The following is a 72,089-nucleotide window of genomic DNA, read 5'->3' as shown; positions in this document are numbered from 1 at the left end:
CAAAGTAATATCGTATATATAACAACATATGTGTACTTGGTTGAGTTGGTAATATGCTTTGCCTATGACACTTGCAACGCGGATTCAAGTTCCATTGCTCTCTTTTTTTTTGAAACATATTTTTTCCTTTCTTTTTTTGTTTTTTCTTAAACATTTTATTACTTCATAATAGACTCATTTTTCTTTATTGTTTTCCAAGTTATTTTTAAACACCAACATTTATTATATTCTTAAACATCTTTTTAAATATAATAATTTATATATAATTTTAAATTTATTATTGTGGTTGCTTCACACGAAATTACTTATTTTAATACAAATGGTTTAATTTTTCAAATTAGGTTTTCACACCAAAACTTAGTATCTCTTTAATATCTTTTAACAGATAATTAATAAATTTATACATTTTATATTTATCATTGTTTTTCAAACATGTCAACCCTGGTATCAGCCAATGATTGGTATGATTTTTTTTTTGGTTATGATTTTCGACAGATCAAACGTTCTTTGTTTCATTTTTCGATTTCCAAAGTATTATATAAGGTTAATACAATGTCTACACAAAGAGACACATGTTACTTTTTAATTTTGGTGTCAACTCTAGGATGCTAAACATGTAAATGTCATAATATACATATTACCGTATAGTCGTATACGGTAATGTTACATCTCCTGGGACAAAGCCCGGGCACATTAACTAGTTATATATTAAATATTAACCACCAATACCACCAAAAAGTAGAGTGGTAAGAAGGCATATCTTTTTAACAAAAGGTTTTAGTCTTATCATAAATACATTTAGGATGTTGGGGTGGTCATAAGTATTAAATTTTCATGTATAGTGCCATAGTGGGCTTGAGTGAATTTTTTTCTTCTGACTTGTTAGGTGACAGGGGTTTTATTATCGGGTGGTTTAATTTGAGGTTTTATTCTGCGAAAGATTCTCTAGTACGAACCAATTAAGATGATGTATGCTAGATTTTCATCATATGCGAATGCTTCATGCATTTTTAAAAAACTGAGGTTATTAAAAAAAATGTTAAATGCATTTAATTAATGTGCATAAAAAGACTTGTTTTTCCATATGAAAACCTCATTTTCTAAATTTTATGTTAAATATACAAAGATTTAATGCACTTTACACTACTACAAAATAAGACGATAGAGACCTGTTATTTGATACATAGAGACCGGTTATACAACAGGTCTCTATGGCTCCTGGTCTCTCACATAGAGACTAGTTGTCAATCGGTCTCTATAGTTTTAATAGAGACCTGTTATATACATACAAACCGGTCTCTATTCTATTTTTTTTATTAAAAAAAATAATATTTCACTTGAACATTCAAATAAATCTACAATCAATATCCAAACAGTTTCAATTTTACACATATCTATCTTCATCAAATTAAAACAATACAACTTAGAAACATTTTCATCAATTCATTCTATGTAACAAAACAAAGTTAAGAAATCAAGAAAAACTATATGATGCTGAAAAATCATGCATACTCTACTCCTATAAAACCTCCATGTCCATTAGTCCAGAATCGAGCATTAAAGGACAATGGCAATAGATGGCTGGTTGTTTAGGAGATCCCAAAGAAAAAATTGACAACTTCAAAAGTTTCTATAAAATTCAAATGAAAAATAAGATTAGATAATGTATATATATGTGCATATATATCGTTCCTACATAATTCAAAAGAAATGAAATAAGAGTAACAAAAATAACAAAATGATAAAGTAAATCATATTTGACCTGCTACTTAACTATAATAAGTCTAAAATTTCATAGAACTTTAGATAAGAACAAGCAAGAGAGAATAATTGCCATGGCTGAAACTTACCTAGTTAACTCGTCAATCTCATTGTCAATACTCTTAATCATTCTCTTATGTATCTTTATAGTCCTAACAAAGAAAATTAACATCAGTTTCATAGTTCTACGCTATACAAACAAATATTCGAAGATGTGAGTGTGCTCAATGGAGCTTTTAAACATTAGTAAATGTCAAACTTTTTTTTAAAAAAAAGGCTCACCAGTGTAATTTTACGATAACTGTTGTGATGGTAGTGTATTCTACGGAACCATACCAAGATCCTAGATCTAAAATTTTAGATCTTGTCAAAAACTCCAACTAGGGCAAGATCCTAGATCTTGTTTGAAAAACCAGATCTACGATTTGTAAGGAAGAAAAAGAGAGGATGAAAACGGGAAGTCTCCGATCTACCGGTAAAAGTCTGACAAGCAGAGGTAGATGTGGTGTTGGTGAGAGTTGATTTGTAAACACTTTAATTTTTAGAGATCCAAGTATTAGATAGAAACTGATATCTTGATTTTACTTTATACAATAGTAATAGTATAGAGACCATTTGTTTATAAAATAGCAGGTCTCTAAATTTTTTATGGTTTCAAGACCGGTTAATTTGTTTCCAACAGGTCTCTATTCTTGACTTAACCGGTCTCTATCCTTGGCTATGTATAGAGACCAGATGTTTAAGTTTAAAGACCATATTTTTAAAGAATCACCGGTTTCTATATAATTAACCGGTTTTTATTTCTTAAATTTTGTAGTAGTGTTAACTACAACCCTAAAAACGAAACCTTTAAAAAAAAATCAACCAAAATAACTAGCTTAATGGAAGAACAAGGAAACAAAAAAACCTTTTCATTAATAAATCATTGATGCATGGCACACGTGTGTATGTATATATATATCCGAAATCAATGCCGAAAAGATAATCTCACATAATATTCACATTGTGTTTGTATTATGTTGAGATGTACATGAATACAACAGAACCATTATGACTTTGAGTTATCAGAGTGACATGGTGGTTATATACTTAGATGACGATCTCTCTCTTTAATATTTACCTAAATGTGATAAATGGCGAATTGAATGGATCAGCCCATTATCACCCAAAGTTTTTTTTTTTTTCTCTTGAGATCTTTAAAAGTACGTAGTTAATCATAAAATAATTGTTACATTGACGTACATAAGTTGCGAATTGTTAACAATAATATGCTAATAACAGAGTATAAATAAATGAAGTGATGAAATATCAACAAACCATGTAATGACAGTTTATTGAAGCAAATAACGATTCGATAACAATGATAATTAATAAGGAACACATATACAAATTAATAAAACAAAAAGAAAAAACAGAAAAAGACAAGGAAAAGGGAAATTCGAGACAAGGGCAACTATATAACACAACAAAATAGTTCTGGTAAAATCTACACTTTCGTACAATACACTCTCGAGCTAATTATAAATTAATCATGTATTACAATTAACTTAAAGTTAACATGATTAATATACTATAGATATAGATGAACCTGAAAACATATACGAGTAATATATAAAAAGTAAGTAAGTAACTACTCAGTGCCGCCTTCTGCGGGTTTTGAGCTCAATATCTCGACGGCGTATGGGGGAGGTTAAGATGTAGGCAGACCTTATCGCTACCTAAGTAGAGAGGCTGCTTCCAGTTTCTACCTAAATTGTAGAAAAGACCCTCCAACCTTTGCATGGAATGAGAATCGAACCTATGACCTCTGTCTCCAGAGACAAGAGTATAATATAGGTAAATAGGCCTGAACGACCATTAACATATTATTATATTGCAAGTGTATAGTATATGTATTTTTAGGTACTTCGACTTAGATTACATTTTTATATCCTTGGTCTTTTATGAGTAATAATTTTATTATTAGGTCTAACCAATGCCATCTAATTGGTGTTTAATGATTAGTTGAATATTCCTTTCTCTTCTTATATTATTATCTTATTTTCCTAATAATAATAATTTTATCATTTCTTAGCTAATAAACACCAATTATGGAATAGGAGCATTATTGTTTCTCAATAATTATACATACCCAATATATATATATATATATATATATATATATGTTTGGACTAAGCTTCATACTTATCTCAGTGCACTTCAATTTCATCAAAAAAAAATATTGTTAAAGATATACTCGTATAAATGTATTATATTACAGTTTTTTATTCTTTAAATTTTAGTTGGTTTACATATGTCTCGTTGGGACCCTTTTGAGTTTTGATCACTTAAACTCTTAGATAATTAGAAACGTTTTCTAATGCATGGTTCTTTTAGTTTTATGTTACTTTGAAAAACGGATTACTAAATGTAAGACAAAGACAAATGATATGACTATATGGATACATGTAGTATATGATAGAAACTCTAGAATAGTTTTTCACCAAATATTAATTAAAAAGATGTTGTTATCATTTGGTCCCACGACGGAATTATTATAATCATCAATCTCATAGTAACTAATAAAGTAATGAATCTCAAAATATTATGTAAACAAAAATAAAATAAAAATGTAACCAACAATGAGTGATGTATATTTTTTTCAACATTCATCATATTTTTCTAAAAATATGAAAATTTGATGGTTGAATTGAGTTATTTTGAGAACTCATAAAAAAAAAAAAGCTTAAAAACCATTTTAGACCACATATTCTTTCTCTCTTTTCCCTCTCTTTAATTAAATATGGAAATTCATCAAAATCATTCAAAATGTTTTATCTTACAAACCGTAAATCGTTAGACGAAACAAAAAACATGGGTAGTCTTAAAACTTTGTCCTCTTTCATTAGAAATACAATTCGATATACTTTTGATGACTTTTTTAATTTTTGTTTTCTTTTTGGTACTTACACATGTGTAGGTTGAACAAAAATTATGATTCGGAGCGGCCTTCGCCCTTGAGGATATTCATCAACGAAAGCTGGTGGGGGTGATAAGTCATTGAGTGTGATAGGTCATAGTGTGATAGGTCATAGAGAGTGATAGGTCACACGGGGTGACCGGTGATGGGTTATCTACCTAACGGGCTCCGCCCTTAGCCATTATGGCTCCGCCATGGACTGACGGGCTCCACCCTTGGCCACCATGGCTCCGCCATGGATTAACGGGCTTCGCCCTTAACCTTCATTGTTGTGTACATATGTTCATTTACTAATTTACATGTGAAAATAATAATCCTACACATGTGTAGGTACACAAGTACACGGAGGAAAAAACGAAAATTAAAAAGTCATTAAAAGTACATCGAATTGGATCTCTAATGAAAGAGGACGAAATTTTTAGACTACCCATACTTTTTGTTTCGTTTAACGATTTACGGTTTATGAGATAAAACATTTTGAATGATTTGAATGAATTTTATTATTTAATTGAAGATAGAGAAAGATAAGAGAAATGTGTGGTCCAAAGTGGTTCTTGAGTTTTTTTTATGAGTTCTTAAATAACCCTTCCTATGGTTTTATGATAACATCTTATATATTAAAACAAAACCTTTAATTGTAAATTGGAAAAGTGTGAACCAATAATTAAATTTTACCTATTAATCTCCACCATTAGATTTCCTTGATGACATCATCATTGACCAAAGAATTGGTCAATAACATTTTTAGTCCTTATAATTTACTTTTATCCAAATAGATAATTTAATTTAATTTATTTTGGTGTAGTAAATGGCCTAATTGAATACCACTCAATAACTTTATTAACAAAATCTTTATAATAATGATACTCCTTATTCTTTAATGTTATAATTTTAAAAAAAGTTATTCATTTTTTATAATATATATTATATGTTTATGTATATAAAGTTGTACATATTTTATTTGTATGTAAAATGTCGTCTAATTGAGTATTTGACAAAGTTTCAATCTAAAAAGGGTTGATAAGTTGAATATGATATTTAAGTTTTGATGGAATTTTTTTTTGTTGATAAGTTCACTATATGCTTATTGGTTTGTTAATAATCTATACCGTTTACATCACTAATTATATTTTGGTAAAGAATTTTCATTGTATGATTTTTTTAAAACTTTATTTAGTGTTTAATTATATTAAAACATTAATTATATTGTTGCGATAAATTTCAATTACATTTTCTTTCCATTTATAACATGTTATTTCAATGACACTAAAAATATTTTTTAAAAATATGTCTATTATATGTTTTTTTTTATGTGATTGCTTAAATAAATAGATTAAAATAACCTTTTTGATACCCTTCATAAAAGTAGATGTATAGTTTCAAGTCAGTGTTAATAAAAATTACTCTTTAATATTTTAGTTTTATGATTGAAAACATTATTAGTTAACATTTCATTTTTGATGATAAATAGAGTTTTATAATTGGGGTTCAAAAGTTTGTAAATACTTATTTAGATGTTAATAGTTTTCAAATATATAAGAAAAAAATTAATGCAAAAAAATGTATAAATCCCACGTATTACGCGGGTTATAAGCTAGTGTTTAGGAGTATAGCTTTTGACAAAATGGAACATATACAATTAATACGAGTATACTTATATTTATCATAAAATTTAATGGGTGTGTTATTGATTTAATAACTACAAATATTTTATACATATTAAGAAATATTTTTCAAATATTTGATGCATATAAATGGTAAATTTATTAAATGTTGTGATACTTTATCAATTATCTTATAAAAGTGGCACTAACAAAAGAGATTTGCTAATGAGCCCAACCGGTAAAAAGACTATCGATTTTACCTAAAATCTTGAATTTGATCCTTAAGTATGACAACCCTTGGGGTTTTTCCCTCCAAAGATTTGTAACAGCCTATGGTAAACATCTCGTTGTTTATAATATGTGTAAGGTCTCACTATTATACGATGAGGTTTCCCTGATATCGTTTTCTGACTAAATATTCGGGAAAAAAAATATTCTTAACTAGTGCCTCCAGAGCACTAGTTATGGTGAATTAGTGAAGTCTGTATTCTCTAATTTATTAAAAGTTACATTTAATATTAATTAATTTAATCTAATAGTTACCATTTTTATATGTATTACAAAAACAAAACATGTTTTTATATTTAAAAAACATTGACTTCATTAAATGTTTTATAACTAGCAAATCCTTTAATAAAAACTAGAGTGGTGCCTGTGCGTTGCAGCGACGACGGTCTAAAACGTTTTAGACACCGTAACTGTTTATAGCGTTCAGTTTACTTTCATGAGATGCATCAATGCAGGATCTAACCATATATATCATTTTAAAAATAAGTCGCGGATTAGGTGCAAAAAATAATGAAGTGCAAACACTAACCATAAAAAATAACCACTTACAAATGTAGGGGAGGAGACCAAGGCAATTAAAAAAATAAATAGTCAAAGATTAAAATTTAATACGAATATACAAAGGACATAATTGGTTCGTAATTTCGTGAGTTATAAAAAGGTAATTATTGTTTAAACATTTTGTAATATAATCTATGATAATTAAGATGTTTTTTTTATCCGTAACAATAAATTCAGCAATAATTTTAGAGTTAATGGGGATTTTATAACAATAGGGGTTTTAGGTAATTGTGAGTTTTTTTTTATTAAGCGTAATTTCAAATTTTCAAGGATAAGGTGTGTGGAGTTAGTTTAAATATAGAGGGTATATTAGGTAATTCAAAAGTAGAGAGTTAAATAGAGGAAAGAGTAATTTGTTTATATAGGTTGTATAGAAGTATAGATATAGATACCTGACAAGATACGTTGACACTATTTATTATCATTGCTTTTAGATAAACCTTACAAATTCTAGATATAAATTATACGAAATGTCCACCATATTACATATTGAACCTACAACCAATTCGTCGATAGGACATCACATATACATTATACGTATCACCCGAAGCTCAAGGTAATTTACTAGTATTAATTATCAACATTATAACATGGCTAACTCGATCTTAATAAAATAAAATACAGCGATAGAATATTACGAGTATACAATAGATAAGAACTTATACTATGCATGGTGGACCATATACATCATAGGAGCTCTATGATTGCTTCGTAGAAAGTTTGATTCTATGAACCACTTCTTTTTTGGATTCCATGGAAAGCATGGTACAACTATTAATCTTTTTCACCAAGTGAAGACGCAACAATTCCCTTTGACATGACATAATGAAAAAGTTGTGTTCGTACGTATACATTTTATTTTTATTTTTTTTGTGTGCGGTAGCATCGACGTTATCGTGTTGTAAATATTTAACTCACGTATGACGCACTCTAAAAAGGTATTATGTTAGCTTGATTTTACTTAAAATACAATCAAAGCTCGATTAAAGCTATTTTTCTGTGGAACAGTAGACTCCTTATTGGTTTTCTAATTAATGATATCATCCACATCAATATGAGATAAGTTTAATGGCATGATGGAACTTTGGAAGCTATCTTAACTTATTATTGCTGCTGGTACATTTGTATATTGTATTTAACGATAGCTTTTAACCCCTAGACTTATACGGGCACACGTCAAATACATTACAGAGTGAAAACCGGTACATGGTCACTGTTGATGGTAGGGTTTTCATATCACGGTGTATTTGAAATTGACATGAGTCTTATTTCCCTATTGTTTTTACAATCTTCACAGCTAAAGTTTCAGATAAGATCTAGAATGTCAATTCGTTGTAATTCTGAATTTTTATATTTTGGGTCTAGTATCTTGTTAGTTACCTTCTTCGTTAATATACATGTTATTTGTCGTTCAAAGTTAAAAACTAAAAACTAATAAAAAAATAATAATATCAATATGGTTACAAGAACACGAGGAAGGGCCATGTTATCTAGCTATCTACTTTTATAACGCATATTTTTTACACTAGCTTGAATAATATGAAAGATGTGTAAAAGTTCTCATAAATCTACCCTTTGCGTCCTTCTTATTAGAAGGCCTTGTTATTTTGGCAATTAAAGAAAAAAATTTTATTTTAAAAGTTGAGTAATAAATGTTTAATTTATTTAATTAAGTGTATTTTTGTATGACATATATGTTAGGTGATAAATATGTTGAATAGTGATATGCATTCTAGGTAGATTAAACATGCAATTTGAGAAAGGAAGAGAATGGTTGATGGTTTATATAATAATAAAATAATAACGTAAGACAAAAACCTTTTGTTAATGGAAACTGATATTCATATCATACAATTTGATTAACTTATCACACAGTATAAATATGATAACTTATTATGCAAACAACTAATACACAACAGCACAAATATAGTAAATAATCAAGTTATATGAAACAAATATCACTTCCTTTTGTTTAATTGATTCGGTAATTTGATTTGAACCCCTATTTAAATATGATATTCGTTAGAAATGTGCGTGTATGATTATATTGAAGTCAACTATAACTTGTCAATGTGTCACACTAATCATAAATTCATAATGCACGCACGAGCTGTAATAAACTTATTAATAGATCATATGATAGAATTCCTTCACGTATAAAATTCGTGTCAACTAAATCATGTTAATGCAAGTGATGAGAATTAAGGTTGAACCCATTATCAAAGTTATGTTTTACCGGCTATAGCCTTTCGTTAAAGATACCCAACGTGTGTGGAACCTTATCGATCTATAGAAGACATCGATCTAGTTAATTATTAGCAATGAGCGGATCTCCTCTCAGCCCGAGGATGTCCAGGTCCCCTTTTTTGTGTGCATAATAATGTTTATTTATCTATGTTTTGTTTAGAAATATTTATGGTTATTAAGCCTGCTATAATCCTTAAGATTTGCAATAGGTTGTGCTTCAAAAAATTTCGAAATTTCATTTGAAATGCTTTATACTCGTGTACAAGATTTAGTGCCCATATACATATATTCTTACTAATGATTATGACAAAGTTCAAAGAGAGCGTATCACTTTTCTATCATTTTCATCAACAATTAAGTGATTAACAATCATGCAACCTCTTTTCTTTAAAGTAATGATACCTTTATACCATTAGCACTAATATTTTTTGAGACCATGGTTTGTCGGTTATCGACATATGATAAGTTTATTAACGATATAATTTACTTTAACTAAAACTTCTAATATATACCAAATAATCCAACTAAAGTGACATCGATGCGTTATATAGATACAAAACTAACTACTAAAATAATTGTTCTCTTATAATAAGTATATGGAGATGGGAATATAAGGCTGTTAGGTACCTAAGCTTACATGCCGGACACTTACATATTAATTTTTTAAACCATGAAAATCATAGAGGTCCAGACATTTATTCATTAAACAATATATAATAAAATATTAGTATGTGAGGAGTTCCACGCCTAAGCTTAGGTGTCAAACAACCTTATATTCCCATTTCTCTAAGTATATATGTAATTATGTATATAGGATGTGCTTATTAGTATGTGAGGGGTTCCACACCTAAGCTTAGGTGTCGGACAACCTTATATTCCTTTTTCTCTAAGTATATATGTAATTAGGTCGTTCCTTATAGGGCTTCTAGCCCGCGTCCCACGCAGCGAAACACCAAGACACTAGTAGCACCACCTGTGTCTGGTTGGTTGCTTCCGAATTTAAACGCGGCAAAGGAGAAGAAAGTAGGTCCCAAGTTGATGGTTTCCGTTGCAAATTAAAAAAAAAAACATTTTTTAATCCTAAAACAAAAAAAAACGAGTTGTAGGTGTGTTGTGTGTGTGATATATATATATATATATATATATATATATGTATATATATAATATACATATGAAGAAGAAGGAGGATAATAAGTCAAAAAAATGTAATTTATCTTTTGACCCCTGAAATTTAAGCTATTTACCAAATAATTATTATAATTTCAAACTTCTACTTTTTAGACCTTAAATTTCTATATAGATTTTGTTGAAATTGTATAATATTTGTTATTACTATTAAAAAGAGTTTAATTTAATGTGTTTTAATTTTAATAAAAAGTGTATTTTTAATTTTGTGAAATAAAATGATATAATAAAATAATGAATGAATAGTGTAAAAAGTAGGTTAGAAGTGGGAGTTATAAGGAGAGGTGTGTCTAGAAGAGATGAATAATGTTAGAAATGAGTTAGAAGTGAGTAGAAGTAGTATCCTATAAGGGAGAGCCTTATGTATATTGGATGTGCTAGAAAAAAAAAAAAAAAAAAGAGATTTTCTTAAGTTACTTTAACATAATTGGTTATGTTATGGTAATCTTGATCCTTGATGAAAATCAATGATTAAAATTAAAAGATTATTTTTAAATTTTAGTTGTTGATTTTCAATCAAGAAATAATTTGAGGGAATTTTCTCTTGAAATAAAAGTAGAAATCTTTGATGTAAACGTTTAACAACTCAAAAATGATAATTTCCATAAAATAATCAAAAGACTGCATTGACACAGCTACTTCATTGCTGGCTCTTCGTCCCCATAGGACCTACACCTTGGACGCCACACTACACCCCTTTTTCTAGTCGGTGACAGCCACTCCCCACTTACACTTAATATTCCACTCCACGCGCCATCGCCGCGATGATTTAGAAACCAAGCCAGCACCCCTAAATCCTCATGTTATATTTTATTGTAGATTATTCTGATATATACGAACAAAAAGTGTATAGCAAGGTACATGTAAATGTAAATTCATCGAGGGGAAATGATACAAATGGTTTAGATAATAAATGTTAGTAATTCATTATAAATTAGGAAGGGATTCCTAAAGTTATCCTAACTTAATAAGTTAAAAAAATTTTGACCATTTGATGAAAATTAAGGATAAAGATAGTTTTAAATCTTGACCTTTGATTTTCATTAAAGGGTCAAGATCTTCCCAGTCAAATTGTGATAACTTTAGGAAATTATTTCCCTATAAAAATATGTATAAATTTATGATGGTCTAATATCCAAACATAGATTAGTAGATAAATGTCCGCATGATGCAGGTGTGGCGACGAAAACGGCAACAAGTGGTGGTGGTGGTAATGGTGTGAGTATATTAATGTAAAAATGATAGATGTTATAAAGAGTGATATAGTTATTTTAAAGGTTGAGCAATATATAAAAGAAAGAGATATTTTATGTTATCAGTTATTTAATTGAAAAAATTAAAAAAACAAATGTTTTATAATGTAATAAAAATAAAATCACATCTTTCATCATTGTTTACATTTTTAATGGGTTTTTAAAAGTTGTTTGTAATGGTTGTCATTTAGTAGGTGTTATATTTAGGTGGGTTATGGTTTGTTTTTAGTGCTTTGTGGGTTTTAGATTGTTTATGGCCTTGTATATTGGGTTTTTTTGTTTTCAATTGTTTAGAAGGTCTTCGTTGATTTGAAGTTTACTGATAAGATTTTACATCACAAGTTTTTGTTTGAGGGTGAATTGATCAACCGGTTTCATGATTTATGAAGTTCGGTTCAAGTTCATTGTTACGTAGTTGTGATTATAGACTAGCTAGTATGGTAAGTGACTAATGTTCACGGATCGTGTCAAAGGTTTAAGGGTAGATTTTATGGGTAACTATTGTATTAATGTCAAATGTCAAAATTTAAATATTACGCTTAAATTTTACAAATCATTTTAATCTAAATGAAAGATTTCTCAACTTGACAAGTCAAGATGTAAGTTGAGAAAACTTAATAGAATCCCTTTCCTCGTAGTTCATATCGTTAGTTAATCAATCCACAATTATGCATCAGTTGATAATAAAGTATAAGTAATACAAATTTTTAGTAAACATTATGTTTTAATCTAAAATTTGACATATTAGTATCTACTTAACAAATTGGTATGTGTTAATATAAACTTATTTAATGAAATCTGAATTATAGTTTTCACTACGACACTACCACGACATTACCTTTTTTTTTTCAAACGATCACCACGACACTACCTGCATATACATAATATATGTATAGTTTATATTTCTTAATAAAACATAAGATGAATGTCCTAGATTAAATACTTTGAAGGATTAAATAACTTTAGTAGATACTACAGGATCAATGATAAATTACCCTTTTGAATTGAAAAAATAAATATTGTATTATATCAATTTTCATCAATCATATATATCTAAATTTTAAATTGGAAAAAGACAATTAAAGAAATAACCATGTATTATGTTGATAACCGGTTATTAGGGGGCAAAGGTGTAACGTCAAATGCTTGACAAATTGGTAAGTTTTCCACTGATAAGGAAGTGCCATGTGGATTTGCCAATAAATAGCCAATTCTTGCCAAAAATGATAATGTAATAGCCAAAAACTTGCCAACGTTTACATTTGAAAAAAGACAAAAAAAAAAAAAAAAAAAAAAGCTCCCAATTTTCACAAAAGAAACTCCTCAACGTTCACTAGCATTGCCCAAAACTAGCCGATGTAACTTGCCAAACTTTGCAGATTAAAATTGCCGATACAAGTGTTGTAGGGTTACCGATTTGCCGATGCATGCCGATGTTTTTTGTCGATAAAACAAGCTGACTACACCCTTGTCCCTTACCAATCATAAGCTCATCCTTTATATACTAATTGAAGTTTATGAATTGATTTATAAAAAAGCTTAAATACTTCAACCATCCCCGCTTTGCATTTTTTCCAATACATAACAACATGAAGTGTAGTTACTTTTTTTTTAAGACGCATCTCGATTGAAACTTCGTGTCGCGATTTGACAACGGAGAGTCTAGCATACGCTGTTTTAACCAGGTCCATACTAAAGAACTTTCTTGAAGTAAAAATACTAAATACTTGATGGGAAAAAGCCCCTACTTACTCACATGAAGACACGACGATTAAAAAGAGCAAACTATATCTTCTTAGGTTTCGGGTAATGATCAATCATCCTAATTGTTTAGCCTAAAAATCCTCCTAATTAATAGGATCATGACATGTGAAAAAATCAGAGAGTGAGATTAGGAAATAAAATTAGTGGATTATATGTGTCAATAAGTGAATATATTAAGAGGATTTTTAAAAGGATTGATTATGAAAGTTTATCATTTTCTTTTTTTTAGACTTAAACTCTAGATACACTCAAACCAAATATTCATAGAGGGATTTTCATGTTATGTTCACTCAAGACTTAACACAAAACCTTGATAATGGAGATATCTTTTCAATCACTGTCCTCATGAATGTTATACTCTATTTACTAGTTTTTTATTTTCTTTTTCTTATCAATAATGATGAAACAAAAAGATATAGCCTCTTTCTTTCTTTATTACGTCTATATGAGAGAATAAAAATTTTCAGTTGGTTCATGGTTGTTAAAAAAAATACGTGTATGAGAGAGAAGAAAGAAAAGAACCTGTCTTTAAACACAAAGAGAGTGAGAATTTAGTAAAGAAATCTTCTTGTACTTAATTAACATGCGCAGATCCGTCTACTGCGCATTGTAGCTTAATCCACTCTTCTCTTCTTCTTGAAAAAAGAGTTTTTATTTCTTTCTTTGATTTTATTATATATAGATTATAAATAGATGTATAATATAATTTTCATTTTCTTCTGGTGGTCCATTTAGTTTGTTTGTCCTCTTCACCAGTACCTAATTCTTCTCTCTTTCTTTTGTTTATCATCTTCACAACTTTGGTTTTCTTTTAGTAACAGATCCCATTTTGGTTTTTTATAGAAAAATATTTTTATACTCCATTGTTTTCTACATTTTAAAATCAAATTTTTAAGCAAAAGCAAGAAGAAAAGATAGTGGGGTTTGTTGAAGGAAGCTTCAGATCTTGTTAAATTTTGAAGGTTTTCTGGGTTTTTGGCTTAGAAGATAATCAAGCAAAAAAAAAAAAGAAAGAAAAGGAAAACACCCTTCGATTTTAATTTTCTTGAATTTTTCAATCATGAGCTTTTCTTTGACTTGCTAAAGTTTCCTTCTGTGTTTATTGTCATAAAAAGCTGTTTTTTTTAAGAAAAAAAGTGTGTTGAAAGAACAATGTTGGCAGGAAGTCCTTCTAGTGTCCGTACAGCCACTACTTGTAATACTTTACTTAAAGAACTTCAGGTAATTTTATTCTTCTGTTAAAGACACATTTTTTGATTTTTTTTTCCCCCTGTTTAGTCTCCATTTTTGTCAATTCGAAGCAAAAATCTACATGCAAGTTTTGTGTTGTGTTTTTTTTTGTTATATGTAAATGGGGTTTGTTAAAATTTAATAAAGTTTTAAACTTTAATAAACTTGATGATAGTTTCATGCTTAGTAATAAAAATCTTGAAATGGGAACTTGCGAAAACTTGATAAAGTTTTGAACTTTAATAATTTTGATGATAGCTTCAAGTTTTAGTAATCAAATTCTTGAACTGGGTATTTTTTATTTTTCTGATGTCAATGAGTTTCTGTAAGTTGGGCTGCCAAAAAATAAATAAAGGAGTAGAAATGATAGAATAAATTCTGTGAGTTGGAAATTGGCATAAAAGTCATGAATTACAGGAATTATTTTTTGTTCCCTGAAATTAATGCAAGTCACAAAAATGTTACTGTATATTTTATGCTTTATTGTGTTATTTTTCTTCATTTTGTTGCCCTTTCATTCACATGATTCATGCTCTTCTTGTTCATACAGAATTTGGAAAATTTCAGTTGCTATAAGTCTTATCACTTTTTCGTTTTCTCTCTTTTCTATTTCCACCTACAATTAATTGTGATAGGGACATGTAATTATATCATTATATTATATGTATATTTACAATTTCTCATATTTGTATAAAGTTTGACTAATATTGTCTAGAAAAAGACTCGTTGGTGTTATTATAGTACCGAGAATATGGAATTATCAATTATATGTGATCTTGGTAAAAAGAAAGTTGTTACTTTTTATGTATAAAGTTTAATTTTTGGATTTACTATGTATGGCAGCAAATATGGATGGATATAGGTGAAAATGATGCAGAGAAAGACAGACTGTTAATGGAGTTGGAAAGAGAGTGTTTAGAAGTGTATAGAAGAAAGGTTGATGAGGCTGCAGCCACCAAAGCGCGCCTACACCAATCGGTTGCTGCCAAAGAAGCTGAACTCGCCACCCTTATTGCCTCTCTGGGTGATCTTAACACTCATTTTCCGGTATAAACTAATATTCGTTCTAATTCTAGAAGCCATCATTATCAACTTTATTATTGCTTTTACCTAATCTTAATCATGTTTGTGTTACTTTTAAAATTCTTGCAACCACTCCTTTAGCTATGATATTGTTTTTCTTTTTCTAGATAAGAATGTACTTTAACGTTGAAAGTCAACTTGATAGTAAATGATTGGCGTAATGATTCATAAATATTTTAGAAGAATATTGTAAAAATTACAAATAGTTTAAGCTGTGTTTCTTTTTGGAATGAAGTATTCGTTTTGCTATAGTAAATTTAAATCACGATGGGTTAGTCCATGCATTTAATTACCATATCGATGATATTCCGCGGTTACTGATATTTTATGGGTTGACTGACTTCTTTCCATTCCATAGCTAATTAAATATCGATTCTTACTGTTTAAATCCTTATGAGTTATGACTTTTATCTACCTGGATTGTACACAGCTAAACATGGAAAACAAATCGTCATCATTAAAAGCTCAGCTTGCAATAGTCACTCCATTGGTAGAAGATTTGAAAGTAAAGAAAGAGGAGAGAATCAAACAATTTGCAGATATAAAGAGTCAAATCGAAAAAATCAACGGTGAAATTTTGGGTTATAGTCAATTTGTTGACTCAGTTGGTTTGTTGACTTTGGAAGAACAAGATTTGTCTCTCAGAAAACTAGGAGAATATCAATCTCATCTTCGTACTCTGCAAAAGGAAAAGGTACCTACATTTACAAATGATATGATACTATTCGAAAGCACAGTTATTACATTACAAGGTTATTTAGTTTAATTGATATTATTTGCAGTCGGAGCGGCTACATAAAGTTTTAGAACATGTGAACGAGGTGCATTCCATGTGTAGTGTTCTCGGGTTGGATTTTGGCAAAACTATTAGTGATGTGCATCCAAGCTTGGAGGGTACAAGCCTAGAACAAGCGACAAATATAAGCGATGGTACACTGGAAGGTCTTGCAAACGCGATTCTTAAGTTGAAAACAGAGAAGAGAGTGCGGTTACAGAAGGTAAACTAAAATTTGAAATAACAAAAATGTATATTATTTGTTGTTGACTATTGAAGTACTGAGTAATTGTTCTGTCTTTTTGATGAAATGAAGTTGAAAGATATTGCTGCATTGTTATCTGAACTTTGGCAAATAATGGACACCACAAGGGAGGAAAAGAGTTACTTCTCAAGAATTACATCGGTTACTAGATTACCAGAATCAGAAATTGTGGAACCAACGGCTCTTTCATTAGAGATTATTCAGCAGGTTGTCTTAATTTTTGTTTCTCCAATCAAAAGGGGTAATGCTTTTTTATAGCTTAAATGGAATATGTCATATGGGTTGTAGTAAGCGATAAACTGTTTCAAACTTTCCGGCATCTATATAAGAGATTTTGACACATACTGACATACACCTCCTAAATCATTCTATTTGATGGTTTATATTATCGTTGTAGTAGTATAGATGATGTGATTATATCCAATGGATTCACATTTTGTACGAACAAGGACAAACAGTATTTTACAGGTCAACCTGACCCGACCCGTTTCACCCTTTTGAAAATCTCCTGTTTTCACTTAACCCATATTAGCTGTTACCCGACTTGTCAGACTTCCATCTTACCATGTCTAATGATAATCTGGACAGGCTTCACAAGAAGTTGAGAGGCTGAGTAAACTGAAAGCAGGTCGAATGAAAGAATTAGTAATGAAGAGGAGGTCTGAGTTGGAAGACATATGTTTCAAGACTCATATTGAGCCTGATCCTAGCACAGCTATTGATAAATCTAATGCGATGATAGATTCTGGTAGGTGGGCTCATTTCATTCCTAATAAATCATAATAAGTTGTTTGTGATGAAGTAAAAAAACTTGAAACCTTTAATGTATATAGGTCTATTGGACCCCAGTGAACTTTTGAGTAACATTGAAGCACAAATCATTAAAGTAAAGGCTGAAGCTTTGAGCCGAAAGGAAATCATGGATAGGATAGAACGGTGGCTCGCTGCATGTGAGGAGGAAAATTGGCTTGAAGATTATAACCTTGTAATGTTATTTTCCTTTTCTTCCTATCTTTGTAGCATCTAATAACTATAACTATTCTGATAATAACATACTACTGTTTTTTTTAGTGCTCAAATATTATCTTAGAATATTTATGCAACAAAACTGATTATCTATTTTACCCATTTACCCCCTTTTATAATGCATGAAATGACTCTAGCTTTTGACTTTCTGTCTTTTCTTTATTGATACTTAGGATCAAAATCGGTATAGTGCTGGAAGAGGAGTCCATTTAAGTTTAAAACGGGCTGAACGAGCTCGAATCACTGTTACCAAGATTCCAGGTATATAAATTCTTCGTTGGTTACCATAGTCCATTATCAAGCTCTATCAATCTTTGGACTAACAAGCGACCAATTACAGCAATCGTTGATAATCTAATATGCAAAACAATTTCGTGGGAAGATGACAAAAAGAAGTCATTTCTTTACGATGGGGTAAGTTTTCATTATTTTAGTATTCCATATATGTTGGTCTCGGTTAGTTTTCCACATCTTATGAAATATTATTTGTAGGCACGCTTGGTGACAATCTTGGAGGAATATAAACTTACGAGAATGCAGAAAGAAGAGGAAAAGAAGCGATTCAGGGTAATTTGTTGTGACGTCTTTATATACATGATGGTCCTTAAACAGGCGGGTTGGGTACAAGGTGAAAATGGATCATTCTTAGTGTGGGTCAAAAGAGTTGTGTGTGTTGACCTGCAAGCACTTTCTTGTTCCTTAGTTTAGATTATATTTTTTTTTAATGGAATGAATGTGTTAATCATGATTAAGAAAATTATATTACAACACTAACCTTTCAATTTGAATGTTAGTATGGACTTTGGCTGAGTTCCAAACCTGTTCGACTTAGTTGACCTGCTTTTCTTATTGGGCACATTTGACTTGTTGAGACAATCACAGCCTAGATAGACCTATTTACAACTAAAGCAGGGACATTAATGTTTTAACTTTTCAGAAACGTGTTACTGTTGCTTTGTTTACATATCATAAAATGACTCAAGGAGGGTATTAATGTTCGTTTGGGTTTGTACAGGACCAAAAGAAGCTTCAGGACTTGCTACTTAAAGAAAGAGAATCCATTTATGGCTCAAAGCCTAGTCCAAGGAGATCCAGCAGTTTTAGGATGGCAGGTAATGGGTATTGTGCAAATGGAAATGGGTCAATGACCCCGACACCCCGAAGGAGCTCAGGTAGAACCCCATCAATGGAGCCCATGACTCCCCGGTCATACTCTAGTCGTCAAAACGGGTATTCCAAGGAAATGAGAAGGTTAACCACTGGGCCACTCAACTTTGTGACTATACCGAAAGAAGATACAATATCATTTTCTTCTGTATATGGTTCTGAGCCTGGGTCTCCCCTCCAGAGCTAGATATTTGAACATTAACCGGTACATTTTCTTATTCCACATTTGACCTTTTCAGTGCGATAAGGATGGCATCAATCTAACTGCTAATTAGATGTTCAAAAGCAGTTGGGGTGGGTAAGGGGTCATAACAAGTAATTATTTGTACTGGCAAACTGATATTTTAATATTCTTTAAATTAATTTTAATAAGATGAATATCTTTTAGCTTGAGTATGTGAAACTCAAGTACTATAACCATCGTCTCATGTTGTATGGTTTATACTCCATTCATAAACTCTATGTTGGTTTCCTTTCATCTATGCTTACCTACTATTTGCCTAGTTATTTTTGGTTCGAAACAAACTTGACAACGGAAAAGGCATTTCTATCTCCAAAAAAGGCCATTTTGGTCCCTTATCCTTCTATTTTCTTCTCATTCGATTTGAGTCTATAAAGATAAAAGCAATCTGGATTTGTCCGTTAATCAAATGTAGACCATACGGAATCAAGCCTACATGTCTTTTCAATGCAATATGTATCTTGCATTAAAAACTTGTATGTTTGAATTTTAATTAGATTATTTTCTATGCTTGGTACAACAGTAAATGAAGCTTTTGTGTGCTGATTTGGAATAGAGCAGCAGTAGCACAAAAAAAGGTTGTGAATATATGAAGGGAAGAAGTAAGTTTGTACAATAGTTTTTATGATTGAATGACAGCGTTGACAGATTAGCGGCGGCGGCGACAGGGAGTGTGGCGGATAGAATTTATAAACCTTTTGTAATTTTATATGTTGATTGTTGGGTGAGCTTTAGTTATTTACCTGTAATCTAGTAGTGTCAATGTCTCTGTCTATACCTTTTGTTTTTCTTGGTGTTTTGGATTGATGGCCAGCTCCAGATTTGAAATTTTATGCAGTTAGTACTCAATAAGTTTTCACTCGGTTAAATCAAGAGAATTAATGATGTGCTCGCGTGCATTTCTTTTATTTATGCCTTATACGTAGGGGTAATGCATACTGGTATTGGCACGATATTGATGTCTGGGCCTAACCTTTGGCCTGGATTGTATCAGACATACGTATGAAAAACCAACTCTCGGTGATGATACAAGGTGTGTGACTATTAGACTAGGATATATTTTATACTATTATTAATTATTGAAACATTGACCCGTATCGGCAACATGGTTAATTGGTATTATATTTCTCGTTATACTTTTTAGTTTTTGATACACCCATAATAAATACATATTTTGTATCAAAGTATAAAATAATTACATCACTAAACTTGTTATATGCAAGAATTTGGTACTATAACTTCAATTTCATATCAACATATTTAAAATTTTACTCATAATTAATGGTGTTATTCCATCTCTATCACCTATTTATTTAATATGAACACTTACATACATGATACACTAGTTCATATTGAAAATTTTCTCCAACGTGTTCGCCCTACTCTTATTTACTTAAGCTTAGTGGGTTTTTGTTTTAATAAATAATAATCAAATCATCATAATTAAGTAATTTGTTGAATGTAGTTGAGAATTTGATATTTATCGGTTGTGATATGTATATGATTGGGCTTAAAGGTGCACATTACACTTGAAAGAGTTAAAAGATATTACCTTCTTTAATAAAGGAAGTGGATGTGAATAGTAATTATTTTGTTTTCATCTGCATTTTCAGTTTAAATAAAACATATGTCAATATATGCTTAAAGCTTCAGATTAGTTGGTTGGTATTTGACTCCCCCCCTTGTCAATTTTGAACTTTTAGTTCCTTTATTTTTACACCCACATAATTTTCATATATAACCTTGGAGTTTTATATTTAAACAGATTCATATTTATACTTTTGCCCCTTATTGTTTCATTTGATTTTATTTGAAACTAATTTAAGTAACATGATTTTATTTAAACATTATCATTTCTAAAATAAAAAAACCTTTTTTTTTTTAATTTTTTGTTTTTAGATTTTACTTTTGGGGTTTGTTAAACATTTATTTTTTGTGTAATAGTATGAATTTTAATACTTTCTGTTGATTCTTATTATTTTCTTTTGACTTTTGAGTTTATTTTATCAACATTTTTTCCTTCTTATTATTCTTTTGAGTGACATAAACATGATGGTGTATTGGTACATTGCTACTTTTTTTCTTCTTTTTAGACCCTTAACATATCTCATGGAATGACATTATTTTGTAACTTTTTGTACTATAAGTTTATACTTCATAAAATTTAGATATGAATTGTAACTTATGTTTTTTTTTACAATTATTTTATACATTTAGTCTTAAACTTTTGTTTAGCTTTTTGCTTTTTTGGCTTGTATTTGACAATTTTGTTTATACTTTGTAACATTATCTTTTTTGTAGCATTTTTTTTCAACATTATGTCTCAATTAATATTCCATTTGTATATTTACAGTTTTTAAAATTTTTTGCTTTCTACAATATTTTTAATAAACTTTTTATTATTTTTTTTGTAAAGTTTTGTATCGCATATATGTGATTTATAGAGGAAAGAGAAAAAAAATGATTGGTTGAGATTTGAGGAAAGAGAAAGGATATTAGGTAAATATAGAATTGATATATGAGCATTTTGAGAAAGTAAATGTTGAAACTTAAAATGTAAACATGATAGATCTGCTTTATTATATAGTATAAAATAGTCTGTTAAATGTCAATTTTTAACATTTACTCTATCTCTATCGCCTATTTATTTAATATGAACACTTACATACATACATGATACACTAGTTGATATGAATTGAAGTTATAGTATCGGCGACATATAACTTATGAAAAACCAACTTTTTGTTATGATACAGGTGTGTGACTGTGGCATACCGCATACAATGTGTACCCAGTATCGACGACTTGGTTAATTGGTATTATATTTCTCGTTATACTTTTTAGTTCTTAATACACCCAAAATAAATACATATTTTGTAACAAAGTATAAAATACGAGTAAGTACATCACTAAACTTGTTATATGCAAGAATTTGGTACTATACTTCACTTTCGTATCAACACATTTATTAGTGAATAAACATCTATCCAAAATCTCATCATCAAAAATCTTAAATTTCCCAAATGTAAAATGGCAATCAAACTCAACCCCAGGCCTACAAAATCGCACGATTATCTTCTTGATCCTCCAGCATAGGTGTTGCTATTGTCGAAGCTGAGAGCGATCTTGAAAGAGATGTATGTTTGACGGGAATTTTGTCATAAGTTGGTGTTGACGTGGTTAGTCTTGTATAATAATCGGAAGTTTGTATGTTTTCGGATCATTGATAACAAAGAGATGAGCTGAAAACAAAGTTGAAGGAGATGCTTCATAAGAAGTCTGACTCTTTAACTCTGGGCCAGAGGAATAAAGTAATCTCTTTTTAGCTGACATATTTTGACACTTGATGGCTAATGCATGCACATACTACATCTATGACTATATCTGTGTATAGGTTCAACTTGGAGTGCCTGGGTGGAAAGAGAGGTATGGGTACTAAAAGGATAAATTTTCTGCTAAGTCTTTTGAATGAAAAAACGCTACTCTCCCCATGAATGGTCTGAGAATACGAATCTATGATATATGCAATTCAAAAAATTAAAATAAAAAAATTGATATCTATGTTTTTCCACAGGTTTTAAGATGATTATTAGCAGCTTTCCCAGTTGCAAGATCTTGACTGCTAAATCTCATTACACCCAAATTCCTACTCATATTATGAGTCCAAGTAAATTCTTTTAAAGAAAATTGATGCAGTGACTTTTATCCAACAGGTGTATTTGGTGTTGCACCATATTAAATACCCTTGTTGCTACCATTTTTGTGTAATGAAATCTTATAATTACTTTCTGAGCTGTTTTCAAATTTTGAAGTGGACATGAATGGGAAGCGATTTGCCTGGCAGGCATGTTTCCTTTGTATTACTATCCCATTTGATTTTTGCCTTGATATAAATCTGTTTGTGCTGGGTTTTCAATTGATTTATCTACACTCTTATACAGTCCATATGCTTTTTTTTTTTTTGCTTTAGCTACACTCTTCTTTGCTTATCTCTTGGCTTCGCAGTACCTCTCTCTTGCCTAAGACTGCTCTTCTCGTGTCCCAATCCAGCTTTTGATAAGCTCTTTAAAGCAACTCTGCTTTATCATGACCTTGGTCTAGACCTTTTTGTTGATCCACCAAGATTCCCTACCTACATTACTTTGCCTTCTAGTGCCTCTGGCTACCCCTAGTACTTCCTTACCCGCCTCGCTCATGCCATTTGCCAGGTATATCCACAACCTCTCAGCTTCCATGTACGAACCGTCTTGAATCTCTCTTGTGAACCTCATGCTAATCGTTGACCTAAACCTTCGCTATATTGATTGCTCGTCTGCTCAACAGCAAATCTGGGACCAATAGTCTATGTTGGGAGTAGCAATCCTCTCTAGGGGAGACCTTGCGATCTTTGCATATGCTAAAGTCGCATTTACGCACCAGGAAGTAGTCGATCTAATGTTATGAAATCCACTCTAGTAATAGTTGAGTATCTCTCTTCCGAAAGAAAGAGTTCGCAACAATCAAGTTGTGTGCAGTAGCAAACTCCTTAAGAGTGTGTCCGTCTTCATTCCTTTCTCCAAACCTGAACCCTTATGTGTACCTGGTAACCACCTACCTCTAATCTTATACACTCGTTTTAAGTCTCCTCCTAAAACTAGTCATTGGTGGAAACCAAGGGACTCTTACGAGCCCTTGGATCAACAATCATCAATGGTGAAGATCAAAATATAACTTACATATGGAAGGGTATATCCGTCCATTTCCTCGGATATTTATCTCCGATCTTCCTTCGTCATCTCCGGCAACGCCGGCGTAATATCCGATGAATCAAGTTTCGTTTTTCGATGGATACGGTAGGAGCGTCGCCATTAAGGAATTATCTAAAGGGATTGTAACTGGACGCACCGGAAATTGTTTGGATTTGATAAGCGGCGATCCAAGAGATGGTGATTGTTGGATACAATACGGGCTACGCCCTCACTGTCGACATCACCAGAATAGGAGAAAGAGAGAACACGACTATGTGTCCGTGTGTTGGTGGTGGTGGGAGATGATGGTGGTGTGGTGGTCACCAGAGGACGGAACTTGGGAGTAGATGACTGTGTGTGTGTGTGTGTGTGTGTGGTGATTGAAGGGGCTTGTTGATTACAAAATAAATCGCTGAAAAACCATCAACAGTGACGGGCTTGTTGATTACAAGATATAAATGAAAAGAAAACAAAGAGTTGCAAGAAAGTAATGTTTGTGGGCAGCAACAAGAAGGCAGTATACAGAAGTATGAATATACTACAACACGACTCAGGTACTCAAAACAAACAGAGAGAAATTTCTAACCGGAACTGTAATGAAATAAGATCATCCTGTAGATTGAAGGGGATCCCTAGAACAGAGCTGCAGAAGACAAGGTCATTTTACAAAAACAAGTAAATTCTTGCCTTAAAATTACCTGAACCAATCTTACCAACAAGTAGAAGTGACTACCCACCTACATGAAGCATCTGCATCACCAATAGTGAAACTCAGAAAAGCAGCAGACAGAATTTTTTGAGTCACAAGCTTCAAAAATTAGACACGTTGACATAAAAACAGAATAAATGTCCACAACAGAAGAACCTTGATCAACAGATCACAGTCAATCTACTATCAATGATCAAAAAGATGAGAATATAGCAACTAACCAACACTGCCACATAAAGTACTTAATAATCCATTATTAATTTAATGCAAACCACAAAAATCTAACCCAGCTCTGTCCATGATAATCAGATTCACGAAAGTACTTCATCATCCCATTCCGTTTAAGAACTCTGCAAGACCAAGCCACTTCCTAGAAAACTAAAATATAGATATGATGGACACGAAAGAAGAAACCACCTTAACCTATCATAAATGGGCTTTGCAGAAAGTTTGTTTGGGCAAATCAGCTGGTTTGGCCTCAATTACCTCATCATCTCATTACCTATGACTCTATGAGAACTCTAAAAGACCAAGTCGCTTCCCATAAAACATGAATGACTCACATGAAACCAGCTTCATGATAACTATCTCTTAACTGGGTTTCACAATAATTCTATTCCCTGAACAAAACTCTACAAGGAAAAGTCATTTAATACAAACTAAGTGAAATATCACAAAATAGAAATAATGCATTATTAACACTGTGTGACTTTTGACCCATTTACTGTTATCTAAATCTTTCAATGACTCACTCAAGATAAACATGATCCATTGATAAATAATAGGGTCAGGTTTTGCTAGATCTGCATGTGTTTGCTTATGTTAGATATAATAGTTTCAAAAAAAATCTATACTATCTATATAAACAAACTATCCCTCCCCCAATTTAACTTCTACCTTTAAAATACCGGATATACCCCTTTACATTTTGAACTTCCTCCACTTACACACCCAATTTACCTATTATACCCCTAAAATTTTCAAACATCACGATGCAAAACATCAGACAAAATAAACACACAACTCTATATAAACAAACTGCCCCTCCCCCAATTTAACTTCTACCTTTACAATACTGAATACCCCTTTACATTCTGAATTTCCTCCACTTACACGCCCAATTGACCTATTATACCCCTAAAATTTTCAAACATCACGATGCAAAACATCAGACAAAGTAAACACACAACCACTACTCGCCGCTACCGCCGCCACCGCCACCACAACCAATCCCCGTCGCACGCCATCACTACCCGTCACCGCCGCCGCTATTATATCGCTACCATCGCCTCCAACACCGCCATACGTCACCGCCGCATCACGCGGATACCATTCTATTATTCAATAACACATACTACACACCTTTAAAAGACACTAACCTCAAGTTTTAAACGGTGACAGATGAGTTTCATAGGCTATACTCACCACCGTCCTACAAAAGAAAACCAACTTGTCACATAAGTACATAACCCATCATGTAATTCTAGAAGCGAAAGATATCCCAAATAGAAGGCCAAGTATATAGCCTAGAAAATCAGCCAACATAGGCCCATACTAATGAATTAGTTATTTTGGGTCCATTACCGCCAATCTGCTCCAAATATCAAAAGGAAGAGAAAACAGAAACTAATCAACAGGAAGAGAAATAGAAACTAAGTAACACTACCACATGTCCACATAAAGAATGTATGGAGAACAAAGAGATATGAACACGTGAACATCAGTACCATTAAACAAAACAGTTGAAAATGAAAATAATAGCTATATGCCTATATCCAAAAGTCATTGTTAAAAACAAAACAAATTTTAGGGGGAAAAAATTCCAGAACACACTACCCAAATCTTGTCATGATAATCAAAACATCAAGTACTTCATAATCACATTCCATTTAAGAACTCTTGAAAACTAAGTCACTTCCAAGGGACAATTAGAAAACTATTAAAATGAAACGATATATGCAAGAGATCAAATACAAACATGGATGATGCGTACCAGACCGATTAAAACAGGAAAAAAAAAAAAAGAAGCCGAAGCAAGCCGGCTATTGATAATCTGGATACAGCTCCAGTAGCTCCCTATTCTGGATTAAAGCTCTAGTAGCCCCTAGGTCCTTAGAACAATGATAAAAGTCTCCACCCTTAAAAACCATGGCCTAATGGCCTTATTTAAACTAAACAATACTTAACCTAACTTATTCACCATATCACTAATAATAAGAATACTAACTAATAATGATAATTATCACTTAACCCCCCAGACTTCTGACTTCTTTCTGCTGTATGCGGCCCAACCCACTTCACCTCTTGATTATCAATGAACTAAATTAGAAAAGATAAACCCACCTGACAGCAATTTACTATCATGATTGGACTTTGCGGAATTTTTTATGAGAAAATAGCCCAGCATGTCCCCTAAGCCATTCCATGATAATCTCAGATCATCGATTACTTCATCATGCACTCTCTCTAAGAACTCTAAAACACCAAGTACTTCCCAGAAAAAAGGAAAATGCTATAGAACAGAAACAATGTACATGAAAATGAACAGAGAAACTAAATATTTGACCGGACTATATAACCCAGACCATGAAATCATATCATGCTGCAGGGCAGCATTCCCAAATAATGAACTGCGGAAGACAAAGTCAATTAACATATAAATAGGAAAATGACATTAAAGCCAATAGATTGACCAAATATGAAAAGAAAGTAAAGCAAAAAAATTAAGTTCATACCCATGCATGAACTTGTGAACTCCAATTTAGACCACAGCTACTGCAGAAACCAAAACAAAGTAAAACGACTTAACTATATGAGTTTAGAAATGACAACTAGGCCATAAATCACAGTACTTTTAAAGTAATGGTAGTCACATTGTATGTATCTCTCTATAAAGATAAAACCTTGACTTTATAAGTTAACCTTTAACAAAACTTATCATCAAAGCGCAAAGACTACCCGCCTACATGGAGGTACTGTCACCAACAACCAAATTGAAAAAAGGAGTAGACTTTCTATATAAACCAAAGCTAATTGATCAACGAACAATAATGCAGCAGTTTGGAATAAAGATATTAACCATTCAAAGTCATGTAAAACACAGAGAAGCAAATAATTCCTAACCACACAATCCAAACTCGCGCCAGGGTAATCAGATATCATCCCATTCCCTCTATAAACTCCAAAAGACCAAGTCAGGTCCTAGAAGTAAGTAGAAAACTATAAAACACAAGTGATGCATATTACGACAGATTTAAACACATGGACAGCGTTACAAAGGATGGGCCAATTTAAGTGCAATTTACTACCAGAATTGTGCTGGATGGATTTTGTTCGAGCAAATAGAAAACTATAAAACGAAAACAATGCATATAAATATGAACAGAAGAGCTAAAATGAACAGACAAAATCAATTTAGTTGCAATTTACGCTCATAAATGGGCGATACCGGAATTTTGTTTGAGCAAATAGTCCAATAGTTCCTTAGCCACTCTCAGAACAGAACTGTTTTTAACAAAAAAAAAAAGGAGAATACCATAAAATAGAAACATGTTTGGCATGATTACCAGCTTCCTACTAATACTTTATGCTTCCCACTTGTGGAGAAGGGGTGTGCATGTGTGTGTGTGTGTGTGTGTCAGAGAGAGAGAGAGATTAAAAGCAATGAGATGAGATAACAAACATAGTTCATAACCATGCATGGACTTGCGAACTCCAATTTAGACCACAGCTACTGCGGAAACCAAAACAAAGTAAAACCAATAAACGATATGAGTGGAGAAATGATAACTAGGCCATGAGATACTCTACTTCTAAGTAATAATAGTCACATTCTAAGAATCAATAGAAAGATAAAACCTTGACTTCATCCTTAACCAATCTACCATCCAATCGCATGACTACCCACCTACATGGAGGTACTATGTCACCAGTAGTCGAACCCGAAAAAGGGATATAGCTTCTGTATGTACCAAAGGTAATTGATCAACGAACAATTAATGCAGCAGTTGGAAATGAAGATTTTAACTATTCAAAGTCATGTAAAACAATGGAAATATATAATTCCTGACCTCACAGACCAACTCGGGCCAAGGTCATCAGATTATCAAGTACTTCATCATCCCATTCTAGGGGTGACATAGGGTCAAAACCCGGCCCGTACCATCCCAGTAAAATCCAAAACCCGAAATCACGAAAGGGTAGACCTGGGGCTGGGTCAGGCTTAACCAGGTTCAGGCTCGGATTAACTAAGTTGGACAGAAAAAGGGCTTGGCTAGGCGTAGTAACATATTAACCTGCTATAAAAATTTGGGGTCCGCATACGGAACTCCTTTTCTGAAAATATGAAGCTACACACTATACAAGCATAATTACATCACTGCAGAGCTCATATATTGCAAAACTAGATATGGAAAGACTAAATATACTAAAACCGGCTAGAAAATACCAGAAGTAGCAAAGGAAGAAAGGCAGCTTACCTGCTAAAACTATGTAGATCTAATATGACCAATTCAACCAGCTAGAAAATATCCAGGAGATATCCTTGACATCCAATACACCAACCACAAAATTTTCCTAGAGAGAACACATGAATCTTCTGTTCATTACACAATGATAATGTTATCTAATGAAAAAGATGCTCGATTATGCAAAAGAAAGGTAAGAACGTTTCAACAAAATCCACTACTCTTTACTCTTTGGCTGATTTTCCTAGAAACTTCTTTTCATATATACATATATGTGTGTGTGTGTGCGCGCGCGCGCCCAAGCTTGGGTATAGAACCCCTCACATGCCATTTTTTTAAACCATAAAATTCATGGGGCCAAGTGATTTATTTATTTTACAACAAATATTAAAAAATTGATATGTGAGGAATCTATACCTAAGCTTGGGTACATGATAGCCACATATTCACATGCCATTTTTTTAAACAGTCACCTATCACAAAAGGGGATCACTTACCTATCACAAAAGGGGATCCTTGAGCAATCCACCATACCTATATGTCCAGTCATCAAGTCTTGTTTCAATTTTTGCCGTCAACTCTATTTTCAGGATCATCCAACGGAATCTAGACTGTTTATACCCTTCATATGAAACAGCAAACATAGAGGTTTCACATTCAAACTCTGCCAAGCCGTCCATAGTTTCCCATGTTACAAGTTGAAAAAGTCCATATACCTCGCATTAAATAAAACCAATTAAAACCCTTTTTGCCAGGCTGGAGCTTTATGATCAAGTAACTGCAAGAAATAACTGATTAACAGTGCGTGAAATCCATATTGTGGCCTAAATAACATGCCATACTAAGAAGATAAAAACTCTTCAGGTGTCTTATATAATAAGAAATTATCCATTTCCGGTCTATCTATTGAAACCAATTCCATATCCATGCTAATATAGAAAAGAAAGCACTTTATTAAATATTTAAGATTCGGTTAGTATTAAAATTAAATCTAGATGATATCGAACTGTTCATTTTTTTTGTCTATCTATAAAAACTTGATCCCATGTTCATGTGTATCTCTAGTCTAAATGTTGCAAGACATTATACTGACTACATATATACTTCCAGTAGGGGATTTCAAAAGCAATTGAAAAATTTACTAGCATATGTAACACAAACAATAAAACTGTCAAAATCACATTAAGCTGGGGAAATCAAAAGCAAATGCTATGCCCGCTACAAGAACAACCTACATACACATGATCAACCCTCATGTACAAGCCTCAAAGTACAGGAGAAGTTAAACATGTGTTCAGGTAGATATTCTGATGTGGATATACAAAAGCAATTTAAAATTTTAAAAAATATGTAACCCCACTGTTGAAAATATCAAAAAACACATGAAGCAAGAAAAGTAAAAGCTAAAGTAATCCTTGCTACAACAACCACCTGGATACAATCAATCAACCCTCAAGTACGATTGCAGGACAAAAGCTGAAACGGGTGATTAGGTGTTATAGCTGGGAGATACAAAAGCAATTCAAAATTTAAAAAAGAATATGTTACCCCATCATTAAAAACATCAAAAACACATAAAGCTGGGGAAGTCAAAAGCTAAAGCAATTCTCGCTACAACAACAACCTGAATACACATGATCAAACCCTCAAGCACAAGCCTCAAAGTACAAAAGCATTTGAAACCAGCGATTAGGAGTTATAGTAGTTGGAAAATACAAAAGCGATTGACAAGTTTAGAAACATATGTAACCCCGTCATTACAAAACATCAAAAACACATAAAGCTGGGGAAGTCAAAAGCTAAAGCAATTTTCACTACAACCACCACCTGAATACACATGATCCACCCTCAAGTACAAGCCTCAAAGTACAAGAGAATCTGAAACCAGTGATGAGGTGTTATCGTAGTTGGAAAATACTAAAGCGATTGACAAGTTTAGAAACATATGTAAGCCCCTCACTAAAAACATCAAAAACACATAAAGTTGGGGAAGTCAAAAGCTAAATCAATCCTTGGTACAACAACCACCTAAATACACACGATCAAACCCTCAAGTACAAGCCTCAAAGTACAAGAGAAGTTAAAACGAGTGATTATGTGTTATCGTAGTTGGGAAATATAGCAGCAATTGAAAGTTTTAAGGAAATGTGACCCCATTATTAAAAACATCAAAACCACAGAAATTGAGGACTTCAAAAGCTAAAGCAATCTCCCGCTAAAACAACAACCTAAATACACACACGATCAAACACCCAAAGTACAAGCCTCAAAGTACAAGAGCATTTAAAACGGGTGATTAGGTGTTATAGTAGTTAGAAAATACAAAAGCAGATGAAAATTTTAACACATGTAACCCCATTACTTAAAAACGTCAAAACCACATGAAGTCGGGGAGTTCAAAAGCTAGAGCAATCCCCGCTACACCAACAACCTAGATACACATGATCATACTTTCAAGTACAAGAGAATCTGAAACAAGTGTTTAGGTGTTCTTGTAGTTGGGGAATACCAAAGCAATTGAAAAGATTATAACATCTGTAAACCCATTAAGTAAAATATAGTATATTATCAAGAATACAATCCTTGCTACAACAACCTAGATACACAAGATGAACTTCGAAGTACTATTTTTTCAAATGAAAGATTTATAATCAAAATCTAAAGAAGAACCAGGAATACCCAGCAGCAAAGATCAAGTCAAAACATAATTTGTCCAAAACTTATAAACAATAAGACAGCCATTTGATAAGGATGATAGAAACCAGTATTATACGTAGTACCAGAGGACGAGGATGACACAAAGTTGTACACAAGATGTACACATTCTACAGGTTATGCCAAAATTTAACAAGGACACAAACCATGAGAAGGGACCAGGAACCTAGACTAAGAATTCACAAAACCACAAATCAGCGACAAGCACTTCTTGCACAATGATATAGTCCCAAATTTATTAGAATTTCATTTATTATTAAATCGGTTATCAAGCATTACTTAGACATGGGCCAACAGATTTCCTAACTGAAATCTAACAGACAAGTTGCAAATCGAATTTCATTTACTATTAATCGATATTTAGATCAGAAATATTACCTGATAATATTGGTTGAATCCAAAGTGCAAGAAATTAGTTGCCACCGCAAAGGCACCGTATAGAAACTGCAAGAAAACAAATTTTAAAAAAGAAAAAGAAAAAGAAAAAAGAATAATATAGTGCACACAAAGAATAACAGGGTACCCATTACATATTTAATGAAAAAATAAAGCTATGTGGTTCTGCCACCAATTTTAATAAAAGTTATGAGAAAAAGCCCTAATCTTGAATATAATGTATATTGATAAATCCCCTATGTCATTCTTTTGAGCCCTAAAACTATCATAACATAAATTTTTCACATTTAGCTTAAAGAAATTGGAAAAAAATATATAATGAAGAAGCTTTTGATTCTCATAAGAAACATAAATTCGATTTTTTAAAGAAAAAACATAGAGTAACATAACAAGAATGAAGAAATATGTGATGATTTTAATAATAAACCTAAATAACTTGTTTATCGAAAAAGAAAATTAAAGAAAAAAAACAGAAACCTTTTTTTACTTTTCGACAAGAAAACCCAATAATTATTACGAATTTAGAGAGAAGATGAAAAAGATTGTTAATGTTGTTAACAGGAGGGAGGGAAGGGTTTTGAATCGATCGGTAAATTATACACTAAGTATATATAGGTTTTTGAAGGTCGGTGTAATCATATCAAAAGAACGCGGTAAATATAACTTAACCCCTATTGTCCAATACCGCTTAAAAAACGAGTAACATGTTATCCTCTTTTAAGTTAAGACCGGTGGGAGTTGATGTGGGGTGAGGCACGGTGAACCCCGGCCCCGCGTGGGAACACCGCCGCCGGTGGGTCGGGGTGGGGAAGAGGGGAGCGGGTTTGGGGTGAGAACACTGAAGAGAGAGAAAACTGTGGGGGGCCCGCTTGAAGTCAAACAACCAACCAGCATGTGCCACGTGGACGTGGGACCTAGCTGACGGCTAGTTGTTGTTATCGTTTTTTTTTTTTTTAAATCTCACCCATCTTTCTTTTCACTATATATATCCAACGCCATTTTTAAACAACATTACACAACACAAACTTCAAATCCAAAAACCTCCACTTTTATAAAAAAAAAAACTTCTTCTTTATAAAAAATAAACACCCATTACCAATGGATCCAAAGAAAACCAAAAAAAATCCTTTCAACAAATCAAAATATCGCCTAAATGATCCACAAATGCATGCCAATTTTCATCCAAATCAATTCATGCCTCCACCAAATAATCCTCCTTCAAATCAATTTTATTCTCAATCATCTCAACCTCCTCCAAATCAATATTCTCAACCTCTTCCAAATCAATCTTATTCTAATCCATCACCATATCAATTTTCTCAACCTTCAACTCCATCCTCTTATTATCCACAACCGGCGTCTCCGCAAATGTTTGGCTACGGTTCAAGCCCATCTACGCAAACCAACGCCCATTTCTTAAACATGACTAGAATGAACGATTTTATTCCGATCGAGGAAGATGTTCATCAAGATGACGAAGAAGTTGAAATTGTAGCGGAAACCCAACAAGACGATGTTCAAAAAGATGATGACGTGCAAGAAGTCCAAGATTGCGGGAAAAAGACGAAGACAAAGCGTGAAAATTGGACGCCGGCACAAGAGGTTGCTTTGGCACAAGCTTGGGTTCAAATTTCCGAATGCAAAAAATATGGAAATGAACAAAAAGCGGATGGTTTTTGGCGTCGTGTACTTGAGCATTACACCACACTTGTCGGCCCGACCACACGGACCATTCATGGGTTAACGCCAAAGTGGAAACAAATGAACGCCACCATGGGTCTCTTCAACGGGCTATACAATCAAGCGGTACTCTTACTTATATAGTATTTGCTTAGTTTTTAGTAATTATATAGTTTTTTCATTAGTTTTTAATAATTATATAGTTTTTGCTTAATTATTAATAATTATATAGTTTTTGCTTAGTTTTTAGTAATTATATAGTTTTGTTCGTAGTTGTTAATAATTATATAGTTTTGTTCGTAGTTGTTAATAATTATTTAGTTTTGTTCGTAGTTGTTAATAATTATATAGTTTTGTAATATGGTATTCTTTTTTTGTAGAAACAAGCCAAGGGAAGCGGGTGCAACGACTTGGATATTATGAGAGTCGCTATGGCGGATTTCAAGACCCGCACCAAGAAGGAATTTCCTCACCACGCCGCATGGGATAATGTGAAGATACACGACAAATGGGCCGAGCAAGAATGTTTCCAAATATACCAAGACATGGGACCTTCACGTACCGACTCTTCAAAAAGGAAATCTGGAGAATATGAGACGGCCAGCACCGGGCACTTCATTCCCGACATGAATGAAGACCCAAACCCTCCATTGGAAGCGGCAGCAAAAAAAGGGGAAAAAGAAGGCATCCGCATCCGGATCCGCCTCTTCAACTGTGGCGGATGACATTAGCGAGTACGCCAAAAGGAAGACGAGATACTTGGATGAAAAACACGAGACGGATGAGAGGCGCGCAAGACAGCGGGACATCTTGTTTTTCACCAACTCGCATGCTCATATAACCGATCCCGTGATGTTGGAAATCGTTCTTAGCGAGAAACGCGAAATTGCCGCAAGACATGGATGGCAATGCCCTTTTTAGTTTCGTTCGTGTAATTTTTTTCATTCGAATAACTGTTGGACTTGTTTTTAGTTTCGTTGTTTTTTTTTTTCAAGTATTATTATGTATTTTTTTAATTATTAATGAATGTTTTTTTATGTTTTAAATTTATAGAGTAAAAATAAATGGAAATAAAAATGATGATTTGGAAATTAGGGTTGGGGTGAGTGGCGCCATAGTTTTGGGGTGAATTGGGGAAGTTTGAGGTGGAGGGTTTTTATTGGAAGATGGTGATGTGAAAATTTGGGGAATTTTGGGGTTGGGGAAACCACTCCCACCCCCCTAACCACTATGCTACCCGGTGATAGTAAGAGGTGGTGTTAGTAATGGTACTATTGATGGTGGTGGTGGTAGCGGTGTCTAGTGATGTAGGTTGATGCAATTGTGGTAGTGAAAATTTTTAAAGGATAAGGGCTTAAAGTGTTAATTATTAAAATAAAGATTTAGAATGTAAATTAATTCATTAAGATCAAATTTGGTATTTTATAAAAATTATTTTCATAGTAGGTGTTTATTAAAGACAATTTAGTAATCCTGTATGTAACTATTGTATAACCATTTCTAAAAATAAAGGGTATGATAATTATTATAAAAGAGTATAAATTAATATACTAATTACACTTTTAATGGCTGTTGTTACAAGAACAATTTATATTTGTCATTAAAAGGTCACCCAAATCCAATTTGATAGTTTTTACGGGTTAAACAATCCCTTTAAACATCCAACAACCTAAGGTCTCAATTTTTTAGATAGTAGGTTTAGTATTTGGATTCTGAACTAGGTATCATCATTATACAATTTGTATTCAAGTAACATCCTTATTAATTATATTGCATTAACCTTCACAACTTATTTTTACTAATAGGTTACAATTTTTTTTCTCTTTATTTACTAATAATTTGTATGTAAATGAACTAGACCCCAAAAATTCATCTCGCATAAGACTCTAAAACTTAATCTTATATAAGACCCCAAATAACTTAAATCGACACTGATTACACCATATAATCTTATAATAAAAAGTACAACTATATACACACAAAGTTGTTATTAACAAGAAAAATTATAAATCTTTATAAATATCTTTCTAAAAAGCTCTTAAAACCACCAAAATATAACTTGTGTATTTCATTAAAAAAAAATTCCCATTCGTCTCATGATTTTATCACATATGGTGATCTTATAATTAGCTGAATTAGTTAGAATGATATATCATTTTGTTATTGACAATACTCTTATCTTTAAAAACAAATTTAAACAAAATATATATAAATATAAATATAAATATGTATTTTTAAATTCAAACATTGTAGTCTAAGAGAATATAAAACTATACATTCAAACTTTTTTTTAATAAATTAGTGGTTTAAATAAATTAATAATCATTGAATTTTTCAAATTGATTTAGCTTATTTAACTTGCATTATCTATCTCAAAAGAATAAACTAGTTTAGTTATGATTATATTATACAAAGGATTTTAATCTTTTACTTAATCATCTTAAAAAACTTTAAATTATAAGATTTTAACATGTGGTAAAATAAAAATAAATAAGAGCAAAGTATGTAAAATTCACATTTCATATTTTAATGGTTTGGAAAAGTTTTAAGAAATCTGTTTAGAAGGATTTCATTTTCCATTCTATAACTATAAACTTTTGATAACTATAACTTATTGTGAATTTTAATTAGGCCGTCAACAAAACTTGAGTTAGAGCAATAAAATCGTAATTAATTAATTAACTAGCTAATTAACCCGAGTTTAACCCGGGCATATCAATCAAAGTTTTATAAAATCGCATTTTTGCCATCGAAGTTGTGATAGTCTAAGAGCACTCGTCTCCTCAAAATAGTATATCTTATAAGTTATAATTAGTTTATTAACTCGCATAATATGTGAATAATTAAAAATATTTTATGATAAAATTATTTAGACGATGAAACTTATAAAACAATGTATAATTTATTAGTGTTTTTTTCTATAAAAATTAAAAAATATGTATATCTAAAATTTTTTTTATAAAATAACAAAAACAAAAATGCAATAAATTTTAAGAATAAGAGTGTTTATGACATCATAAGTAAATTAAAAAACCAAACTTAATATTAAGAAATAATTTGGATGTGACAAATAAGCAATATTTATGAAATGATGATGTCACAACAACCTCTTTTATTTAATATAAAGATATAATTCACTTCTAATATAAATAAAAAAAAGTAAATAAAGATATACATAAAAACTTTAAAATCAAAAAACCATATAGTTTATTTTGCATTAGGTCATCCCCATTTATATATACGAGATTATTACCTATAAATGTAACTAACTATGACCAAATGTTTATGTTATGTAAAGATCTTGTAAAATGTCTATGTCATGTAATGAACTTTCAAATTCCGATTATTGTATGTATGTGACCAATCATAAACTTACATGTGGAAGGTTATATGGTTGTCACATATATCCAGGTACATCCAATAACTAAAATTTGAAAGTTCATTACATGACATAGACATTTTGTCATAGTTATTTACATTCATAGGTAATAATCTATATATATACCCAACCCAACTAATACTAATTTTTACACTCTTATCAACAACTCAACCAAACTATTTTTTTTAATACATTATAATGTTTTTTAATTAACTTTTTTTATTTCAAGTATTTTTTAATAAAAAAAAAACTTTTTATGAAAAATAATTTAATTTATCATAGAAAAATAAGAAATAATTATATTCCTAAAATATTTCACATTCATCAACATATAGTAAACAAAATCGACACCTCATTTTACAATCTTAAAATAAATAAGTGACCTCTCATTTGTTCTTCATTTTCTCTTACCAATCTTCCGTGGATTTTCAACTTGAGTTGCATCATACAGTTCTTTTACTTTTGCCCAAAGTGATGCTTTTTTTAATTTTTTTATTTTTTACCTTTGCCACAAATATTATTATAACTAGTCGTACACTATGCTTACATGAAAGCTATATCTCCAGTAGCATCCCACTTGTTGCCTCGTCGGTTTCCAATATTTTGTGAGGTTTGAGGGTTTTATGTGACGACAACTTGATTTGGAATTTGAAAAAAAAAGAAAATTGTTCATGATGTTGTGGATTCAAATAATCTTTTGTATCTTCAAGATTGAAAATATAATTTAGATTCATGGTAATAAGAAACTAAGATAGATTTGTAGTATAAGATAAAAAAAAAATATGGATCAAAAGAATTATAGCATGTAAATATCGTGATGTATAAAAAATAAAAACATTTGCGACTATAAAATAAGAAATTACTCTCGTGATGTATGAATTCGAAATCAATGAAACAACCACTTGCATATGTCGTGTAATACAGTGAGCATGCCACGTCCACTTGCTTATGCCACAAACATACGTCGGTATAACCACTTAGCTGGTTGCCTTTGTAATTTTTTAAGATTATCTTTTTACTTAATGGCCGACCGCCCATTACATTTTTTAGCTGATGATGATGGTCTTATAGTTTCTTTTTTATCCATGCTCATCTTTATTGCTTTATAAATAGTTAAAAACTCTTAACCCATAGTGAACCCCTAATTTTAAAAAGATTTATAAAAAATTATCTAATATATTCTCAATAAACTAATTTACATATAATTCTTTATTTTATTAGTTTACACGTTAAATTTTTATCTTTAATAATATAACAACTATCACTTTTATATCAATCACATATACATAAACTTACACCACTTAACATGTTGCCATAACCAATCAAACTACCACCATTGTCACCATCGTTGCATTGCACGTTTGGAAATCCCGCATAAGTTCCCGAATCTTCAAAAGTTTCGCGGGGGACGCAACGTCCAATTGTTCAATTCCCCAATGAAATCAACTATCTGTCTAAGTGCACTAGCAGACTTCTCTAGTTTTACTAACATTGTACCCGCGCGATGCGGCGGCGGTTTGATGGTGACGACGATTGACGGTGGTGACGGTGGCTGTGGTGGTGTTGTTCATGGTGAGTGCAACTGTGTAAGTAATTTGTGTAATTGTGATTGATGTAAAGTAATAGTAGATATATTTTAGAAGATAAATGATTAATGATGTAAATTAATTTATAAAAGGTAAAATGGTAATTTTTCATCTAACACTTTTATGAGAGAAAAAGTGATAATTATTATAAGATAGTATAGATAAAACAAAAACAAATAAATTGTTAAATTTTAAAGTATAAAAACACTGGAATCACTATATTACCCTTGGTCAGCACTTACAACTAGCAGCCAATGGACACTACTCAAAAACCCTAAAACATTCTTGATTAATGATTGCAATTTCCTAAAACCCTAATTATACCCACAAAATATAAGTCTCAAATTCTGAAATTGCAAGACAAAAATCATGGATCTTGCAAGTCTCTCTGCAGTTCTACAAGCAGCCCTTAGCCCCAATCCTGCTCAAAGAAAAGCTGCTGAAGACACCCTTAATCATGTATTTTCTTTATATATACATACATATATATTGTCATGACACAATTTACGATATATTTGGTTTTTTTTTTTGTATATAGTAAGAATTTTCTATATATTTATTTGCAGTATCAGTATGCTCCTCAGCATTTGTTGAGGCTGCTGCAAATCATTGTAGATGGAAATTGTGATATGGCTGTCAGACAGGTTGCTAGTATTCAATTTAAAAACTTTATAGCCAAAAACTGGTCACCTTTTAATCCAGGTATAGTAAGTATTGTAATTGTAATTGTAATACCCTTTTGAGTAAATTTTGGCATGATGATATTTCTTTTTACAGTAGTGAAAGCGTGAGACTAAAGGCGGTAAACCGGATGGGTTGGATAACGGGGCTAAAGTGAGTAATTTACAATATGGGTTGGGTTACATGACAATTAAGTAAATTTTCGGTTGAAGATAATTTTGTGCTTTTTTTTGGCAAAATGGCATGTTGGCTAACGGGTAACAACCTGTCATTTGTGGTACGGGTGGAAATGGTTCGGGTTGGGTACCCAAAACATGTTTTGTTCTTAGTGTGTAAAGTAGGATTACATAAGTTATATTGTTTCAATAATAGTCCAATGTTTCAATAAAATGATTTATGAGATTCTATTGATCAAAAGTACTGTTTGGGTCTGATTTGACCCATTTGAACTGTTTCTTTTCAGTTGTTTTTTACACATTTGACCCGTTTAAAACAAGACATAACCCAAATCAATCAGATCATAAATATGGGTTGAAACCGCCGCCTCTACTTGAGGCATATTCGGTACAATTACAAGAATACTCATAATGCATCCCTCGAGTTCAGACTTCAGAGCATGAGATGTACTTGGTATACATGATTGTATTAATATATATTTTAATCTTCTAATGTTTCTTATCCATAGAGGAACAATCAAAGATTCTGCCAAGTGATAAAGACTTGGTGCGGCAAAATATTCTTGTTTTTATAGCACAAGTTCCTCCATTGTTAAGGTTATAATAGTTCTTTTTAGTTATTTTGTCTCTGGCCTTTTGTTTTCCTTTACTCTTCATTGATGTTAAGTTTCCATTTACAGAGTACAACTGGGCGTATGTCTCAAGACAATTATACATGCCGATTATCCTGAGCAATGGCCAAGTCTTTTGCAGTGGGTCACACATAATTTGCAAGACCAGCAAGTCTACGGAGCTTTATTTGTGCTCAGGGTTCTTTCTAGAAAATATGAGTAAGTATCTATTTCGCTCAAGCATGTTCTTTTGTAGATCTTCAATGGAAATGTTAAATGATATTCGTTTGTTTGAGTTAATATAATTTTGACATGGTGCTACATTCTTTGCTATTTACAGGTTCAAGTCGGATGAGGAGAGGACCCCTGTCCATCACATGGTGGAGGAGACATTTCCTCATTTACTAAATATCTTCAACAAGCTTGTTCAGATAGAAAATCCATCTATAGACATAGCTGATATGATTAAACTCATTTGCAAGATATTCTGGTCTTCCATTTATGTAAGTTACCAATATGCTCTTCATTTGAAAGAATTTTTTTTTTTTTGGTGTGTTGAGTGACAATTTATAAACACATCAGAGATTACTACATATTTGGCTGTTGAAATATCTTTTTATAACCAAGTGTATTACTACCGTTGTGCAGCTGGAGATACCCAAGAAACTGTATGACCCAAATGCATTCAATGATTGGATGGTTCTTTTCTTAGTTATATTGGAGCGGCCTGTTCCAATAGAGGGCCAACCGGCTGATCCAGATCTTCGCAAGTCATGGGGCTGGTGGAAAGTAAAAAAGTGGACAGCCCATATACTAAATCGTCTCTACACTCGGTGAGTTATGGTCTAAGTTAAATTCAAGTATCTTTCTAAGACAGGGGATACATTGTAACATCTCAAAATCTGGCTGTTCCACAGGTTTGGAGATGTAAAACTGCAAGACCCAGAGAACAAAGCTTTTGCACAAAATTTTCAAAAAAATTATGCTGGAAAGATTTTAGAATGCCATGTAAACCTGTTGGAGGTGATTCGCGTTGGTGGCTATTTGCCTGATAGAGTTACCAACCTTATTTTGCAATACATGAGTACGAGGTACTTCCAATTTGTAACTACTTACATCTTTTCTAAGCATACTTCCGGCTATATACCTGACAGAGTTACAAACCTTAATTTTCTTCTCTGTAGTGTTTCAAAGACTACTATGTACAATCTACTTCAAGCAAGACTAGACGTTATTCTTTTTGAGATAATATTCCCATTGGTGTGTTTCAATGACAATGATCAGAAGCTATGGGAGGAAGATCCCCATGAATATGTCAGAAAGGGTTATGGTTAGTCTTCAGCACACGTGATTGTAATGTATGTCTAGGCTAGATGAGGTCCTAATCACCAAACATTGTTTTTTTGCTACAGATATAATCGAAGATCTATACAGTCCCAGGACTGCTGCAATAGACTTTGTTAGTGAGTTGGTGAGAAAACGTGGAAAAGAGAACCTTCAAAAGTTCATATTGTTTATCGTGGGGATTTTCAAGAGGTAATTCACTTTGAATAACATACATGATAAATTAGAATTGCAATTTTTTTATTTTATTTTTTTTGTTTTGATCAGATACGAGGATGCCCCAATTGAGTTTAAACCTTATCGGCAAAAGGATGGGGCTCTTCTTGCTATTGGCGCCCTATGTGATAAACTGAAACAGACTGAACCATATAAATCTGAGCTTGAACGTATGTTGGTGCAGCATGTTTTCCCGGAGTTCAGTAGTCCTGTAGGTCATCTCAGAGCAAAGGTAAGTTTCTTACTTCATTTCCCATCTTCTATAATCTTTCAATAAACGGTGATATACTTTCTGGTAAAGGCATGTATACATACATATACACATCTGATAAATAGGATGAATGATTCAAGTGATACTTGAGTTTCGATTATAATCTCATTTCCTATATTGTCACTCATTTCAATGTTAGGCTGCATGGGTCGCAGGACAATATGCACATATTGATTTCTCTGACCCTAATAATTTCCGCAAAGCACTACAATGTGTTGTTTCTGGGATGCGGGACCCTGAGCTGCCTGTTCGTATTGATTCTGTTTTTGCATTGCGTTCTTTTGTGGAAGCTTGCAAAGATCTAAGTGAAATTCGGCAGATACTTCCACAACTGCTTGACGGTATTATTCTGAGGAAAGGCATGGTGGTAACTTATTTATTTATGTCGTATAGTTGGTTAAATTTATCTCACACATGCAGAGTTTTTCAAGCTTATGGATGAAGTTGAAAACGAGGATCTGGTGTTTACTCTTGAGACTGTCGTTGACAAATTTGGAGAGGAGATGGCACCTTATGCTATTGGCTTATGCCAGAAGCTAGTAAGATATTAAGATTTATATATATGAAAAAATATATATGTAATGTGCTAGTTACTTTAATTTTATATTTTCCTCACTCTTACTTTTTGTTTTATACAGGGGGATGCATTTTGGAGGTGTATGAACACCCTTGAAGCTGATGATGACGCCGATGAACCTGGTGGTTTGGCAGCTGCTGGTTGTTTACGCGCCATTAGCACGATTCTCGAATCAGTCAGCAAACTTCCTCACCTTTTTGCTCATATTGAGCCAACAGTTCTTCCAATAATGCAGCGCATGCTTACCAGTGATGGCCAAGGTAGGTAATTTATCCAAATGATAAAGGTACCTTTGCTCTAAGTTAAGCTGTGATTTCAATGGATATATTTCAGTCAAGCTGAATAAATAGGTGATAAACTTTGTTCTGGTGTCTATTTTGCATTGCGTATTTTATTTGTGCTCACATATAGGCCCAGACTTTCAAAAAGTCTTCATGCAGGGTAATGAAGGCCTTCCAGCACCGCACTAGAATACAGATAACTTGAACAAAGTTACCAACATGTTAAACGGTCCAGATTATAAGAGATTAAGTATTTTGAAAATTGAGGTTTAGTTTGTCGTAAGTCTGAAAGTTATATACCTTTATATAGGCAAAAACGAATATGCTTACCCAAAACTGAATTTAAACCATGGTTGCTTTTTTATACAATTTGCCTGATATTTTTCTGTCAAAGTTGGTTTCCTGTTATTGTTTAACATTTGTAATCTCTGAATATTTTGCAGACGTATTTGAAGAAGTTTTAGAAATTGCTTCGTACATGACCTTTATATCCCCTTCAATATCTATGGGGATGTGGAGCCTTTGGCCATTACTCATGGGAGCTTTGGCGGATTGGGCTATTGATTTCTTTCCAAGTATGTCATTCTAGTTCCATATATTAACATCTCAACTTATTTATACATATAAATGAATAATCTTCACACATGTTTACTTTCTTTGGTTCTTTTGGATTTTGTTTCTGTGTAGATATTCTTGTCCCACTGGACAATTATATTTCCAGGGGAACGGCACATTATCTTGGATGCAAGGAGCCAGATTACCAGCAAAGTTTATGGAATATGCTTTCTAACGTATGTCACAATATCTATCTACCTATTTACCTAATTATTTCTTGTCTTATATTATTTGATCACTTTTTTGTCTGTGTTGCCAGGTATTGAATGATAAAAACTTAGAAGACCATGATGTCGAACCTGCACCTAAGCTTATTGAAGTCGTGTTCCAGAACTGCAAGGGCCAGGTGGATCATTGGGTTGAACCATATATTAGACTCACAGTTGAGCGGTTACGCAGAACTGAACAACCAGTCTTGAAATGTCTTCTGTTGCAAGTCGTAAGTAACATTGAGCTCTCTATGTTAGTGTGAGTTAAATGTTTCATGAATATTAATATTTGTATAAATTTGCAGATTGCTGATGCACTTTACTACAATGCATCTTTGACTCTCATGATACTGCAAAAGATCGGTGTAATCACAGAAATCTTCAATTTATGGTTTCAGATGTTGCAACAGACTAAAAAGAGTGGTTTGCGGGCTAATTTTAAGAGGTTATATTCCATATTTTGAAAAGCTGGTGTGTCCTTGGCTCCTTGCGGTGGAAAATTTGACCCATAACCTTGTGAATGGGTCCATTCGGTTATATTTATGGGCCAAAGCAATAAAATACTCCAAGGCTAGTCTAAATGAGCATTGAAAATTGTTCAGAGTGTGTGTATAAATCTTCCTAGTCATTTTATATACAACATTGGTTATCATTTGATTATTCTCATTTTATTGTCATATATCACACACTCATTGATTTAGGCCTACCCAACCCAGTCAGATCCGTACCAGAATACCCTTTCCAACTGTGGAGCCAACCTATCCGATCCACCCATATTACTACTTCTATTGGCTTTTGCATATTTAACCCCTTTTTGATGTTTCATTATATTGCAGAGAACATGATAAGAAGGTTTGCTGCTTGGGATTGACATCTCTGCTTCCACTTCCTGCAGGACAGTTGCCAGAGGAGGCCTTAGATCGTATTTTTAAGGCAACTCTTGAGCTGCTTGTTGCCTACAAGGATCAAGTAGCAGGTTTCTTTATGAATTATTTTTATGCATGTAAATTCTGTTCCTTGCTGTTGTCATGATAATGTATTTGATTTTTTATGTTCATACATGTTTAAATTGCACAGAAGCTGAAAAGGAAAAGCCTGAAGATGACAATGATGATGACATGGATGATGATGATGATGATGACGACAACGACGACGACGAGGAAGCTGATAGTTCGAGACTTCAGAAATTGGCTTCCCAGGTTTGTGGTTTCTGGATTTTTTAATGCTGGGGAAGAACTAATCGTAAGTTTGACTGGAGAGAGTTAAACAATAGACTTTTTCCTTGAGTCAAAAATACCTAAAATACTCGCTATCCTAAATTCTGATAACAAAATGGTGATGATTTTACAAATTCTTTTCAGGAGAATACATTTCATTCAGACGATGATGACTCTGATGACGACTCGAGTGATGATGAAGAATTGCAGTCACCTATTGATGAGGTGGATCCCTTTGTTTTCTTTGTGGATACTATAAAAGGTAGCGTGCATATACCTGTTAACTCATTATAGACTTCATAGTGTCCCAACCAGAAAAATGTACTCATTTTTAGTGACAAGAATTTAATTTTCCATTTCTTCAATTTTTGAATGTGCAGTTTTGCAAGCATGTGATCCAGTGAGGTTCCAAAATCTCACGGCGAGGCTCGACATCAATTACCAAACACTTGCAACTGGTGTTGCTCAGCATGCTGAGCAAAGAAGAGTAGAAATTGAGAAGGAGAAGCTGGAAAGTGTGACAGTTGCAGCAGCTGCCTCTTGATATTTAATACTGCTGTTCAAAATTTATTTATTTTGTCCGCGATTTGGTTACATCATTCTTTTGCCAGTGGTGCGTAACCCCTGGCGTTTTTTTGAAGAACGCTACAAAAAGAGCATGAGTTTTGTGATGGAGGTTGAATAATGGTTACATGAGTTTCTTTTTTGCACATTGTTTTTGTATGGGCAAGTGGTCCTGTTTAGGATTAGAAAATGATGATTGTGGAGTTGAGGTCTATGTATAACACAGGTTTTGATTGGCAATTGATTTTGGTTTCGTTGTTTTTGAACAATGAATATTCCCATATATTACTAAATCAGTCAATATTAAGAATTGCCGTTTTTACATTATTTGGTGTGTGAACCTTCATTATTGCAGCTCTTCTTTGGCACGCTTCCATCAGATTATATGCTGGATCGGGCTGGTTATTAAGTACAGAGCTATATTTATTCGACTAGTGTATATGTGGTTGTTTATGAGGAATAGATATTTCAATGGTCGGGAAGGTTTAATAAGTTATTAGAGTAATTTTAGGCATATGCATGGATACTGTTTACCAATTCAGGAAATTACCATTAATAAATGAGAAAAGTGAGCATGGGGCTATTATGCACCCAAGTTGGATGAAAAAACCTTCACATATGAATATTTTAATATTTTGAATAAATGTTTGGCCCCTTATGATTTTTATGGTTTTTAAAAAGGTATGTGGGAAGTTTTTCACCTAACTTAGGTGCTTAAGAGCCTCATTCTTTTTCCCATTAGTAAATTGAGCCTGGAAATGTAAAAGGTAAGGAAGTTGGTCAAACATGGCAAAATATTAGATTTATCATCAGCTACTAAATATAGAACAGATCATATAAAACATATACCACAAAATCACCAAGATAATAGGGAGTCAAAGTCGATCAATATATATACGTATATGTGACAAAACAAAGAAAGTTGTCAAACATATAGAAAATTAGTTAGTAAAGAAAGAACAACGCTCATCGGTGGTCATTGGCAGGGACGAGGGTACATATAAATACGAGCAAGGAATGCGGATGTTGAAACGGGCTTCTGATGCGTTGAAAGACGCAAGCAGTCTTTTCATCGCAAATTGGACTCCCAGATCAGCATATCGAAATCCTGACATTGAGGCTTGTGTCATAAAAGCCACCAGCCATAATGGTTCTCGTATTGATTACAACAGCGCCCAACGCATATTTGCATGGATTCGTGTTTCCAGCCATTACATCCATCCAGTATTATCTGCCCTTTCCACTAGAATGGAAAGGACTCATAATTGGACAGTGGCCTTGAAAGGTCTCATGCTTTTGCATGGGATCTTTAGTTGCAAAGTCCCTGCCATTCAGCGGATTGGCCAATTACCGTTTGATCTCTCAAATTTCAAAGACCGAAATCCTAATTTATGTCATCATGAAGCGTTCATCCGTGCTTACTACACATATCTCAACAAAAAATCATCTCTAATGTTCCAACAAGAACCAAAGACAGGAAGTCTTAGAAAAGGAAGCAAAGAAAAACCGAGACAACCATCCACGATGCAAGATCTTGTTATGTTGGAGAATCTTCAGGGTTTGCTAGATACATTGCTGGATATCAAGCCGCTAAAAGAAAAGATGGCAAATGTCTTGGTTCTTGAAGCAATGGATTGCATTGTAATCGAGATATTTGATATCTACAGTCGAATCTGTAACGGAATAGCAGCAGTTCTCGTGAGGTTATATGCTGTTGGAAAAGATGAAGCTGTAAAGGCGTTTTCGATTTTGCAAAAAGCAGCTGCTCAGGCCGAGGTTTTGTCTCGATATATAGAATTTTGCAGGGACTTTGGAGTCACCAAAGCATCAGAGAGCCCCAAAATCGTGCACATCCGCAAAGAGGATATCCAAGCACTAAAGAACATAATAGATAAGGTTTCAAACCAACAAAAGATTGAAGAATTGATTCCAAGAGAAGAGGACAAAGCCATGATCCTCCAGGAGGACATCAAGGAAACCGATTTAATGAATGGTGTTACCTGAAATGTTTTGATTATGCGCGAGGATGAACTGCTTTACTGAATCTCAATGTTGAACATAAACCGTGTGCTAAATCTCATTGTTCTTGTACTACACATATGGAATGATTGCTTGTAAGCCGGTTGATTATTGCTAAATTCAAATGAACATAAAGATTATTTCAATGCGATCTATTACAGTAAGTGCGCAAGAATCATGTTATAAAAAACACAATAACATGATCATATTCTCGATCAACTCGTAGAAACCAAGAAACACAGATAATCGGTTTTTAAAGACAAATTTAGGAACTGCAACCAATATATGAACAAAAAGAGACCAATGTTGAAAAGGTAACAAAAAAATGTGAACATGAATGTTATCAGGAAATCTACCAAAGTAAAGAAAACTAATTCTACTGTTAAACTAGGCAAAGATGGTGACAAATTTATTAGAACCATGTTTCGCCCAATGACTTCTCAAATCAATTGCATTAGTAAAGTTATAACCTTTAGACGCTAGCTTCTCTAGAACCTTCTTGAATGCACCTTTGCTCATTTTACGCCCTGCAATTCTTGCACCACGACGTTTGGTGCTTAATGGAAGTGGATACATTGATATGGTGGTGGTGCAACATGCTGATTGCCACCCACCTAATCCCCATCTGTAACATTGTTGAGGAGCTCCAGTACACGAACAAACAGGAATCGGGATGCCAGAAATGTCCATATCAATCCCATTTATTACAACATCAATACTCTTTCTCATTGTTCTTGCACGGTGGCCTATTGTGTTGTTGTTCTGTTTTGGGGTCGTAGGGTTCTTTTTCGGGTTTTTTGTTTTCAGCATTTTAGGGGTAGTCATGGCTCCTCTTTTCTTCATAGAGCCACCCCCACCCCCACCACCACTTGTGCCACTATTTCCACTCCCCCCACTATCTTTTCTGGTAACTACACTGTCTTCCACACTCATACTCATCTCATGACCTTTCAACAAATCAAGTGGCGGCACCATTTGGATCGACTGGGACGCTGACGTATTCGCAATTCTGGAAAAATTAGGACTTCCAGATCGCATATGCTGCTGCATTTGAGCAAATCTTTCTCTTGGCATCCAATTATCTCTTAAATTCAAAGGTAAAGGCGATACGGGCACCATATGGGTATGAGGAAGTTGATAACCTGGTCCATTAAGGTTAACCATTAAGAAACTTTCTCGTTGAGAAAGAAACGGTTTCGAGTCACTATGGTCACGGACAGGAAGCATCAATTGCAAACCATGGGGTTCCTTATATGAAGCTTCATAAGTTCCCCAATTTCTCATAGGCAATACATCATCATCCATCAAAAACTACATATCCAAACAAATAAACCAACATACCAACAAAAAGATTAGAACTTTGCAAGATAAACCATCAATGCCATTGAACCCGAAAGCCGAAAACTAAACTTCTATAAAGATTAATCAAAATATAGCTAAATGAGCAGGAACCCAACTCATTTCCCCAAAAATCTTTATATAAAGCACATTTTTTTAGATCCAATTTGAACATTGCAACACAATCAAACCCTAATAACTCAAAAGCAATTCTCATTATTAGCAAATTATACAAACCCCAGATTAAATAAGCATAAAAGTTGACAACTTTATGTGTTTTATGTAGATCTAAGCTAAAATCTGATGAAATTAACAGACCCCAGATCGAAAAATTAAAGCTCTAACAATTATAAATGCAGGAAAAACATGTAATAAACTGAATTTCATTTCAAGTTAATAACAATGGGGAAAGCCCTAATATTCTTTACCAAAAATAAAATAGAATGAAAAGAACAAATAATATTGGAGGTATGAGAGGGGTTAAATAGAGAGATACAAAATTTGTATGTATGTATGCAGAGAGAGAGAGAGAGAGAGAGAGAGCGAGCGAGCTCACCTGTGCTGGTAAAACAGGTGAAATTTTCAGGGTTATTGTTTGGAGAAAGAAACTAACGAGAATGTGAATTTGGATGTAGCTATGTATTTTTTTTTTCTCCTCATTTTTATGTATGTAGATGTCTGGCCAATTGGGCATTAATATTTTTGAAAGTAATAAAAATCTAAATAAACGGAATTTAACGAAATGTTTTATAAAGATTTTTGAAATATAACTATTTTACTATTAATAAATTAATTTATAGTATAAGTCTCTGAACTTTTAAAATGTCTCCACTACCCTTTATATCAATTACATTTAACCTATAACACTCGTCGCCGCCGCCGCTACTACCAATAATCGACGCCGTCACTAACCTCACCACCAACACCAAACCACCGTCACTATCACTGTCGCTGTATTGCACGGGTACCATATTAACTTATTTTGAAGATTCAAGTGACAGTCAGAATGACTCCAAGGAATAGAAATTCCTCCATCTTTACAAAGAACCAAATACCCATAAAAAATTTTAGAACTAAGCATGATCTAAGTGTGTATATAAAGGGAAATGGTATCACAAATAATGATTAATTTATCACATAATACAACCTTTAATTTTGTTTTGAACAACCAATTTTATTGATACGGACTTGGACAAGATACCGAAAATAATATAACTTTTATAACTCATTATATAAGTCAATAAACCACATGTATGGTAAATATTTTAATTATTATGATCCCAATATCATTTCTCATGTAATAAAGAATATGTAATGTAATAATAGCTTAGAAAAAAAAAATGATAGAAAATGAAATAGATCGATAAGTTTGTTTGCAATTGTGGAAAAATATTGGTAAGCCAAATATTCATGAATTTGGGTTTTAATTTGTACAGACATGTCACGTACCCTTTGTCCCCTATAAAGTTGACCTTACTATGTTTACCGCTTACCAAACTATGGAGCGCAAGTTAAAATCCGACTATAAACATGATTGAGCATATTTAATCATAAAATTTGCTAAAACGAGAGGTATTTTTCTTGACAGGTGTACGTCATTTATGATGCCGACACACTCACTGCCATCAAATGGGAGAGATCATCTCAACAGTGGGTAATCGGTTGTCTAAACCGGGTCCCATTACATCCACACTGAGATGACTGTCAGGGAGAAAACTCCAAGAGGCTCCCGCACATGGGAAATTTAACAGAGAGTCGATTCTGCACCTAGCAGGGATCAAACCCTCCACCTCAAGGATAAAAACCCGGGTGACTCACCACTGGACCATTGGATCATTGTCAAAAAAAACGTGAAGTATTTGATGGAGGGGTTTTACACGGCATGAGTTGTAGAACCTGCACATGTCGATACCCATGTGATATAAGGGATCAGAATGTTCCTTCTAATTTACACTTTCACTAAATTTGTGTATATGTTCCTTTCAAATTTTAACCTTTTTTCTCAAACTTAGTTTGTCTGTGTAATTAATGTGCAACAAGTCTTCGTATTCTTTTTGGTATATAATTTAAAGTGGCTAATATTTGTTAAATTTTACTCGTAATTGATTACATTTAGGCATATAAACTAGTTAATGGAACTAGTTTTCAGGTGGATCATAGTGTTGGTGATGAATGGTATTAGTTTCGAAGTTTGACTGCTTGTACTTGAAATGCTCTCATTTCTACTATATAATTTACCAAACAAAAGAATCATCCTTCTTGTATGGATTTTTAATAGTAGAATTCAATTTGATTCTCTACACTTGTTCTCATTCCATTCATTTATATATATTTTTCTAACTCCATTTTATACGAATCACTTGTACAGTTGTACCAAAGACCCTAATGAATAAATGAAATGAAGTAACTAAAATAAACAACCTCATCATGTCATTTAAAAGAAATGCAACGTTTCACTCGGTATATGATTTACTTGTTTTTAATTAGTACAAATGTACAATACATGATTCTTGTAACTTCATGCCTATGGTAATTGTTTGATATTTAATTCAATAAAAATCACAAAAACTTGTATGCCCTTTACCGCGAATTAACACTCTTCTTTTTAACGGATTTATTATTCTGACACTGGGCTATTATAAATTTTATTGGGCTGATGGAAAATATTGATGATCACGAGTCAACTTGGGCTAGGCCCACTACCAAAATGTCCGCTTCAACTTTGACCATTATATAACTCTGTGAGCAAGGATTAAGTCGAAAAAAGATAAAAATCAAACCAAATCGACATCGAATTTTAGAAGTTGATTTAATTTAATTTTCGAATCTTTGGTTGGTTTAGGACTAAAGCCGTCTCAAAATTAGAATTGAAAATTTATAAAGCATTTTCAACAACTAAACGTAACTTTAAAATCTTAAAGGCTTATATTTGTCTTTCTTTTAGATTCAAAAAACACTTTAATGAAGTTGAGGTCCTCTTTTCTCGTTGTCTCGAGTAACTCCAACAAAACAAAATCACACGAACCAACACGTACGATATTATAAGTATACATTATTACAAAATAAGGATATATACTATATGTTATGGAGTAGTTGGCCAACAAACATTGCGTGTGACTCCTAAGATATATGGCTGTGTGCCTCGGCTGACCCCAAAAATTGTCGGAAACATCATGCATAACTTGCATGATCTTACTCAATATATATAAAGTTCGTTAATTAATCTTATCACCAATTCAATTCTACAATAACCATACCATGCATAATGTATCACCATGCGATAGATTTGCTAGATCAATCACGCACTTAGTGATCACTCGATATGAGTTGATTTTTAACTTTAAGGATATATTAGTACACCTTTTTATATACACAAACACATCTTGTGTGATCAATCTATACATGTAATTATGTGATATTTTAAGACCCCGTTAAATTCTACGGTTTGAAACTTTGTTCTAGCTTCTTGATAAGCATGTCGTCATTGGATCCTAGTGGGTGCAAGAAAAGGAAGAGAGTCGAGAGGGTGTTTAAGTTCAAGGCATTTGGCGAACAAGGGTACCCGATAGAGAGTTGCGGTACTTTTAGAGATAATGTAAAGGCTCTCTTAGAATATGGAAATGTAGAAATGGCGTTCGTGAATGGAATGACATTTTGGTCGTTTCAACTTGAAGTCCATCGTCACCCTCCGTCCCATGTCTTGTTATTTGTGGTTGAAGAGTTGGTAGAGGCTTCGCCCAATCGTCATTGCAAGCATTGTATATATGTTGGTAAATCCTCATCTTAATTTACTAATTCAAATCTCTCTTGATCGGTATAAGCTAGAACACCAATAATTGAAGGTGGCATTTTTAGGCGACGACAAAATGTCATCGCTAAAGGTCACTAAATGACAAAATAAACTTTCTTCCTGACTCTGTTGTCACTAAAGGTTCCTAAAAGACCTTTAGCGAAAACAGCTGTGCATACAATGTTGCAAAATCATTTTTTCTTGTGGTACTGAATCTACACGTATAACTAATAATCTAAATGCTCTAACTGTTAGGAACGAATAATTCATGGATTATATTAATGTTTTTTTCTATGTGGGTACATTCAGTACTAACTATAGCTTTTGGCACAATATATATATGGAAAGTATAGGGTGGGGCGACCATATGATATGCAATAAGAAATATCATTTTTTTGTGCCTTCAAAGGATACAATGGCTGCTTTTTTGAGCTATGAAGGAAACCACAGCAGCATAGTAATGGGTAAGTCAAATTTTGTGGAATTAAATGGGCATACAATGCATGGTGTGTTTCACTCTAATGGATTTGGGCATTTGCTATGTGTCAATGGGTTCGAGACTGGTTCGAACTTGGCAGGGCACCTTATATTGGAATTTTGGAGCCGTCTTTGTTCCTGCTTGCAAGCCAGGTCAGGTCTAAAACTTAACCATATGGGAAACTTTGTTTCAGTTATCGGTTATATATGACATATCATTTTGTAACCTAATTAAATATTTTAAGTAAAACTTTTGTAATTAAGTGATTTTTAATTATACGTTCTAAATTTCTGTAGTTTTATAGGAAGTCGAGTGACGAGATTGATAACTTTGTTTTAAAGCAACATATTTCTGTTATGATAAAGGATTTGATTTTTTTTCAAATTGGGCGAAAACGGTAATATTTAGCTGTTAAAAAAAATATAGACCTTTAACAAGTTACAAGGCTCACTAGCTAGCATTACAATATGTATGACATCTCACAAATTTTTTTTTTTAAGTTAGTTTCGATTCAGACATGCTTTTTATTTGATTTTTAAAACTACATATTTATGAATAATTACCTGTTAAGTTATAGTTTTGTTAGTAACCGTGGCTAGTGTTATGATAATAAAAATTTTAAAAACTAAAAAAGAAAACTAAAAAAATAATGGTCAAACACATCTTATGAAATACAAAGAAAATGACACCTAATACTCCGGGTAACAACTTTCCCTGAGTCGTCCGTATTGACAACAATAGCACTTTTTTTAACTGTATCTCAAAGTTAATTAAGTCAAAGCAAGTTAAAACAAAAAATGAGGATAATATTCAATCTTCTAAAGGAGTTCAGGACACTTATTTGTGAGAAGGGAGTAAACTAAATAGCACTAGTTAAAAATAGCGATCAAAGAGTTTGTTTGAATGTGGACATCAGGTCTCATTGATAACAGATGTAAATTCTCAAACCAATCATATGGTTAAAATGGAAGAATTACTTAATTGTGGATTTGAACTGCATTATTACAGCAAAAAATGAAATAGCTTTAACCAATTTGACAAGCCATCATAATCTAGATTGTGTTATTGCTATGCACATGAGTTGCCCCCTTCAATTCCTATGGGTTAAGTTTTATCTAACTTGATGCCAATTTTACATCTTTGTGAATATATAGGAAAGTTAGCTTGATTGATTTGGCAAAGCAGAAAAGCATGGAATTGAGGCTGCTTCATGGGGCAGCATATGGTCAATCATGGTTTGGTCATTGGGGTTACCAATTTGGAAGAGGAACCTTTGGTGTCACACAACAAATGTATCATAAGGCCCTTGAAGCCCTCCAAAACATTCCTCTCTGCATCCTTGCTCATCATATCGGCACCTCAAATATGGAGATCCCGATCTTGTTCTCTAGATATCAAACACTTTCTAGCCATTCTTTGCTGACCCTTGGTGATCTACTCCGGTTCATGTTAGACCTCAAATCCCGGCTTCCTAAAGAGAGTGCTCTGCAGTCATACAACCCTGGCATCTTGGTTGAGAATTCTTGTAGATGGTCACCTAAACGTATTGAGATGGCTGCACGAGTTATTGTTGAATCTTTAAAGAAAGCTAAATTTAGATGGGTTTCAAGGCAAGAAGTCCGTGATGCTGCACGTGCCTATGTTGGTGACACGGGCTTACTAGATTTTGTGCTCAAATCGTTAGGGAACCATGTCGTGGGGAAGTACTTGGTCCGTCGTTGTTTGAACCCTGTAACAAAAGTTTTAGAGTACTGCTTAGAAGACATTTCTAACCCTACTTCAAATAATCAAGAGGAGGTTGATACAAGTGACTCGAATCAATTAAAGGCCCGTTCCAAGATTAACCGGGTTCAACTCATGAATGACATGTTTTACATATACCGCCACATTCTAAGAGGACAAACAAAAGGCATGGATAACACAATAACCTCTACGATTTCACTAGCATCGAGAATAGTTCTCGATTCCAAGTACTTCATTAAAGATTACACTGGAGAGACACTTTCCAAAATTGATTCACAAGTAGGATCAGAGAAATCAAAACTCTATTGCACCGTAGCAATACAAGATAAGGGAAGGCTCAACCGCCACGAGGAAGGTGGAGAAGAAAAGTTAATTAGTGCACCATATGAAACGATCACACTAAAAAACAACGCAACGTTTGATGAACTCATATCAGAAGTTGAGAAAATTTTTAAGGAAATATATTTGGGATTTAAGAGTTTCATGTTAGGGTCAATAATCAACTTAAATAATAATCCGAAAGGCTCTGATCAGGTATTTAGAGTAACAAAAACCGGTAGCAAACTTGTGTTCCAAGGGAAACTGGTTGATCAGATGGGAATGAACCATGATGGCGTATACGAAAGTGGGTCAAGACAAAGCGTAATAGTGGATTGTGGTTGCGGGACAAAAGACGACGATGGTGAACGTATGGTGGCGTGTGATATATGTGAAGTTTGGCAGCACACAAGGTGTTTAAAGATCCCAAACAACGAAGAGATTCCGAATATATATGTTTGCAGTCGATGTGAACAGGACATCTTAGTTTTACCAACACTGCCTTAATCAGTACGTTGCAAATTAGGGTAATTAATTAGCATATATAGCAACCTTAATCTTAATTACTTGATACAAATGTAGTTACAGTCACAGATTTACATATATATCATCAACAATGCTATGTAAGATTCAAAACGAAAATCTTGTTTGCCTGATCATACATAAACAATAATCAATATTAAAAACAGCAAAAAGGGAGACTGAATAGTAAAAAAAAGAAAAGTAAAATCACAATAGGATTCAATTCCAATCCATGTACGTGTTTTAATTAAGTACACATATAAACTTATGGGAATTGACAAAAGATGTCATCGGTTTGAATAGACTTGTAAACTATAATGACGTGTAAAAGAAGTGCGATAATAAAATTTGACCCTTTTGTGACACAAGATTTCATTAATCAGAAAACGTAACTGAAAAAAAAAAGAAACAATCTTTTCTCACACTCGATGTTAGCAAAAAGAAAGATTTTTTTTTTTACCATTACCCATCTATAAAAGTGTCTGGAAAGTGGAAACACGACTACATGACACTTTTTAATTAGTGGATCGTATTGCTTTTTATTATGAACCTTTTAATTAAGATCTCAAAAAAAAAAAAAAAAGATCAAGAGAGATATGTTTTAATCCCTGTATCAATTTTTCACCAGCCATGATCGATCCACCTATTTAAGATGAAAACCATATATTCGGTAAAAGACTAAAAGATTATAAAAGTATCCTTATTAGTTTGTGTGTATATATCCTTCAGAATTTAATATTTTTTTACATTCGATCTATATTCCAGCTTTATATATTTTTATTAGATTTTTGTTTAAAATAAAAAACTAAACCTCTTTAACAACTCTTGAAAAGCTTGTGTCAAACATAGCCTGCTATACCCGGCTTTCTCATACGACTATTGGTGGGATTAGTTGTTGTTCATATTCTTTATATATATATATATATATATATATACGAATTCACTAGACAAGTTTGCATTTCCTTTAACTAGACAGCCATCGTCGACTTGTTGTCTCTGGCTTTCGTTCACTAGCTATATAAAAAGAACACGAAAATCGATCCATCAATTCCTCCAAAGAAACAATTCGCACAAAACAAATTCTTTTTGTCTCTGAAAAAAAAAAATTCTCTATATCTATCATCATATCTTGATATACGTGTGTATTTGTATTTATGTGTGTCGGGGAGACAAACATTCCTTGGATTCTATACATATATTTGCTCTTGAAATTTTTGGTTTTGGATTGATTGTGTATATATATTTATATATAGTCGATGAAAACATCTTAAATTCTAGCTACCACTCGTAGATGGCAACAAAAATAAAACATGACAAGTGCCTTATGATTTGCATTCGATGTGGACACGACCTCGTAAAATACTAATCATGGCCGGAATTATTGAATTGCACATGGATAAATGTTATAATGTTGGTAATATGTATTATCTTTCAATATATATGGAATTAAAATCTTAACTTACTTTTTCAATATTTAAAGTTTAGTTGAAAAATAGTGAGAATCTATGCACCTAAATCAACGGTACTTTTTCAACTTGACTGCTGGCCATAGAGGTACGAAACAACAATTGCGTCATGTGCACCAAAGTATGTAAAACGAGCTAAGATCTACATGCGGATAGCATTGGATGACTTCTTATACATTTTCTAAGTCCATCATATCATACCATATATATCACATATACTAAACGAATACTAGTTAGGTAGCAAAAAATATACCCAAGATGAGTTGTACAAAACTATTTCTCACTTTTTCCTATTATTTCAACGTAACAATGAGTATTTATCTACACTTATATTTTTTTCACACTAAAATAAAAGTTTTGATTTTTTTATTTATTGACGCTATATATGTAATTTAACAATTAGAGTATCATGTAAACGAGATGGGTACCCGCGCAATGCGACAGTGGTGGTAACGATGTGGTTATTAATCTTAAAATAATTGACGTAAATGATAGTGTAGTTATTTTATGGTTAAAGGATGTATCTTTTGTAAATAACTTTATTAAGAATATTATAGAGATATTAGGAGGAAATATTTAAATTAATTAATAAAGAAAATAGATAGTTTGGATAAATATGGGTGTAAAATACTTTATGGATATATTGGGTAGATTTAGTGTGAGAGTTAAGAATGCGTTGAAAATTAAGAGTATTTCAAAGGTAGAGAATTGTAAAGGAAGAGGGTATAGTTTGTTTAATAATATAGCATAGATATTTAAATTAATTAACAAAGAAAATAGATAGTTTTGATAAATATGGGTGTAAAATATTTTAGGGATATATTGGGTAGATTTAGTATGAGAGTTAGTAATGTGTTAAAAATTAAGAGCATTTTAGGTATTTTAAAGGTAGAAAGTTATAAAGGAAGAGGGTATAGTTTGTTTATTAATATAGTATATATGTACATGTATTTATACTTGACCATTATATATATTGATTATATATATAGTTTTATTGTATATATATATATGGGAAAAGGGAATATAAGGTTGTTCGACACCTAAGCTTAGGTGTGAAACCCCTCACATACCTAATATTTTATTATTTATTGTTTAATGAATAAATGTTTGGGCCCCATGATTTTTATGGTTTAAAAAAATAATATGTGAGTGTCCGACATCTAAGCTTAGATACCTAACAGCCTTATATTCTCATCCCCATATATATATATATATATCTATTAAAAGAGTAGTTATCCTAATATTTTAATACCTCTTTCAATTTAAAGCTATTTTTAAAAATTGACATATAAGCTTTTATCCCATGTGTCATTTTTATAAATTTTTATAATAATTATCTTATTTAAACATATTTAATGAATTCCAAAAATTCTATATATGGCAAAAATATTTTAATAAATTCTCATCAAATATAAATATTAATAAACTATTTTGGGGTTTATGGAATTTGTTATGGTCATCGTTTGATTTTGACAAAAAAAAAAATTATTTAGATTTTTACATGTATAGTCAACTTAATCAGGTTCAATAAAATTATTAACATGTAAGTTTGTTTGTTACTCACACATATAAATTATACTCGGTAATTTATAAATAAATTTTTTTATTATTAAACCAATTCTTTTTATTATCCGTGTTAAAATTATTTTCAAAAAATAAATTTAATAACCGCACATCGTGCGGGTAAAACACCTAGTATATATATATATTGTATTCATATATATACTAGTACAAAATATAACAATATTATCATAATCATAATCCTTATAGCAAGGTAAGAATAAATAAAACAAGAAAGATATTATCAACAATAATTTCCACAATTAATTATAAGAAACTAACAGTTAATGACGTTATACTTTGAAAATTATAAATAATTACATAAGACATATTGATGGATTTGTTTCCCATAGTCACTTTACTTCTTTTTATTTTAAACAAATTTCCCAAACTTTATATAAAAATAACCTAGAAAGTAATAAATAAGATTTAAAAAAAAAAAAAGAAATAAGAATTGATCGTTTGTATAACGGGACATAAAATAAACATCTGAAAGAAACCCAAATTTATTCTTAAAAAATATTTTAAAAAAATAAATAACCCAAAGAATAAGAAGAGAAAGTGTACTAATAAAGCTCCAGTATATTTGAAAAGAAAATCTTTTTAACTTACTGAAAAACAAACAATAAAAGTTAATAAATAACAAAACAAAATAAGAATCAAAGAAAATATACAAACACAATGTATTCCGAGGAAAGAAAAAAAGGAAAGAAAAGCAGCCGTAGGTTTAACAGTTGTAGTGCTTAGACTCACTACAAATACAGTAATATTGTATTTATTTATATTTTTGGTAAATGTGAATAAATTAAAAATTTTATTATGTTTTTTTTGTGTAAAATTATATAAAAATAAAAGTGTGTAGAAATTTTTCTACACTAAAAAGTGTGTAGTGTGCACTTTTAGATTTACACAATTTTTAGCGTGGAGAAATTTCTACACACTTTTACTTTTATATATTTTTTACACACAAAAAAGCATGATAAAGTTTGTAATTTGTTCACACTCACTAAAAATGTGAACAAATGCAATATCGTTTGTAGTTACTCATAGTTATGTAGTAGAAAATATAAATTACAGTATAACCACTACAAAAAAAATACATTTATTCACACTTCCTCTAAAGAAGTGTGAAGAAATTTCTTAATTTATTCACGCTTAAAAATGTTTAAAGTATACATACACATAAAAGTGTGAAAATTTTTGAAAAATTATAATTTTTTAACACTTTTTTTGAAAAAGTATACACAACTTTTTTTCCTTGCATATATAAGTGTGAAAATTTATGATTTTTTAAATTTTTTCACACTTTTAAATATAAATACTTTTTAAACATTTTTAAGTGTGAATAAATTAAAAAAAAATTTCATATTTATTTAAAATAAGTATAAATAAATGATATTTTTGTTGTAGTAAACATTTTTAAGATATTGGGCCAGGCCTAACAGTTAGCTTTATTAGCCCAGTCCCATTAGGGCAACTCTAGCCTAAAACTTTGCATTTAGCTTCCTTGATTTATACAGGATGCACTTTGCATTTAGCCGAAAAATTACGATGAATTGAATTCTTCCACATCAAATATACATGCATTGCGAAAAATAAAATATTGCAAAAAAATAAGAATAATAATTAAAATAATACGTGTTATTTCTTTGGGAATCTAATGATTGTAAATTTATCTTGTCGCTAACTTACTTAGTTTTGTATAGATAAATACATATACATATATTATTAGATATTTTACCCGCACGATGTGCGGCAAGTAAAAGAATTGTTTAATACATACTTGGAAAAAGGTTTTTTAGGGAAAAAATATAGGGTTAAGTGCGCCGGAATGTAATTAACTATGACTGAAACATTATATGTGCACGATTTCAAGTTGACCTTTGTTGTATGCGTGGACTTCCAAAAAATGTTACAATTATGTAACATGGCATACGTGGCAACCATATGAGCTGTCATGTGTAAGTTTTTGATTAGTCGGTTACTAAAAGTTACATGATTTAAACATTTTTACTTAGTTCATGTATACATTAAAGGTCGACTTGAATTCGTGTACACTATAATTTTTCAGCCATAGTTACGTACTTTTAAAATTTGTATACACAAAACAGATTCGTCAAATTGAATAATTTTTTTAAATTTTGTTGTTAGAATTTTTATATATAAATAAAATAACTATAATCAAGGAAAAGTATGAAAATGCCACATTAGATAAAGTTTTACATGATAATGTTTGACAAAAGATTATAAACTTAATTGAACATATTTAGAAACCTAATGGTGTTGCTTTCCTACCTGCATTATGAGAATTATTTTGAGCGAGATGGACGATCTCTTGTGGCTGCATATTTGCTCCGAGCAGAGTGTTTGATAAAGAGTGTCTTTTATCACAACGCATGTCTTATTAAAACAATTACTAACCCGTGAAAGAAACAGACATCTATAACCCGTAACAACAATGAACCGAACATCAATAAAAAGCTCAAATTTGATCATAAATAAAGATATGTGCATAAGAGTTAGAAACCAATTCACATGAAGATAATAACTCAGTTTTCCTAATAAAGAGCCATTTTCATTATCAAAGAGTTCAAAACACAAATATACACATTATGAATCAATTAAAACTAAAGATTTATAATATATGTAACTATCTTTGCCTACAAAATTTGAATCTAATATTATTATTTTTATTATCAAAGAGTTCAAAACACAAATATACACATTATGAATCAATTAAAACTAAAGATTTATAATATATGTAACTATCATTGCCTACAAAATTTGAATCTAATATTATTATTTTTATACGGGATATGAGATTAAATGATAAATAATTGGATGCAATATATTGATGTCTTTGTAAACGTTTGTTTTTTTTATTTAATATACATTGGTTTTTTATTTAATAGATAAATATTGTTAAAAACATATGGAGATGCCATGTAGATAAAATCCTACGTGGCAACATTTTAGCATACGTTTAGCTTTGAAGATGACTTTAAAAGGCTTTGATTACTACTCTTTTAATAGTTATATAGATATATATTTTATATATGACCATCCAATAAGAACATATTAAAAATAAAAATATGTAAGAACCAATAAGATACTTTCAAATCATCAACCATTCAAAAGGGTAATATAGACAAACTATTAATATTTTTTCTTTATCTCCATAAAAACAATAACCGTGAATCTGTGATTCAAATTAGTTTTTAGTTTACAGTTTACATATCATAATTGTACATCCACTTTCATATTAATTAAAAATTAATTTCCATATCATAATTATACATCCTTTCATATTAATTAATTAATTTCCATTTCTTCCAGCCAAGCCCCATACGTTTCTTTCTTTATTACTCCGTATTTAATTTCCAAAATTTCTTAAGAATATTTGTCTTTGTTTATTTAACATCTCATGTATTTGTTTTCGACATTTGTCATTAATGAATTCAAGTCAAATTAGTTTTATGCATTCAAATCATTTTTATACAGCAAAGTGAATTAAATTTTATGCATTCAAATCATTTTTATGCATCCAAGTTAGATTAATTTATGCATCCCATTTCAATGCATCCAAATCTTGTTATAAAATGGATCCACAAATCTTTTTAAAAAATTGATGCACGACCGAGCTATAAATTAAAAAAAGATGCAAAATTTCTCTTAAATGTGAATGCATAACTGGACATTGGATGCACATGCCATCTTAAAAATGGATGCAGAATTCCCATACATAGAAATTCAATCTGTATATAAAGTGGATACAATTTTAACCCAAAAGTGGATGCAAATTGAAACTTCTTTTGCAATAAAACCATGAACGTGGTGGAGTGCGTAACTTATTTTGCAAATTGAAAACTGCAATGAACGTGGTTTTATCTCGGTATGCATTTTTTTCTTTTTGATTTTTTTTTCTTATAAAAAGTTACTATTATGTCCTTTAAAATACATGTAAAAAGACATATTAATCATTAATTTCATTAAATATTTCAAAAATATCTTTAATCATCTTAGCCCTTAATTTTTTTTCCATCTAATGGTGAGAAATTGTTCTCACTGTTCTTATTTTCATCACCGGAAAGCCACCCTTTATATATATATATATATATATATATATATATATATATATATATTTATAATCAATTTAGTCCTGAAATACTTCATTTCTTTGAATAGTGAGAAATAAGATAAATCAAGGAAAGTGGGTCTTCACAGTTTGGTCACATATACTTGTGTTTTTTTTTTCTTTCTTGTTAACTTATCTATATGCACGGAACTACAAAACTAGCTAGTTACTACGGACTACGGAGGTTAATGTACCTTGATAAATAAGGGTTTTTCTAACCATTGCCTTAAAGTTTAGCTTTTAATTTATAGATAGAAATTAAAAGCTAGTTTAATATAAAAACTTTCATTATAATCATCATTTTCCATCTTAATTAAGAAGTATGAATAATTACATAAACATGGAAACTTAGGACAATGCAAGTCTGGTATTCAATTTTTTTTTTTTTAACTGGTCGATAGATCTCTAGTTATTTCTACAAATTCGACTCTATGGAATGACAAGTTTGTAATTTTTTTTCTTGAATCACATGTAACGGGCTCATGATCTACATCTCGTAGTTTAAAATATACGAAGGGCTTTACCACTGTACGGTAAAGTCTTATGTGTCCTTGATGCGAATACCAACTGGCTGTTAAAAAAAGTGAAATTTCAACGAGTACAATTTATGTTTGTAGTTAGTACAACTAAACCTTTTGTTAAAATAACATATATTAGTTGAAAGTTATTTTTATATAAAAAGAAAGTCTGATCACAATTAATGTAAATAATTATTCTGCCTTGACCGTCAATAACGAATTCTATGTATTTTTAACATGTGGATGAACTTATCACATAATATATCTAACACGTAATTTAAGAGTTCTCTTAATTTAAAAAAAAATATCTAATGAATCTAACGAGACACACACAAACGCATGTGTGTAGTCTCTCTATCATATAGTTTTCTACATCTCATATTACATATATCGTTTTTGACGGGATTGGATATCGTTATTGTTGATGAGTGTGTCTCACAAACCTACACCCGTATTTACACACATGCACACGTCATTACCACCACAATCGTGTTGGATCTCCTACATTTTGCCACCACATATTTGTTTACGAAGGAATTGGATATCGTTGTTGTTTTTCACTATCCTATACCACAAGAAAGGATGAATTTTTTGTGTCATATATATATATATATATAAAACACTCATGTTTTATTTATATGTTTTACTTTATAAAGATAGATGGGCAATTAAATAGAGGGTGACACTGACACCTAATTGTATGTAAGAAAACTATTTTTGGTTGATTCACCTCATGGGGATCATTAAGTTTGGTCCAAAAAACACCGATTACATATGGACCAAGATATGGTGTACAAAAAAAAAGATTTCATAACATGCCTTACCAATCACCAGCAACTATTATATGAGCATGCAGCACTAGCTAGCTAGCTAGCTAGTATATATCTTACTTGTAATCATGAATTTTACTAATTACTTTGCAACAGTAAAATAATAAGAGAAGTACTTTTAGTCAAAGGAATCACCTTTCCATCATTTTAACCTTTTTTTCAACTTTACAGTGGAGAAAAAGTGAGAGGGTCGCGTGAGGGGGGAATGGAAGGTCACGTGTAAAGATCATGTTGATCATCAGGGTTACCAAGCATTCATTCATTCATTCATTCAGATATATTGCATATATATATATATATATATATTTTTTTTTTTTTTTCTTTTCTTCAACATTATGATGATGATTAAAGAAAAAAAATAAATGACCGATTTTGTTTGTTTTTTCTCTCATGTGGTGGGGATGTTTTTTTGGTTAATTTCCTCTGCCTGTATGTATTTGCTTTGGTTGTGGGCTCAAGTTATTTTTTGTCATGTGATTGGATCATGTCCCACTTGCTTCTATGCCTTCTCTATCTAATCTTAAACCCCACATTATTCATGTACTCCATTATATATCATATATCTATATATCTATCACACACACACACTTAATACACACACACATAGTTACTACTACTAGCTTTATATACAAGACTTAGCTCAACCTTACCTGCTCAAGGTGGGGGGTCAATGAGAAGAAAAATAATATAAAGGCTCATTTAAAAAGCTAAAAGGTTTTTTTTTTTTTAAAAGCTGATGATTTCACAAAGCAAATTACTGCTTTTTAGGTTATTATGATATTGAAGCAACCAAGTATGTGCTTATATTCATTCAATATCTTCTGATACAGAATAATAAAGGATAGATTCTCTTGATATATAAAGATTTAGCTAGCTAGTAGAGCTTCATCTTTAAGATATATATATATTCTCAAAAAAAGATCACACTACCCACTACAAAAATCCACCCATATGTTAGACAATCACCACCATCACCACCACCACTTCACTTCAACACCTGGCCCTAGTTCAGGTTTAGGGGGTCCTTCTTCTTCTTCTGATCATTTTCCTTCCCAAGATAATATTAATAATGGTCCTCCTGGCAAAAGAAAAAGGCGCCCTGCGGGTACTCCAGGTACCCGCATCCAGATATTAGTGAATTCGATCGCCGAATTCACTTATACTGATAAAGTTTCTTTTTATTAAAACTTTAGATCAATATATATATATAAATCTTGATCATATATAAATTGTGCAGATCCGGATGCTGAGGTAGTGTCTTTGTCACCAAAGACATTACTAGAGTCAGACCAATACGTATGTGAGATCTGCAACCAAGGGTTTCAACGGGATCAGAATCTACAAATGCATAGAAGGCGTCACAAGGTACCATGGAAATTACTAAAAAGGGATTCACCCGAGATCAAGAAGAGGGTTTTCGTGTGCCCCGAACCGAGCTGTTTGCACCATGATCCATGTCATGCTCTTGGAGACTTAGTAGGGATCAAAAAACACTTTAGAAGAAAACACAGTAATAACAAACAATGGGTTTGTGATAAGTGCTCAAAGGGATATGCTGTTCAATCTGATTATAAAGCTCATCTTAAAACTTGTGGCACTAGAGGTCATTCTTGTGACTGTGGTAGAGTTTTTTCCAGGTTCAATTCTCTATCTTTCTTTATTTCCAATTCCCTCTTATATTATTATATTTATATGTGTGGTTTTTTTGATCTATCATATCAAATCAATGTTGATGATTTGATATAATTTGGGTATTTTTACTGCACTCTTTTTCTATATTGATCAGATATATAGACTCATATATACAGATGTGACTTTTCATCATGGCCATTTATGTTTTTCTGATTATACATAAATTTCAGCAAACATTCAGTCAGAAAGCATTTTAAGTTCCTTAAATGGTCTTCTCTGAAAATGTTCAATTATTCTGTTTATTTTATGTAACTTCGTATTTAAAATCTTCAGTCTATCACTGACTCAATAAAATAGTCAATTAATCACAGTTTTAGGTCTAGTACTTATATAATCTATGAATTAATTCCTAGGATCCATGATCTTATTTTGATTTTTTTAAATGTATTAAATAACATGTTTAAGACTAGCTAATAGGTCTTTATTTCAACTTTTTCTTTGCTTAGAATGTTTGTTCCTTTAATCTAGGCAGACAAGCATTATTAAACATACGATAATCCAAGAATAAAACATATGCTCCATTGATAAAATATTATATTAATTGTGTGATTGTTTTTAGCGTTGATTCCTTCTTTTAGTTAATGACTTTTTTGCTGTTGCTTTGTAATCAAGATATCTTTTTAAGGTTCATTTTATATTATTTATATAAGTCAAATTAACTTGTAGTGATATGCATATATACTTTCTTATACATCTTTTGAGATACTCATTTGTGTTGTAGAGTTGAGAGTTTCATCGAGCACCAAGACGCCTGTACGGTCCGAAGAGTCCATGCGGACTTGCCAGCATTCCAGCCCGCATGTTCATCTCGGACCGCATCAAGTACAAGTCCATCTAGTGACAAGAATAATTTCAGTTCCATTCCAACTACTATGCCAATAAGACATATTCCACATTTCCAACAACAAGACATTCAAAGGAACTTGGAACTTCAACTATTACCATCATTATCCCTCTATGAACATAACAATTTGAATCTCTCGATTGGAAGCGGACATAGTTTGCAAAACAAAGAAGAAGAAATGAGGATTGCTATGGCAGACAAGGCATTTGCAGAAGATGCAAGGCAACAAGCCAAGAGACAAATTGAGATGGCCGAGATGGAGTTCGAAAATGCAAAGAGGATTAGGCAACAAGCACAAGTGGAGTTAGAAAGGGCTAAAGTTCTACGCGAACAAGCGACAAAAAAGATCAGTTCCACCATGTTGGAGATCACTTGTTATTCTTGTAGGCAACGGTTTGAAGCCGCTAGTTATATTGGCGCTGCGAGTACAATGGATGAGACCTCCATCGCCCCGAGTTACATGTCTTCGGCATTAACTGAAGGTGAATAAGCAGATTGTTAGTACTATTTTTCAAAACGCCACTATTTCTTTCATTTTCTGCGATATTTTTGTTTAAACCGGCCGTATGACTGTTTATAAGTAATTTCTTTCGTGGTTTTTTTTTTGTTGTATTTACTTCGGAAAGCAAATAAACAAGGGATTGAAGAAAATGCTAGTATATTTGGATGTATATATTTTCACATACTTATTAAATTTCTAGTTTTATAACTAATTGCTTTCTGACACTTAAATAAACTGTACTTACTTGACTATGGGAAAGCCAAGATTTTAGGTCTAGATTGGCCGAACAGTGTATATTTTGTTGAGCTGGGATGAGCTGTATGTGATTTTATTTGATACTACTTTGTTGTGTGGCCAATTAACTTTGAACTAAACATAATACAGCACATAAAAAAACAAAATATAGAGTTTTATAGACATTGTCGGCTAGTTACAACTTATAACCACCTTTGGCCTTCATGTGGCTCCGTCACTTATTTCTAGTTATTTGATGTTAATTGTTACATTAATAAGCTCATTTTGTAATATCTGATACATATACGTACATATTGTCTGTCATATATATATATACTCTCTCATGAAATGTGTGTATGTACTATTAGTTAAGCTTTGAGCAGCTAAGGAGAGTTGTTGGATGGGTGTCATGTACGTATCTTTCAATATCATTGGTCAGCTAGCTCCAGGTACCTTTGTGTCAAGGACCAGGCGGTTCATTCTATATATGATAGTGAAATATGTGCCATCATAGATATTCATCTTATTAACATGTGTTTAATTATACTGATTCATATATCTTTTACCAAAAAAAAAAACCCCTATATATAAATGCTTATTTTTAGAGCTAGCTAGCTGTACATGTCAACACCATGAAAACACGATAAGATCGACTATGTTGTTGCACGTACTTTGCGGCGTGATCGAGAACGTTCGTTGACCATCGTACATATATATATGCCCCTCTTGTTATTGTTCGGTATAATGGCCGTATTAGGTGAAAGGAAAATTTAGAAAGGGTTGCTTGGTCGTTATATATAGGAGGTGTACTAGCTAGGAAGTCGATCTTCTGCTTTATACATGTGCCACTACTTGAGTCCTTACCCGCCTGAAAAGGGTCTTAACTTCGGTGCACCGGCCTAAGGTACCCGAGTTTAGCCTTTGATGCACATGATCTAGTATACCCTTTGAGGAATGACACTTTTTTTCACAATTTGATGTACGTACCTGATGATCAAGTCAATTCATGTGAGTCAAATAATAAGTCAAGTGCATAATATGAAAGAAAAAGTAAAAAGTACATGCCGGCCTGCAGACACATGATGATATGATCTATAAATGTCATCGTACTTTTCGGAAGGGATGAATGAATTAGACGGCTTTAAATATGTATCATGAACATATCGGTCGTATGTAGTATCCCGCATATAGTAAACGCGGGACAACAAAAAGTGTAGCAAAATTATGTATGATAATCTTATATATTGAACTCAATGACTACTTGGGCGCGCTATGTTTATATTTATAACTGTAATGTATGCGCTACAAGTAAAGGGGGATTTGGCGACGGAAATATTCTTGCAATGCTTAAAAGTCGTCACTTTGATAGTCAAATTTTCATTTAGCGACAACCAGACATGTGTTCATTTGAATAACATTAAATTGATGGAAAGGTTAGCTAAACCAGCTTCTATATAAGTTCAAAATTCTGTTTTGTCTAAAGGTTAGCTATCCATTGTCTATCAATACTTTTCAATTCCATTTGGAAGACAAACATATAAACAATGTTTTTGTCTCTGTTATAATATTACTAGTCAAAATTTATTTCAATTATTAATTATTAGAATCCATCTTGATGACGTTCGATGTCTGCTTGTTCTCCCCTTTTCAATTCGATCCCAATATACTATATCTATCAATAAACTTAAACATGATTAAAATGTTTTTTAAACGACACGTGGCGTAATCCTTAAGCGACACGTGTCCCTTTAATTTATTTATTTTATTAAGTTAGTTCTTTTAATTGTATATGGATTCAATTTCCTTATTAGACTTAGAATTAAACTCTAACTGTTGGCTTATAAATACAAAACACATTATAACCTTATTTGATTGATCTTTTTTCACTAATAAATTTGTCTATTTTTCCTTTCCAATTTTTCAACTCCTATTACTTATATTACATATAATAAGTTATTAACATGAAGACTCTAAAAATTTGAGTTTTATTATAATTTAGCTTCGATCATTGGTTTAATTTAACCACAATATATTTCATACTCATGAATCATGTACGTGGCATATTCTAATTTCTTTATGATAAAATCTATATAGCTACCGTACATTGTACGGGTATTAGGACTAGTTAATATATTGGAATAGTTTTAGTTTTATTATATTATAAGCCTATAGTTAAGGAAACTTTGGAAGGATAGATAGTCAAAGAAAATAAGAGCGCATCCAGAGCAAAATGAATAAAAGCAGCTATGAGCCAGCTGAGACTTATATATATTCTTTTCTGTTTAATTTCGTGAGTTTTCGTGAGGGTTTTCTGCTGCTATGATCTTGCGCCTGTGAAAGGTTATTTGTGAGGTTTATTCAATTCGGTCAGCAAGGGATTCCTGTACGTGAGGGTCTTTTCGGCTGCACAAATCAAAGACAGCCAAAATGTGTGCGGGGTTTTAATTTGTGGTTGGATAAGCACACCCATAAGGATATATATAGGTATATTGTTGTTGCTTCAATTGTGCAATATGTAAAGGGTTGTATGTGAATAGACTTGTATGCGTCCGGTCGAGTTCACCGAGGTTTTTATCCCCCGCTCTAACTCAGACAAGATTCCAACGTCAGTACGGCTCACATACTGATGAACCATATAATTTCAACAAACCTCCGTTATTACATTACAATTACAAACAATATGAATTGTTTACACATGAATTTATTCTTTCAAGAAACTATATATATATATATATATATTACCAACTGAGTATTGTATAATGTCAACCGATATGATGGTTACACCCCCACTGGTAAGATTACCTTACCAAATTCTAGATCCACTTTTTTCATGCAGGACCATTTATTTCACTTTTCATGTTTTGAAAACTCTCTCAGACGCTTTTCAAGTTGGTCAACCATAAGAAAAAGAAAGTAAGATGATTTATTAAATGCTAGATTTAATAAATCCTAGAAGGTACCCGCGCAATGTGGTAAATGCGACGGTTGGTGGCGGGGTGGCGATAGGTGGTGTTAGTAATAACAGCGGTGTGTGGTGGTGGTAGCGATAGTAATGTGATTATTAATGTAAAAAAAATGATAACTGCAGAAAATAGAAATGAACTTTACTCAATTTCACGAAAATAACAATATCCTTTGAAAGTTTTTACTTTTTAGAAATCATCTTTTGTTTATTAGTAGAAAAAATAACATCTGACCTGGTAACCTGCTGACGTGTCAGTTTAATTTTTAATTCACAGAATTAGAAATGAATTTTAGATGAATTCACAGAATTAACAATGTTATTAAATTAATAATAATAATAATAATAATAATAATAATAATTATCTGCAATTATCCCAAAAAAAATAGTGTAGTTTATATTTATATATGGGTTGATAGATGTATCTTGTAAATAATTTCATTAAAACTGATATAAGTTTATTAGATGGAATTGCAACACAAAGTTTCAAGTGAAATTTATCTTTTAAAAAAAAGATAGATGTGTATTTTATGTAGATATAGTGAGTGGGTTGAAAATGTTTTGAAAGTTAAAAGTATTTTATTTTTTTTTAAAATAGAAACTAAAAAAAGGGAAGGAGTTGTTTATTTTATAAAGAAGTGATATATTAGTGATGTTTAAGGCTAGAGACATTTTAGCTATAAAAAAATATTGAATTTCTTAAAATTGAATAGACAATTTGCTTTATAGAGTATTATAGATAGATATAAATAGATAGATAGATAACATGTCATCTTTTCACCGACTTTAATCTATAATGTGTAAAAAGCTATGTGCACCAACCCGATAATCTTTTACAAAGGCGTTTTCATGAATTCCATTAAATTTGATAAAATAAAATAAAATAAGCGTCTTCTTCCAATGACTTGGTTTAAAAAATTAAGCTATGTTCACCAACCCGATAATCCAACTTTGAAATCTAAAACAGTTACGTTTTGTTTTGGTTTAATTTTTTTCGGTTTAGTTTTATTTTATTTTTTTTAAAGGTGCATGTGGATCATTTGCTCGCAACAGAGGATCTAACTTATGTTGTCTTAACCGTGTCCGCGTTAGAGAGTCCCCTCGATCACCTTCAATACCTAGTAGGAAGAGAAACCCCCAACTAAACCGTCGGAAGACATGACATTTAGTGGGGATAAAACTTTGTCTATTTGCAGGACTCAAAGATGCTTCACCGAGGACTTTATTTATAAAATTTCTTTAAATGTCTTTTTCATGTCTCAAACTCGAGACATCCAACATATAAAACTGATGTTCAACCACCAAGTTA

At 32.2% G+C, this 72,089-nt stretch overlaps 7 protein-coding genes and 1 long non-coding RNA gene across 10 annotated transcripts; 6 read left to right on the top strand and 2 right to left on the bottom strand.

The window, feature by feature from the left end:
• The first annotated feature begins 14,273 nt into the window (after positions 1–14,273).
• Positions 14,274–20,294, top strand: LOC122603457 (65-kDa microtubule-associated protein 6-like). Of its 2 annotated transcripts, none has more exons than XM_043776177.1 (12): positions 14,274–14,843; positions 15,696–15,899; positions 16,366–16,629; positions 16,718–16,933; positions 17,027–17,182; positions 17,564–17,723; positions 17,809–17,960; positions 18,175–18,262; positions 18,342–18,415; positions 18,494–18,568; positions 19,017–19,373; positions 19,930–20,294. In XM_043776177.1, exons 1-11 carry the CDS (start codon positions 14,775–14,777, stop codon positions 19,353–19,355), a joined length of 1,797 nt encoding a protein of 598 aa, XP_043632112.1. In that variant the 5' UTR covers positions 14,274–14,774; the 3' UTR covers positions 19,356–19,373; positions 19,930–20,294. The 2 variants fall into 2 exon arrangements, with proteins under 2 accessions (XP_043632112.1, XP_043632106.1); XM_043776171.1 differs by having other exon boundaries at positions 14,277–14,843; positions 19,933–20,294.
• Positions 20,295–29,333: 9,039 nt separating this feature from the next.
• On the bottom strand, positions 29,334–30,079 carry LOC122599785. Its single transcript, XR_006323947.1, has 3 exons — positions 30,028–30,079; positions 29,809–29,933; positions 29,334–29,420 (listed from the first exon to the last, which is right to left on the bottom strand). It is a non-coding gene; the product is annotated as an uncharacterized LOC122599785 (long non-coding RNA).
• Positions 30,080–33,844: 3,765 nt separating this feature from the next.
• Positions 33,845–35,029, top strand: LOC122591852 (glutathione S-transferase T3-like). Its single transcript, XM_043764083.1, has 2 exons — positions 33,845–34,228; positions 34,483–35,029. Exons 1-2 carry the CDS (start codon positions 33,845–33,847, stop codon positions 34,825–34,827), a joined length of 729 nt encoding a protein of 242 aa, XP_043620018.1. The 3' UTR covers positions 34,828–35,029.
• A 4,286-nt stretch (positions 35,030–39,315) lies between these two features.
• On the top strand, positions 39,316–46,156 carry LOC122582308 (importin beta-like SAD2). Its single transcript, XM_043754682.1, has 21 exons — positions 39,316–39,526; positions 39,634–39,769; positions 40,434–40,521; positions 40,605–40,754; positions 40,876–41,038; positions 41,184–41,368; positions 41,453–41,626; positions 41,720–41,865; positions 41,948–42,071; positions 42,147–42,327; positions 42,506–42,707; positions 42,787–42,905; positions 43,005–43,203; positions 43,668–43,799; positions 43,912–44,015; positions 44,099–44,278; positions 44,354–44,493; positions 44,885–45,024; positions 45,126–45,247; positions 45,410–45,527; positions 45,646–46,156. Exons 1-21 carry the CDS (start codon positions 39,437–39,439, stop codon positions 45,807–45,809), a joined length of 3,057 nt encoding a protein of 1,018 aa, XP_043610617.1. The 5' UTR covers positions 39,316–39,436; the 3' UTR covers positions 45,810–46,156.
• Positions 46,157–46,846: 690 nt separating this feature from the next.
• LOC122591841 (putative clathrin assembly protein At1g25240) lies at positions 46,847–47,911 on the top strand. The gene has a single exon (XM_043764074.1). The coding sequence runs from the start codon at positions 46,847–46,849 to the stop codon at positions 47,831–47,833; it is 987 nt and encodes a 328-aa protein (XP_043620009.1). The 3' UTR covers positions 47,834–47,911.
• A 201-nt stretch (positions 47,912–48,112) lies between these two features.
• LOC122585308 (protein BASIC PENTACYSTEINE2-like) lies at positions 48,113–49,816 on the bottom strand. The gene is made up of 2 exons (XM_043757436.1): positions 49,743–49,816; positions 48,113–49,159 (listed from the first exon to the last, which is right to left on the bottom strand). The coding sequence occupies exon 2, from the start codon at positions 49,151–49,153 to the stop codon at positions 48,236–48,238; it is 918 nt and encodes a 305-aa protein (XP_043613371.1). The 5' UTR covers positions 49,154–49,159; positions 49,743–49,816; the 3' UTR covers positions 48,113–48,235.
• Positions 49,817–52,661: 2,845 nt separating this feature from the next.
• Positions 52,662–56,022, top strand: LOC122585307 (PHD finger protein MALE STERILITY 1). The gene is made up of 3 exons (XM_043757435.1): positions 52,662–52,956; positions 53,330–53,606; positions 54,609–56,022. The coding sequence occupies exons 1-3, from the start codon at positions 52,662–52,664 to the stop codon at positions 56,020–56,022; spliced, it is 1,986 nt and encodes a 661-aa protein (XP_043613370.1).
• Positions 56,023–65,149: 9,127 nt separating this feature from the next.
• LOC122611105 (zinc finger protein SHOOT GRAVITROPISM 5-like) lies at positions 65,150–67,810 on the top strand. 2 transcript variants are annotated; one of them, XM_043784081.1, is made up of 3 exons: positions 65,150–65,260; positions 65,784–66,183; positions 66,960–67,810. In XM_043784081.1, exons 2-3 carry the CDS (start codon positions 65,891–65,893, stop codon positions 67,570–67,572), a joined length of 906 nt encoding a protein of 301 aa, XP_043640016.1. In that variant the 5' UTR covers positions 65,150–65,260; positions 65,784–65,890; the 3' UTR covers positions 67,573–67,810. The 2 variants fall into 2 exon arrangements, with proteins under 2 accessions (XP_043640016.1, XP_043640010.1); XM_043784075.1 differs by having other exon boundaries at positions 65,150–65,660.
• Positions 67,811–72,089: the final 4,279 nt, after the last annotated feature.

The sequence above is a fragment of the Erigeron canadensis genome, chromosome 1 (genome assembly GCF_010389155.1).
Source record: "Erigeron canadensis isolate Cc75 chromosome 1, C_canadensis_v1, whole genome shotgun sequence".
Classification (NCBI taxonomy): Eukaryota; Viridiplantae; Streptophyta; class Magnoliopsida; order Asterales; family Asteraceae; genus Erigeron; species Erigeron canadensis.
Note: the sequence above shows the minus strand (reverse complement) of the source record. Positions and strands in the feature narration are given on the sequence as shown.

Excerpts from the sequence above, each read along its gene's own strand:
- LOC122603457 (XM_043776177.1), top strand. The coding sequence starts at position 14,775 with ATGTTGGCAGGAAGTCCTTCTAGTGTCCGTACAGCCACTACTTGTAAT. Across the intron at positions 17,961-18,174 it reads GGCTTGAAGATTATAACCTT|GATCAAAATCGGTATAGTGC; the intron begins GTAATGTTATTT and ends ATTGATACTTAG. Across the intron at positions 18,569-19,016 it reads AGGAAAAGAAGCGATTCAGG|GACCAAAAGAAGCTTCAGGA; the intron begins GTAATTTGTTGT and ends GGGTTTGTACAG.
- LOC122591852 (XM_043764083.1), top strand. The coding sequence starts at position 33,845 with ATGACTAGAATGAACGATTTTATTCCGATCGAGGAAGATGTTCATCAA. Across the intron at positions 34,229-34,482 it reads ACGGGCTATACAATCAAGCG|AAACAAGCCAAGGGAAGCGG; the intron begins GTACTCTTACTT and ends CTTTTTTTGTAG.
- LOC122582308 (XM_043754682.1), top strand. The coding sequence starts at position 39,437 with ATGGATCTTGCAAGTCTCTCTGCAGTTCTACAAGCAGCCCTTAGCCCC. Across the intron at positions 44,279-44,353 it reads AATGTCTTCTGTTGCAAGTC|ATTGCTGATGCACTTTACTA; the intron begins GTAAGTAACATT and ends ATAAATTTGCAG. Across the intron at positions 45,528-45,645 it reads CTTTGTGGATACTATAAAAG|TTTTGCAAGCATGTGATCCA; the intron begins GTAGCGTGCATA and ends TTGAATGTGCAG.
- LOC122591841 (XM_043764074.1), top strand. The coding sequence starts at position 46,847 with ATGCGGATGTTGAAACGGGCTTCTGATGCGTTGAAAGACGCAAGCAGT.
- LOC122585308 (XM_043757436.1), bottom strand. The coding sequence starts at position 49,153 with ATGGATGATGATGTATTGCCTATGAGAAATTGGGGAACTTATGAAGCT.
- LOC122585307 (XM_043757435.1), top strand. The coding sequence starts at position 52,662 with ATGTCGTCATTGGATCCTAGTGGGTGCAAGAAAAGGAAGAGAGTCGAG. Across the intron at positions 52,957-53,329 it reads CAAGCATTGTATATATGTTG|GGTGGGGCGACCATATGATA; the intron begins GTAAATCCTCAT and ends TGGAAAGTATAG. Across the intron at positions 53,607-54,608 it reads TGTTCCTGCTTGCAAGCCAG|GAAAGTTAGCTTGATTGATT; the intron begins GTCAGGTCTAAA and ends GTGAATATATAG.
- LOC122611105 (XM_043784075.1), top strand. The coding sequence starts at position 65,498 with ATGTTAGACAATCACCACCATCACCACCACCACTTCACTTCAACACCT. Across the intron at positions 65,661-65,783 it reads GCGCCCTGCGGGTACTCCAG|ATCCGGATGCTGAGGTAGTG; the intron begins GTACCCGCATCC and ends TAAATTGTGCAG. Across the intron at positions 66,184-66,959 it reads TGTGGTAGAGTTTTTTCCAG|AGTTGAGAGTTTCATCGAGC; the intron begins GTTCAATTCTCT and ends TTTGTGTTGTAG.